At 41.2% G+C, this 71287-nt stretch overlaps 5 protein-coding genes across 6 annotated transcripts in view; 2 read left to right on the top strand and 3 right to left on the bottom strand.

The window, feature by feature from the left end:
- The window catches only part of LOC126387880 (von Willebrand factor A domain-containing protein 7-like), a 15003-nt gene extending 12849 nt beyond the window's left edge, over positions 1–2154 (top strand). For both annotated transcript variants that reach the window (XM_050040624.1, XM_050040623.1), the window contains exons 14-16: positions 1–67; positions 149–436; positions 674–2154. The exon at positions 1–67 is cut by the window's left edge and continues 205 nt beyond it. In XM_050040624.1, coding sequence (XP_049896581.1) covers positions 1–67; positions 149–436; positions 674–1081 — 763 coding nt within the window. In that variant the 3' untranslated portion in view covers positions 1082–2154. The remainder of the gene's footprint in view (positions 68–148; positions 437–673) is intronic.
- Positions 2155–2304: 150 nt separating this feature from the next.
- coro6 (coronin 6) lies at positions 2305–19758 on the bottom strand. The gene is made up of 11 exons (XM_050040626.1): positions 19618–19758; positions 15215–15414; positions 9522–9644; positions 5875–6004; positions 5573–5751; positions 5186–5305; positions 4967–5071; positions 4711–4856; positions 4048–4105; positions 3355–3582; positions 2305–2865 (listed from the first exon to the last, which is right to left on the bottom strand). The coding sequence occupies exons 2-11, from the start codon at positions 15410–15412 to the stop codon at positions 2743–2745; spliced, it is 1410 nt and encodes a 469-aa protein (XP_049896583.1). The 5' UTR covers positions 15413–15414; positions 19618–19758; the 3' UTR covers positions 2305–2742.
- Positions 19759–21875: 2117 nt separating this feature from the next.
- On the bottom strand, positions 21876–47879 carry ssh2b (slingshot protein phosphatase 2b). Its single transcript, XM_050040643.1, has 15 exons — positions 47630–47879; positions 43646–43689; positions 30578–30690; positions 30405–30469; positions 30193–30314; positions 30047–30112; positions 29845–29910; positions 29461–29655; positions 28986–29079; positions 28631–28759; positions 28188–28234; positions 27825–27971; positions 27490–27690; positions 25390–26443; positions 21876–24863 (listed from the first exon to the last, which is right to left on the bottom strand). Exons 1-15 carry the CDS (start codon positions 47690–47692, stop codon positions 23556–23558), a joined length of 3714 nt encoding a protein of 1237 aa, XP_049896600.1. The 5' UTR covers positions 47693–47879; the 3' UTR covers positions 21876–23555.
- A 5704-nt stretch (positions 47880–53583) lies between these two features.
- On the top strand, positions 53584–57636 carry nsrp1 (nuclear speckle splicing regulatory protein 1). The gene is made up of 7 exons (XM_050039179.1): positions 53584–53627; positions 54572–54656; positions 54836–54892; positions 54994–55122; positions 55382–55589; positions 55825–55927; positions 56033–57636. Exons 1-7 carry the CDS (start codon positions 53608–53610, stop codon positions 56904–56906), a joined length of 1476 nt encoding a protein of 491 aa, XP_049895136.1. The 5' UTR covers positions 53584–53607; the 3' UTR covers positions 56907–57636.
- A 1295-nt stretch (positions 57637–58931) lies between these two features.
- LOC126386672 (calpain-1 catalytic subunit-like) lies at positions 58932–66913 on the bottom strand. The gene is made up of 22 exons (XM_050039166.1): positions 66794–66913; positions 66444–66702; positions 66255–66342; positions 66036–66151; positions 65804–65937; positions 65484–65676; positions 65329–65403; positions 65153–65238; positions 64936–65007; positions 63399–63556; positions 63097–63254; positions 62933–62944; positions 62617–62819; positions 61889–61958; positions 61715–61798; positions 61560–61617; positions 61355–61413; positions 61114–61182; positions 60893–60971; positions 60673–60786; positions 60376–60428; positions 58932–59103 (listed from the first exon to the last, which is right to left on the bottom strand). The coding sequence occupies exons 2-22, from the start codon at positions 66675–66677 to the stop codon at positions 59077–59079; spliced, it is 2142 nt and encodes a 713-aa protein (XP_049895123.1). The 5' UTR covers positions 66678–66702; positions 66794–66913; the 3' UTR covers positions 58932–59076.
- Between the last annotated feature and the right edge of the window lie 4374 nt (positions 66914–71287).

The following is a 71287-nucleotide window of genomic DNA, read 5'->3' as shown; positions in this document are numbered from 1 at the left end:
CAGAGCTACAATAGTGTTCCAAAGGCAATCACCCACCAGTTTCAGAGCCTCAAATCTGACTATTACTGTGAGTACCCATCACTGTGTCAGAGAAACATCATATCAAACATGAGTTTATAAAATAATGCTTCATTCCCTGTGTATTAAGGCTGATTCACAAAGCATCTTGGATCCAGCAAAACCATTCTCTGTGCCATTTTCTGTGATGACCACCGGAAAAGGGGGAAACGTCACCATCCGAGCCAACAACAACCGACGTTTTCAGTCAACATTTCCAACCAGTTTAATGCTGGAAACTGGAATGAGTGCTAATGGTACAGTGACCATCTCTGCACCTATTACCACCCCGTCTGGTACTGATGTCACCCTGACCATTGAGGTTGATGATACTGAAGATACTAACTACATCGCACTACGTTTCTCCGTCATTAACTCGGTAATACTCCCACTGAAGAGTCACATTTGCTAATGCAATTCTTTGCTTTGCTAGAAAGTTTCCTGGAAATGTACTTACTTAATAATGGCACTAGAGTAAATGTACTTAGTTGTGTTTGGCTGCTGGAATTATCAAAATATTACAGACCCATAAAATAAAGCGTTACCTTCTGCCTCTTGTTGGTGAACTCACTGGTGTAAAACTGCTCTTACCTACTGTTTTTTTTCATCTTCGTAGGTGACTGATTTCACTCAGCCGACGTGTGAGCAGCTCAGCCTGCAGGCCAACTGCTCTGATAACTGCAGCTCAGCAACGTGGGAGCTCCTTGTCCGGGTGACCGATGGGGCTGACGGGTCGGGTGTCCACAATGTTAGCCTCAAAAAGGGAAACGGGACCATCACCACCAGCCTGGCCCCCGGCAACGAGAACATAACTCTGGTTTCCTACAATGCGTCTTGCTGTTCGCCTGAAATGGAGCTGCGGGTTGTGGATCGAGTGGGTAATGTGGGCGTGTGTTTCTACAGTTACCTGGAAAGCTCATCAGAGGCTTTCTCTGCATCCACCAAAGTCACTCAGTCACCTCTTCTTTGTCTAAGCATAGTAGTGTTGGGACTCTATGTGCTGGCAGAACTTGGCATCCAGTGATTCCATGCCAAAGTTACAAATAGTTAAAGCTGCATTAATCAATACTTTAATATATATTAACATTGAATCAATCGACCATGTGTACTGTGAAAGGGGACACCTGAAGTGGCAAACCTACAACTTAAAGCTGTTTAGCTCACTAGGTTTTACTGTGCATTTACTCCATGGTGGAGTCTCAATGCTCTTATCAACACAGTTTGCAGCACACCCATGTATTGCCTTCAGTTTGTGAGACAGGATAAATGCTAAAAATTAGAAATCCTGCCCTGAGGAAAAACTTGTTGGACTCCCTAAAAACTTGTGCTGTGTGTCTGATGCACGTTCTCCGCGGCTGGCATTGAGTCGTCTTATCACTTTTTGAATAAGATTGCAAAACTGTAATCTAAAAAGTTGTTTATTAACTCAAACTTTACCTTGACTCCAAGATTAAGGAGATCTCCCTAACTTTAAACTAAGATGACGTTTTTATTTTTTTGTGCTTACAAATTTATGAAGATAGACTTAGATTTTTTACTTCCTTGCAGATTTTCAAATGACTTGTACAATGTACATAAGTGTGAGACAACATATAGAGATTACTGGAAAACGTGAACAGTCTATTCTGTATGTCTTCATACTTGTATATCCTTCAATTTAGTTTGCTACTAAAACCAACTTCTCATTTTCACTGCTGCATCCTACAAACCACGCCCATCTGGGTGAAATACCAAGTTTTAAGGGAGTCCCAAAACTGGAGTCTTCACCTGTATGTGGATACATGCCAATTGGTCCATCACACATGAAGGGTCTGGACACCCTTCGCATGTAATAGACGGCAGGTGATTTCTCATCAAGAAATAAAATTTAAAACGTTGTAACAACAAACAGAGGCCGCAGACATTTTTAAAAAACAGTTTTTTTTATTGTCGTCATAATGTGTCTAATGTATAATCCTTTACAGAACACAAAACGCTTTGCTTTTCACATTTTGCTACAAGTTCAACAATGTTTCTCCTGTTTCCTTTAATCACTATTTACATTTTGAAAAGTTTTCAGAGTGACTTATGTGAATAAACTGGTCTGTGATCATCTGACACGGGGCGTGAGACAAATATGTGTGTTTAGAGTGTGTATCTTTTATGGTTATGTGTGTGTCTTTCACTGTGTAGTTTGGGGAGTTTGTAGATGTATTCTACCAAAACCAAACCAGTTTTTTGTGGCATTTGATTTTTGCTACTTTTTGTACGTGTGCTTTTCTGCCAGTATTGACTTTCTCCAGACATTTAATCCAACTTGCACATGTCCCTTTTAACCTACGGCGCCCTCACTCCACTTTGTACTCTTCTCATTCTTTACAAATCACTGAATAGGTGTGAATATATTAAAATATTTTTGCCATAGGTAAATTATGTTAAAACTGGAATGTGGATTATAAAGAATTGGCCACAAAACAATTACACTAGATATGGATGTAATTTCTTTAAATTTGTTGGACCATCAGTTTTACTTTACATCGTCCACATTCATATTCTTACACAATAGTACCTTTTAAAGGGGCAAGGGGCACTGATGGAGTATTTGTGGTTCCTTGTCATTACAAGGGAAACGTGTTTCTATAACAGTTATATAGATATTTATTCTGAAATTTAGACCAGTTCTTCAAAAAGTGTGTTTCATGCATGTCAGTCAGTGCCATTGGTGTACTGGGAAAGCTTATTCTCCAAGTCACAGATTCTCTTCTCCTGAGTCAAAACTGTAGCCTTCAGGTTCTGAATCTCCTCCAGCAACCTCTCAAGCAAGTCATGCTGGACGGGAGAAGAGTGGAGCGAAGGGGAAAACGGGAAACAGAGGAAGAAGAAGAAAGGAAAAAAGACAGTGACAGGAAGGGGAAAATTAAGGATAAAGAAAAAAGAGAGGAAAAACAGGTCAAGGACAGCGAACAACTAGGAGAAATAAACCAAAACAAAGAAGGGAACTTTGGGAAAAAAAGGTTGTGGGCAGGTACAAATAGGAGAGATGAACAGAAATGTTAAACAGAGACACAGACGTTCAGAAGTAACGCTACATTCAGATTATGAGCTGCAAAGCTAAAGTAAGTCTTTTTAAATTTAAAAATGTGCAAGCATCAACACATTAAATGCAGCAGTAAAGCACAACACAGCTTTGGTAGCCTGCAATGTGAACACAGATGAGTATAATACTATACTGTATATGTGATGTAGTGTAACAAACAGTGGTTCACATACAGAATATATATTATGTGAGCAGGTAATAAAACACACGCCACAACCTACCGGCAGACTGTTGGTGTCCAGAGTGGACATGCTGCGTCGAGTGGTGGGTTTGGAGTCCAGCACGTTCTTCTTTGCCACTTTGAGCTCTCGGCTCTTGGGCGGCACATAGCCCTGCCTCATGGACACCAGAATTGGATCTTCGTCGCGGCCATCCAGCCACTCTTCAGCCTCCATGGGGGGCTCGGGCCCCGCCGTGTCTGGGTACAGGTCGTCCTGGAAGAGGTCCGACTGCGAAAGAGAGTTGGCGGAGTGAAAAAATAGAGACTTTGGTGGTGGTTTTGTCTTTGTCTTGGAATACACTGTACAATGGTTGTTTAAGCAGGTTGATAAAAATCATTTATTTCCGTCTGTCTTTCTGAAGGGATGAGTGGTACAGAAAATGAGAGCAGAGCAGAGAGGAGAAGAGAACCAAAGGAAACCAAAACATAAAGGAACATAAATAAGACTTCAAGAGCACATTGTGGTAATAAGAATCATTAAAAAGTCCAATATATTACAATAATACAATATGTACAATATTTCCCTCTGAAATTTGGTGGAATTAAAGTAATGAGTAGCATAAAATGGGATTTAGTAAAACAAAACAAAACAAAACCTTTTAGAATTGCACTTGAGTACAGCACTGAGTAAATGCACTTGGTAGCTTCCCACCACTGTCAAAGTCAAATGCTTGTAGAGTGTGATCAGGCTTACTTTTCTGGGTACTGTCATCGAGATGGGCTCACACTTCTTGTCAAGGAGCTTGAATAACCTAAGAGGTCAAGATGAGACAGAGGAAAGAGACTCCATCAGTTGTGCCTTTGCTACACATGACAGTATCAGTTTACATTTGTAAGTGCAAAGCATGAGATGATCTTGAGCACTCTAAGATCAGAGGTCAGGGTTCAGTAATGATTGGAGAACGAGGGTAAGGAATCTAATAAATGGCACACCCAGAAATCTTTCATAGGGGTGACAAGACAGGGCCACTGAAAGTCTGGGGGTGGAAAAAAGCAATGCTTGAATTTCAGGAATTTTTGCTGATGCTATTTGAGAATGTAGGCTACATAAAACTATGTCAATGTGAAAGCTTAGGAATCTCATACCGATATACTTTGGTTACTTATTTTATACTTATATATTTTTATACTTTTATATTTTACTTATGTGATGTGCATAGACTAATACTGAGTTCCACAACAATAAAGTAAAGTCGGACTCCAATTATTTATAACAACAGATAGCTGTTAAGAGGACAGATGGTCGGCACTCAGTCTCATGAAACATCTGCAGGCTTCACATCCCATCAGTCTCATTTCATGAAATAATTCTGTAAGCTGTAATCTTGGGTAATGTATTCTATGATCAGTATCTTACCTGGCGATCTCACATTTGGTCACGTCCACACCTCTTTTGGGCATGAAGCCCATCCCTCTCTGGGGCTCCTTACTGCTGAAGGTGCTGAGGTAGTGGACGTATGGCGGCTCATCTGTGATCTCGAAGTAACGGATACTGCTGTCCCCCTACACATACAGAAAACACACATATAAAACATGTGACATATGAAACATGATACTGTGATTATTGAGGTACATAGTGTACATACTATAATTTACAGACTAATAAAGTGTACCTTTCCACAGAGGTAGACCATGTTTGCGTCTGCATCGTAATACGGTAACAACACTCCGTTACTTGTGTCCAGCTCCAACAGTGCAATGGGCTCCTCAAAATTTGTCTGTGGAGATTAAAAACAATGAAGAAAGCCTACAGTTTGTACTGAACGTGCATATAAAGACATGTATATTTCTGGGCCTTGTGATATGCATGGACAGTATATGAGAATTGTTACTGGGTCCCAGAGTCCGAGCTCTCTCTGGCTCATTCTGGTGAATCCTGTGGTGAAGATGTTTCCGTCTCTGGTGAAGATGGCTCTCATTGGCCGGATCCCCTCATGTGGAGCCAGACGTTCCTGTTGGTCAGTGCAGGGGCAGACATCACGACAAGAGCTATTTTTTTTTTAACCTTTTAGGTGTTTATAGGAGTTGTGCATGCGGACCTCAACATTAGTGGCCTGTACATAACCACTGAATAGTTAATCTGATGATGTACAATATTAAAGCTGTGTTTTTTATATCAAAGGCATCATTCAGCAATAATATATTAGACAGTGGTGTTATTCTATTAGAATGAATCATACTGTACGGAACGCATTTATTAGTATTTCATACACACTTACCGCAACCACCTCCCTCTTGCGGGGGTCGCAGACACGCAGACGCCTGTCCTTGCAGGTGGTGCAAAACAAGCTGCCGTTTCGGTTCCAGGCGATGCTGTAGATTAGGTCTGGGTGGTCGTCCATGGAGATGATGGGCTCCCCCGTCCCCACGTTCCAAATTATAATGAGGTTATCAGTGCCTGGGTTTAGAGCGAAAGATGAACATTTGAATGTGCTCACAGTCACCAATGTTACATAAAGTCAAAAGATTATAAGACTATCAAGGAAACAAGTAGGCCTATGGGTGTGTGTGGGTGTCCTACCCGCAGTGAGTAGTACGTTGCGTGCGGTTGGGTGCCAGGTGACGATGCCGACACGTTTGGAGTGTCCCTCCAACACCACAACGGGGTCGGAGATGGGGCGGGTCAGTGAGTGATCTGGGATCTGCCACACCTGGAGAGGAGGGATGAAGGAAAATCAAGATTCTCTGTCTGATGTTACACAACAAATGTGATGTGTCCAGGAATCGCTGTGTTGTAAAATACTGTAAATTGGTAGCCTACATGAAGTGTGAGCCATTTAACCCATTTAACCCTAGTGTTTGACCTTCTCCTTTATACCAATATGACCAGAAGATGTACGCATGCACCTTAGAGAGAAAATAAAACAGATGAAAGTTACTATAATTACATATTATAACAGAGTGCAGCATTTCCACCTGCTTACTTTACACCTCTGCTCTACAAACTCTCACACCACAGAGGACACAGAGGATAGTGGTGAAGGCCCACATCTTTCATTTTCCCATTATACTCAGCACAAATTTACTGCTCAGTAATTCTAATTGGTTCATAAATTACCAGCAGTGACTGTTACAGAGATACATTTCTGTTGCTTTATTGTCAAGGTGACGACCGATGACACCTACTGAAGTCCACAGCTGTGTGCATCTCCAGTAGGCTGCTTACTGAGGCTTTTGCTCTTAAAATGTGATCAACCCTAATTCATAATTATACAAAGAGGTGGCGTGTGGCAAAAATGCAATGGCATGAGGGTTGCAGTGGTCAGTATACCATATATGAAATCAACAGTTATTACACTGTTTACATTTGCTAAGCTACAGTTTTGAAAAGAATTAATTGGAGGAGGAATTTTTACCTTTGTTTTACTTATTTTCAAAAGGGAGACTTTAAAAAATATTAATAATTAATTAAAATGTATTAAATAATTAATCAAATAATTTAAAAAAATCAATTGAAATATGTGTTTAAAATTGTAATATAATAAAGTGTTTGTTCAACTGTAACTAATAATAATAATAATAATAATGAAAATCTCAGTTGCAGCCCTAAACTGTATGTTTAAATTTTTACTATTTAAACAGATTTTGATCTGACAATCTATTAATTTTCTAATAATTTTTAGCGAGCTAGAAATGTAGAAATACTGAGTCCAAATTCCTCCCGCACAGTCAAGCCCCCTGAGAATTCACAAAAACAATACATTTTTCTAATTATTATTATTTTATTTTTTTTACATTCATTTAATTTTTTTTTTATCTGTTCACTTATATTTTGTGTAAATTTCTTGTCTCAAGGCAGTTTCAAAGCCTTTCCACAACAGTGAGGGATACATTTCTGGTGGAGGAAGTCCCTTTATTTTTTGCCTGAATATTGGGTCTAAGAAATATCAGAATCGCCCTTTAAAATGACACCACTTGTTATAGTATTTATATATAACTGTAATCAACAAAACTTTGCTCATTAATGTCAGTACATTTTTTCAGCAGTTTGAAGTGTCACCTTTTAATTACACACAGTAGATGATTAGTTGATCACATATGCTCAAGAAGACACACACACACACACACACACACACACACACTCTAATGAGCCTTTTCAGATGACACAATGATCCGTCTCTGTGAACTGAAGAGAATGACATCACAGTTATGGCCTCTCTGCTCCGCTGCCAAGACTAGACAGCTGCAACTGTCCGTCTGTGTGCTGGACACATAAACAAAGCGCACACACACACACACACACAAAGGCAAACACACAACCCTCGAACAGCATCCCAGCAGCTGTTGCCATAGGAGAAGCAGCAATTCAATCATGTGATCCAACAAAGATTCCTGCGATGTCGTCGTGAACAAGTGTGGGCGAATCTGTCCTCGGTGACAACTGTGCTGATGCTCAGATACATGCTGAGTCAACAGACATGTTGTCATAGTATAAACAAAAAAAAATGTTATAATGGACACATGCTGACATGCTCGACACACTGCACATTTGCGCACACACACAAAGCAATGTAATGTGGAAACAAAGTTAAGCATGTAAAGCTAGACAGATTTGAGTTCTGAGTCCTAAAACACCTGATTTCAATATCCAATAATGGAGTAACTAAGAAGAAGGTACAACGTTATCGTAAAATGCAACATATTAATTATATTTTTCACATATGCAGCTTTTTATTTCCTAGATTTGCTACCATTGATAGAAGTAAAAAGAATATATCAGATATTGCAAACTGAGTATCTTTGTGTTTTGAACTGTTGATCAGACAAAAGAAGACTCTGGGAAATTGTGATGGACATTTTATCAATGAAACAGCTCATTAGTTAATCAATTAATCAAGAAAATTATTTTTAGCCGAAGCCCTAATCTAGATCGCTAAAAAGTTACCCTTGGATGTGTCACAGTTATGTGTCATTATCTGTGTCAGTGGAGCAGCTCATCACTCAGTTACGTCTCAGACACTCAACCTGATTCTCTTCTCCTGCTTCATGTCCTTACTCAGTACTGTCACGACAGTTTCTCCGATAATGTTATTTACTTCTAAACAATATGAATATGACAAAACTATATTTATAATGTTTACAATGGCAGGAAGCGTTTTTTTTTTTTTATAAAAACAGGGAATTAAAGGAGGATTCTAAATCCTAAGTCCTAGATGCTGTAAGGGGAGTTTACAGTCCATTAACTTGATATTCAGCACCATTTGTTATGAATACATAGGTAAATTGTATCTGTTTATTCATCTTGTGCTATCCAAGTCTCACAGTGACCCCTGCTGACTGAACGCAGTTATGAGCTACAGGATCACAGATCCCTGCAATGTGTACCAACCAGGTCTAGAGCTTCTATTTTCAGTCCTCAGTCCAAAACGCAGTAACAACTCACCTGAGCACTGCGGGGCTACACACCCATAAACGTGCCCAACACAGAAAATAAACCAAAAAGCCAAAAATAAACCACCACACACTTACAGTAAGTCATAATTGATGATTGAGAGGGATTGTTGTACAAGTCTATACATTGTTTTTAGAGAAAATCCTGCATTGTGTATCTTTAGATTGTCAGAACTTGTAATTAAGTTAAAGGCAAGCAGACGTGGATGTCACAACACAGTTTGCAAGGTGACATGATTATAATTTCCTGTAGGTGTGAGGTGATTAACAGCAGGTAGAGCCGAACATAATCACCATAGATTGATGGTGGTGACTCAAGCTGTTCTCTACTTCCTGTGTGTACATATCCTGCATGCTGAGCCTCTTGATGAAAGGACGCTGAATGCATATCAACACAAATCAAAGCACTTCATAAATCCCACCATGCTGAAACCCCCCGACACACACACACACACACGCTGACAAATTATAAGTGCTTTTATCCTCCGACTGACTCTGACCAACTTGTGAAGGACCAAATATGACGAGCAGACTTATGAAGACAGAGAAGAGACGGAACAGGTGGGTGGACAGTCAGACAGGTAGACACACTGATGCCTTTACTGAGTCACTTCACTCATTTAACGGGCAGGCAGACGTGACAAACCCAGCCTGCACTGACCTCTGTGGCTGTTGTCTGAGTCACCGAACAACAAACTCCTCCACATGTATTTGCAACTTCTCTCTCCCACTCAGAACTTCTTGACACACACAAACACACACACGCACTGTCATTACCATTGCAGTACAGTCCTCCGAGCAGCTGGCCAGGATGTTGTCGTCATGAGGACACCAGTCGATATCGAGGACAGGTCCAGAGTGGCCGTTCACCAGCGGGTAGTTCTTATCCACCCGACCTGACTGCATAACACAGCAACAGTGACACACACAACTAAGTTAGGACAGCGTGTTTACAAAAGTCTAAGTATTAAGTAGTAAAAGTAGTAAGTATTGATTTGGTGATTCACAAATCAAAAACTTAAACAGATGTGGGACAAACCAGGCTTAAAGTGAGGGGTTATTTGGACTTCTAAAGTTACATGTAACAGCATTTCAGTTACGTTACGTCAATGTGAAACAGCTGACTGTTAAGGCTCATGCACACCTTTAATTCCTTCTAGACAAGAGGAGAAAATATCCATTAGCGAGGGAAGGGAGAACTCCCGCACGCTGCGCTGTTGTAATAAACTTTATTGGAGATACAACGTTTCAGTCCTTAGACCTTTTAAGGGGTGAAACATTGTATCTCCAACAAAGTTTATTGGACGTAATAGGACAGTGTGCAGGAGTTCTCTCTTCTCTTGCCAATGTGAAACAGTTCCAGACTAGAAGGATTGAGCTGAATACATGGATGAAACAGAGTATCTGGTGCAGGTAATGTACTTTTTACGAGTAAGAGTATCGTCCGAGTAAAGTGGGTAAATATTCATACTTGTGATGAAGAAAAATCCTCTTTTGGGTACCTGTGTTCAATCTATTGTGATACAAAATGATGTGAAGGTCGATCAATCGGTCGATAAATAAGAAATATAGCAACTTCTGATCAGTTTATTTTTATTCAAGTCAGGTCCCACCCATTTCCAATTAAACCACACCCCCTTTTAGTTTAAACTCCACCCATTCAGAGTACTTATATGGATACTGGCAATTTAGTTGCCCATTATGACATAAAAAAGATGATAAATTTTGGTTGGAGTGAAAATCAATTGACGATACTTTAAAAAGTCTAATGACATCAGAATTTTACGTTGTGTAGATATTAACATTATGACGTTTTTCAGACAATGGGTTTTGTTCTCCATACCTTACGAGTAGAAGATAACGTTGGCATGAGATGTTTGTAAGATGTTTGATTTTGGTTACTTAAAGGGCCAGTGTGTAAAATGGGTTGAAAACAGGGGTCAAATTCTAGATTGCAGGGCTCACTCGCTCACCCCTCCCGTCGGGTAAATGACGGTGGCCTTGTAGGGACAAAAAGCCTTGCGCAGACACGAGTTTTTCAGGAGTAGGTCTATCTAGCGACGAGGTGAATATTTATTTAGAAATCTAAACCATGTTACGATATTGTAACGAATCCCTCACGAGCAGGAGACCAGAGGAGCGTTTGGGAAAAAGGCCAGTTTATTTGAGCACTCCAAAAACTCCGGTAACACTCCAGGGGGTAAAAGACTCCGTCCCAAACTCTGACTCTTCTAGCAACACACACACTTCATACACACATACTCGTTTACACTACCTAGCGGGGACCCCCTTCCCTCTCTGCTCCACCAATCTCCAGCCTGCACACTGACAGCGTAGCCTGTAAACAGAGCTCAGCTGTTTATTTAGCCTAGCAATATCTCCGGACTATAGTAGCTGCAATGGACGACTTTGAACGCAATTTTGAAGAGTTTCTTGTAGCGGACACAGATCCAGAGCCATACCTGTTTGAGCCGGAGCATACAGATGAGAGCCGGAGCACACTGAGCGGGCAAGAAGAGAGGCTGAATCCTTCGCTCCCATTTTGCTGCACAGAATGGGATTCGGTGCTACTGCTACCATCNAAACGAATTTTATTTTATAACGATTATACACTTATATAAACATATTAATGGGTAGAAGATTCAGATTCAGATTCAGATTTGACAATAAACCATGCCAAATATTACACACTGGCTCTTTAAGAAAACAACTTAAAACCTACAAAATATCAGCGTCATCTGTCGTCAGTATCAAATTGACGTTGGCATTAGACCCTGTCCTGACATTGACTTTTTGTCACCTGAAGTCACAACTTTAATTCAACCAAATGTCAGTGTCAATCTACGTTGGCAGCCAGCTGGGTGGTCGAATTGATACATATAACAGTTCACTCACTCATCTATACAAACTACATCCATTTGGTAGCTGTTTCCCAGCTTTTGATCATATCACACATCTTCCACAGTGGATGGAGTTTGTTCATTGTCATTCAGGAACTGTACATGTTTGAATTTCTTTTTCTTTTCTTTTTGGGACAATTTCCAAGACTTCTTGTCCAGGTGAATCTGTGATGAGAGTGTTTTCTCAACTATGATTTCCACAAATGTTTAAAGCAGACATAGACGAAAAGTCCTTAAAGTGCTCAAGAAAAAAATTCTACGATGCCATAAATGCTCGGCAAACTCCATCTGCTGATGAAGATCATGTGATATGATGGAAAAATTGACCTTGTGGGGACATTATTGGTCCAAACAGTAAGCTGAAATAGAGCTGTTTAAATTCTATTGAAACAACCAAGGATTGATCCTGTCAGCGGGGCAAAGATTGCTGTCTAACTCGTACTGATCCCCCACCTGTTGCCCCCAGCAGACTTCACATGGCAGGTTTGTGATTTGGGAATATGCAACATGTGAGAACAGTGTAACTTAAATTGTTAAAAAATGCATGTTGACATTGGCCCCTATTAGAGAGGCTGCAGGATCAGGAAATAATGTAAGGCCAACGCTGATAGTTAGCGCTGCCCTGGTTTTGTAAACAAGACCTGTGGTAATCAAAACCTTCAACATGTAACTAAAACCTTTCCAAAACAAACTTGCAGCATCATGGTGGACTCTCAGGAAACAGCCAAAAACATTTTTTAATATGACGCCTAATAAAATCGTGATGTCACATCCAAGCTGTTCCACGTTTCTCTGTTCCTATCGTGTGAACATGTGTATCAACTTTTCAGATATCACTCCCTCCGCACACATACAACACACACCCCAAGAGAGGTGTATTTATAGCTCAGCGACGAGGCGTTGAAAGGGGAGTTTTTCTTGTGGCTCGTTGGGGACCCAGAGAGGGGGGTGATGGAGGACGGAGAGCATGTTGGTGTGTATTAATAGCTTGTCTGTTCACCATGACTCCAGTATATAATCACATCCATTTCCCCGTGTCTCCAGAAAGCTTTGTAACTAATTATCACTGCTGACATGCTGATGAATCTCAGCAGTGATGACCTCGTTACAGCCACGAAATTTTCTAAATTATTTATCTCAAAAAGTGAGAAATTGTTCACTCTGCTCTTTATGTTCTAATAATGATACTACCATTGATCTCATGTGTGCCAAAGTTGTTTAAAAACACCAATTTTTTTTGACTACTTTTGAAAAAATTGCATAATTTAAAAAAAAAAAAAAGTCAATTAACGTCTCAGTTCTCGTAATGCTGGACTGTGATTGGCAGTTAATGTTGACAGCCTGGCTCAATCTCCTGAGTGCAGGCATCTCACAGGGCAACTAAAATTTCCCCATTTAGGTTTAGTAAATTGCTGCAGACTTGGTCGATTACACCCATAAAAATAAATTGTGTTTTTGAACATGTAACAACTAAAAATCTTATCAAACTACACCTCAGCTATTGTAGCCTTTAAATGCATAAAATGTGATAAACAATACCAATACATTATAATTAGATAGGATCACTAGAGTAGCATGTCAACATGATACTGGACTGAAGTATTATCTCCCTCCACATCAAAACATTGACACAAGCTTAGTTTTGTCTTTCTGATGCGCATCGTTTATTTTAAGGCGATGCTGTTATCATCACGAGGCTCCGTGCCACACTCAAGCATCACCTCTTTAAAAGTCTGATCTGTTGCTTTTCCTGTCGTGTTATTTCTGTTTCAGCAATCATGGCATCCTTTCCAAGGCTTCCCCGACATGACAGCTAGAAGTGAATATTAAATCTTCTGCTATTAGAATGATAACATACTTAAATAAAGCATCACAGTAAATTAATCATTGCATTGCTGATACCATGACTCAGCACTGATCAGCTTTGAAAACCAGCCTCCTGTGAACTTAAGAATTACATATATATTATAGGAGGATCAGATATCTTTCTCTTTGTATTTCAAACATCTGCGGTTACAGGATTTATTTGACCTCAGTACAGAGCTGCCTGCAGAAGTCCTTTTCTTTGAACTCCCCAGTACAGCCAGCTGATTATGTCATGCAACATTGATCCTGTCCGGGCATTACAGGATGCTCAGCTGCTGCCGGACTAAAGCTTAGTCATGGAGTCTGATGCCACATCCGGACAATACTGACAAATGAGTGTAGGTGGATGGTGTTTGGAAAAATACACTATACCATAAAATGTCATGTAATTGTTTTTCTACCTATAAGATCAGCTCACCCTCCTTACTGCCTCTTATTTATTAGGTGGATATCACACATTCATCCTTGTTAGCTCACTTTGGAACTTTAACAGACCTACAAAGACTTACAAAGATCTGGAACTGAAGTGGCCGCACTGATTTCAACATGGCACTGCCTTGTGTGACCTTAATGAACTAAGCGATAAAGTAATTTCATAAACACTGACATACTAAGGTTTACAGGCTGTCCCTTTAGGGGGAAAAAAGCAAACTATCTTCCTCTCTCCCTGTAAAGTTTTCCTTCTCTTATTCTTCATTCGTCCTTCTTGTTTCCCCTGACATTTGTACGACAAAAACAACTCCCGCTGACAGCACCGGAGATGGGCGACCCAGGAGGTTGATTAAGAGAATTTAAGTTTTCTTTCAATATACTGACAAACACATCATAAAAACACAATTTGGAAATTACTATCTGTTCGCAGCATCCACAATCAAAAACTTAAACACACAAATCTGTTTCACAGGCAGGAACAGCTTGTAGCCTGAATTTATGGAATGAGAGGATTATTTGTTTCATTCAGTCGTCCGTGGTGACCTTCAACTGTTGGCATTGGCCAGCGGTGAAACAATAAGTCCACAGACATGACTCTGTGAGGCTGTACTGAGCCACAGTGATGCTGAGCTAAATTAGCATGCTAACATTCTCACATTGGCAATGCTAACATGCTGATGTTTAGCAGGTATAATGTTTACCATGCTCACTATCCCAGGTTGGCATGTTAGCAGGCTTTCGCTAATTAGCAGTAAGTAGCAGTAAAGTAGTTCTGCAAAGATGATTTTGTGACGAAATAAATGTTTTACTGGATGATAGCACCAGAGGGAAAGTCATAGGGTCATAGTCCATAAGATTCATCCTATGGGGACCATAAAAGTCTGCATGAAACTGAATATCAATCCATCCACTATTAGCTGAGATATTTTCAATCTAGCACAATTTTATTTGCAATCGTATCCATATTCACTCTGCAACAAAATAGGTTCATATTTTTATTTTATTTTATGATGTTCTCCTCTGGTATGAGACACATTTCCTTTACTGGAGCACCAATATTCTTGTCTGTCGAGCACATGGAATAATCAAAACAAAAACTACATACAGTCCAGTCAAAGGTAAGGATTCATTTACAGTAAATACAGCGAGCACATGCACTGCCAATTGCATCATGTAAAAACCTTAACTTAAAAGGTGCAGATTTTACATTAACACTGAACTCGTAGACACTTCCTGCAGCCCAGAAATATTTCCCCCTTTGACCCCACTGACCTTAGAGAGGGGCAGGACCAGGATCGCTCCTCCTCCGCTGGATTCAACGATCACCGCCAGGAACTTTGGGTTGACAGCGCAGAAGGAGCTGTCCCAAGTCACCTTGGAGACACGGATGTCATCGTAACCCTGCTCAGCCTTGACCGTCTGGCCAAAGACGTGGCGAAACTTGCTCTGCCGCACAATGCTGCGACTCATAGCTGAGACGAGTGGAGGAAGATGAAAGGATATAAGGATGGTAGAAACCAAATATAAGTAGAAAATCAGCAGACTTTCAGCAAAAGAGTTTGATCAGATCTCAACCAAACAGGACTGATTAAAGACCACAGAAGAGCTTGTTATCACATACTGCCCTCTCTGCAGTCTGTGCCTAGTGTTTAATGCTTCCTGTCTCCCTCTGCAGTGCTTAAGCTACCACTGTCTTTGAGGCAGGCTGTTATAAATGTTGTTAAACAGTAACTCACACTTAATGTGCTGCTGTGAGCAGCTCTTTGCTGAAGGGTGAGGATAAACCTATGACTCTGTAGTGCTTTTATTTTGAAAATTTACAGGGCAGTTCACTCACCTTTGGTGTTTAATTCAAATTCAAAGTCACATAAAAGAGATACAAGATTTTATGCGATGCTAGCAAGGAGTGAATTTGTTCCTTTGCTTTCTGCTTCACTCATAATTATATTCACTGTGCAAAGAGTGTTACACTGATAAAGGCTTCAGCTGTCCAGCAGAGGTGTTTACTCGAGTCACATGACTTGGATCAGACTCGAGTCACATATTTTATGACTTTAGACTCAACTTAACAAAATCAAAAAAGATTTGCAACTCTGCCTCTGGAAAAGATGACATACATCATTAAAGGGAAACAATCACTCTTTTAAATCATTTCTTACAATATATGGAGAATGTTGATTTAAGCATTGTGATAAACGTGGCGGGCGAGTTGTAAATGTAGATGTCCTCTGCAGCTTCCTGAATGAACTCCTATTAATACTTGATTGTACTGGTATGTTTCATGTGAACTATGTCTTTGAGTTTGATACAAGGTACAAACAATGAAAGCAAACCTCTTTTATTTTATTGCGTGTAATTTATTATTTTTATTGTTGTTTGCATTTTGTAATCTTTAAAATGTCTGACATGTGAGGAAAGACTTTATTTTGTTGTTGGGCAATAATCTGTGTGCGTTCGACATTCTTCCAGATGAGAACACAGTTGCTTCCCAGTTCTTATAAGGTATTTGAAAATTAATAAAGATATTGCCGGGGAAAAAAAAGGGAGACTTGCAAATTGACTTGCACACCAATGACTCTGGACTTCACTTGGCCTTTTGACTTGAAAATACTTCCCCAAAGCCCAAAGATTTAAAAGAATGTTATTTAAAAAGTGTGCCACCAATCACATTCATTTACCTTCATTTCCTGAGTCAACTAACATGAATGCTATTCATTCGACACCTAATTCCCCACATCACCTACTTTGTTTGAACCAATTCAGCAGAAACATCACATTGCAGGAGAGAACCATGAAGAACTATTGTCGGCTTACTGAGTGCCAGTTGTAAAAAATGATACCAAACTTCATTGCATCCCGTACAGACAGAGATACAACAACTTCCTTACGTTTTGTTGTTAAAATGGCATTTCATCTGGTGAAGAGCGCATTACGACTTGTTTTAGGACTCAGAACTTAAAGTTAAGGACGTGGGACTTGACTGTCTTGACTTGGGACTTGAGTGCAAGGACTTGAGACTTGCAAAAAAAGGACTTGATCGCACCTTTGCCATCCGGCGTATCCATCAATACATTTTAAAGGCTCCAAAAACCTTTTTTTTTTTTTTTTTTTTTAATCACTTTCTCACTATAAGCAATAGGTTCAAGATGAACACACTGATTTCTGTCAAACTACTCAAGAGGTTTGTGTATTTCTTTCTTTCTTTCTTCTTTTTTTAAATTATTGTTCTTGTCACTAGTTTAAGTGGGCGGCAATCAGTTAGAAAAATGTGATTTCACATACTTCCATGCACCAATCAGGATTTAGCATCATTTCAGTCAGAATCCTACAACAGCTGGTGGGTTTTTACTGTCATTGTCAATCAGATCTGATCAAATCACACCCACACAGTCCTCATTAGCTTAAATTTTAGTGTTTAACTCTTAACAAATAATGCCTAAATATGTTTTTTCAATCTTGAATATTTTATGTGGTGAGGAAAATGTTAAATTGAAGCCAGGTTTTCAGGAGGTTTAAATAACCTTCTGCTTTCTTCTGAATAATAAACTCTGTAATATGTTTGACTGCGGCGGTCACAGGCACCCGGCCAGAGGGACGGTAATCCCCCAAAACACAGGAGATATTCTATAACAGTGCCTGCCATCAGTGCAGATATTAATAGTTGATTGTCCCACCAAAGACTATGTGACAACCAAACATCAAAGACCAACGCTAAGACACACAGAGCAGATAAAAGCACAGAGAGAACCTAATATGTGACGGATACAAGGTCAACACACAGCACAGCAGTTGCGTTCAATCACCCACATGATATAACTCCTATGTGAATGTGTAGTTTAAAACTTATCTAGCATACAGTCCCTGACTGCACTGGCTTACATAAACCACAAACCTAAATCTAGAAATAGGCCTGCATCAGTCCCTGCAGACGTCTGATAAATGCAGCAGAGTTCTCCCTCTTGTTTAGCGGAGGATCATAAACTCAAACTGTCTGCCTCTTCACGATTAAAATAAAACCACAAGGAGCAACAACTGAGGCCAAAGGCTGGTTCTTTTTTTCTGCAGATTTGTCAACTTGCGACAAGGTGAACAGAAAATAACCCAAATCCTGCTCTCATCACTGAAGATATCTGAATACCACATGAGAATATTCAACATTTATCCTCAAACTAAACCCACAGACTGTGGAATACATGACTCGACCAGACTGATGAGAGGACAGAAGCTCTCGTTTCTTTCCTGGAAGCTCTCTGTTATCAAGAGATTTACATTCCAGCCACCACTTCAGTCGGGCCAGCTGTGGGGCATTTCAGGGCGAGCAAAATATTATACATAGCCTATTTGTATATATATTATTTATTGATTCTGTGTCAGAGACTTGAAGCAATAGTATTTAAATTGTGCGCCTTTCCCCCCACATAAAGCTACTACCCTTGTTTTATCAATCTTTATTTATTTTAAGCTTTTTGTTTTTGCTGTGCATGCCTCATCATTTGATTTGAAATTGAAAATGTCTTAATTGGGGTTTGTTTCGACAGGGTTTATACATGCATCAGATACTTAAATGCAATGGTTTTTAAGACTATTTCAAGATAGATTTTTTTAAAATTCAAGACACATTTTTGGACAAATAATCTTCTCCTTACCCAAGCATTACAGGTAAGTATAAAGGTAATATGTGGTCCCATGCAGAAGCAGGTTTTATGTAGGGACATGGTCACTAGAGTGAGTTAAGTTAATCTAAATTTTGCCAACAGGTAACTGCAAGTAGAAGACAGTATTAGGCCCAATAACTAAACAATTCAAGTCTTTTAAAAGACATACAGACACCCTGTTAAGAGAAGGGGCTTTAAAAAGTCAAAAAACTAACATTAAATTAAAGATATAAGGCTCATAACACTTGATCACAACCTAAAGAGAGCTTCCACTCACACAAAACTGGTTCCTTGGCTTAAAAGCAGCAGTCTGCCTGATTGAAATGGGGTGAGATTTAATTATTCACCAATCTAAAAACTTTGGAAAACCTGTGGCACAAATATGAGTTGGAATTTATAGTAAATTAGAAGGGGAAAACCTCCGGCATGCTCCTTTAATTCTGCCTCAGGTTAATGAGATAGCCCTCCTCTGTCGCGCACGGCACGGCTCTGGAGAGTCGGCACAGAGCGAAAGAATGACACTGCCACTTTCCTAATATAGACATGACAAACTGCACTGTCCCACCCGGGCCGGCCGCTCCTCCCACCCGCCAGCCTGCTCCTAAATAGTCCCAGAATGAAGGCACTCTGTGGCGCTTTGTCGCTAATGAACCGGACCGTAAATTTAAAACACAGCCGAAACAAACACGCATAAACACGGGGACATACTGTCAGGGGCGCAGGAGGTGTGAGGGAAAGAGGGAAAGAGAGAGGAGAGAGGAGGGAGAGGGGGGAGGTTAGTTATGTACAACGTGCTCCTTAAAGTAGCCCACAGCTGCCATGCACGACTCAAGATCAGCTCCGTCGTCCACAGGGGGAGTAAAGTGCACAGTCACAATGTACCGACTGTGTCTTTTTGATTTCCAAAGGTGGGGACGCGCTCGGTCCTCTCCAGCAGTGCAGTAAAGAAGCTGACGCACCTCTCACCCCACTGCAGCACCGACACTGACACACATATTAGGGAAAGATAGTCCAGCTCACCTCAGGTTTTGGGGAGACCCCTCTTCCCTGGACAACTCTGACGGTTGGTGTTGTGTAGTCTACTCCTCCTCCTCCACCTTCTGCTGCCTTTATTCCTTTGAATGATATCCCCTGCGATCCGCTTTCCTGGAGTTGCTGAGGAGACGCACCGGACAACTGCGTGACGCTCCTCGGCAGGGAAAGAGAGAGGGGAGAGTACCGGGGCAGAGCAGGGAGAGAGGAGGGTGTGGGTGGGTGGGTGTAGGGTGGGTGCCGTCTATTTTCGAACAGGCTCTGTCAGGACGGGGAAACGTGACGCGCGCCGGGTGCAGGGGGCCAGCGCGTCCCCGGGGGTCAGTGTCATAGCTGGTGGGCTCTGATAGAAGAATTCAGACTTTAAGCACAGTGGATATAAAACAGGTGACACAGCAGACTGTCAGGTGTCATGCTAGTCATCTGTTGAATGACATCAGGTAACATACTGTTTATAATTGATTAAAAAAACATGTGTGCATATAAAGTCTTGAGCTGGGATGGCAGCTGGCAACTTTTATTCATCATGTATAGCTTGGCTGAGCTCACCTGTTCACTTACAGCAACACCCTGCACGCCTGTACTGGGAGGCTGCCCAACATGACCCCAGTCTCTCTGCCCTGGCTACTGAGCTTGGTGTGATGGTGCCATTGTCCACTTTAATTAAAATGTGAAGTTGGAAATAAAGACTTGAAATGGCTTTAATAACCACTGTATAATCTTTGTAGGTAACTTTATATATAAAACTTGCTGTACACGATTAAAAACATTTATAAAGAGTTATATAAAGTCTTATAACTGCATTATTATGGTGTTATGGTGAAAACCTCCCCTCAAGAATTTCAGATCTATTCTGGTACAAATAGTATTTCTCTCCTAAACATGAGATATAACAGACAAAACAAGAAGTTATAATAATCATAAATGAAACAGACGCACACATAAATTGTTCCAAGAACTCATCAAAAATAGTACTTTTTTTTTATGTAGACCCTCAAAAAGGCACAAATAGCATCGATCTATAACAAAATGATAAGCTTATTCTACATAAACCATAATGTAACTATAAAAAACCACTTAGTTAAACTAATAATGTACTATTTTCTTTTGCAGTTTTTGCCATATACAGATAATGATTGCTGTGTAAAAGATATGTTGATGTTGTCCAATATCAGGTCTCTGTTAAATCATGTAATGAGATGGTTTACAGTAGCTAATTAGCTGCAAAATCGCTCAAGACTGAAATGCTGAGCACATCTGCAAGTACTACGCCTAAAACTCATTGTGTGTGCTTCACAACTAGTAACGAGGATGCACTGTGGCCCATCATAACTACCATACACCATGGTTAGTGCATAAGAAGACTTGGACATTACACTTTAAACGTACCTGCTGAATGCTGAACTGGAGTCATACTGTGTTCCACTGTTGCTGTAAATCAAGTCAGAGGTTAAACTCTTCACTGGAAAGAGAGAAAATGAACATAAAATCAAAGCAATGACTTTTCTGACGTACCAGCGGTGACAGCAATAAGTTTGACTAACAAGAAAAAATAATACCAAAATAACATGCAGTACAAACCTACTGTATCAACTCTGAGTGATAAAAGTTACCAAACTGAAACAACCTAATCTTTTCCATTTTGTGGCTCTCACTGTTTATTTGGGCTTAAAAGCACACATTTGGATGATTATAAATTTACCACACACTGAATAACTTTAGATCTGGGTTTCAATATATATAACAATTTACCTACAGGCTCCTCCTGCAGCTCTCCACAATCAAGTGTATTTATGTAAACAAATTTTCTATCAAAGACTCTCCGGAAAAATAGAGTTTTCTGGCTCCAATTTTTAAAATGTATTTTTTTTGTTGCTCTGACAAGCCTTTAACATCATCAAACTGGAAACTCAAGTTGTTCAAGTGACAGAGAAAATACTTACCCCACAGACTGATAAACAATCAGAGTGCTGTGTGACGTGTTGTGAAAGCAAATATTAACCACAGGAACAGGGAAGTGTTAACACATTCACTGTGATGTGCTCCTCTGGCACTGTAGGCAGGATGGAACAGGTCCTATATATAAATGTAAGGATTATCTGCTTTTATCTATTATATATCACAGTACAATGAATTTCATCAGGTTTTGAACTCAGATAAACAAAATATTTTTAGCTATTTTTGGAAATTTTATAGATTAAACAATCTAAATTCTGTTAATAATAATGATTCAGGAAAACACTGAATAATTTCCATTGTTTAATGGTCACAGTTGAAGCACATGATATAAAAGAATATTTACACCGATAGTTTAAAATAAAACAAACAAAAATCAGTTTTTGACAATACACAGGCATACCCAGCAGCTGCTACTATCTAAGCATGCTCCCCGAAAGTAGCAACCACACATTAAAAAAAAGCCACATTAAAAATTAAAAAGGGAGTAAAGTGCATGTATGACAGACCTCCCTGTACAGACGTTTCTGATAGACTGCAGAGAAGCTTCACTTGCCAGTCACAGGCACACTCCTAAAATGTGTACAAAAGACAGTTTAAAAAAAAAAAAAAAAAAAAAAGGAAAGTACACACCCACGTAGTAAAGTTGTGCTACACAGTCGCACTCACACACAGACACAAACCAGATATAAAAACATGTACAGTTCCTAAAATGTCAACACTCACAATATAGACCTTTACATCCCGAAGAGAACATAGCAGAAAACTCACAAATATACACTCTGCCTTCAGCTCCCGATCCCCTAACCTACCCGTTCTCCCACACAGTGATACATACACAACATGTCTAGTCTGAGTGGCATCAGAACTGAGAGAGGACACAAGAGAGACGAGTTTACTTCAGTTCGTCGAGTAGAGAAGTTGAAATTGTTTCTGACTGAGACGGAGACATTCCAGGAATCCAGAGCTTGTCATGTGTGCAGCTCAGATTTGGTTCAGACTTACTGAGGTATTGTGTAGTCAAAAAAAACAAACAAAAAAAAAAACAGCATGCCTCTTCTCTTTGCATTTTTTTAAATAAATTGCTGCACAACAATGCAGCCTTTTTTGTCAGTTGATGTTCCTTTCACCAGCTCTGGATACACATTTCTTTGGGGGAAAACACAAATTTGTTGCGTGTGTGTGGTTCGACCTGAGCTCTTTGTGTGTTTCAACGCACAACCAATGTTTAAAATCAGTCTCCAGACAGCAGAATTGACTTTGATTGGTATTATTTGTCAGTATAAAGTATTTCTGCCGCATGAATCGACATTACAAGATCATTAGAACCAAATCTGCAGGTTTGAGAAATGTGTGTGTGTGCTGAATTGATTTTGGGCAGAGTCATTTACCTGTTAGACTGTACCAGCCGGATCATTTTCTTGGCAGCTACCCAGCACAACTTGCAAATATTGATGAAGAGACGTGACAGCACGAGAAGAGGAAAACAGAGGCTACATTCCACCTTACATCAGGTCGGACTATTCAATGAACAAACAGCGATCAAGTAAATATCAAGTTCATGATGGAGGAACCAGCGATGACATAGAGAGTGAGTATGTGAAGGCTCAGGCGTATTAACATTTGAAACAAGTTAATCATTTGGATGATTGTTTTTGCTGCCTTTTAAATGACGTTATACTACACAGCGCTTCTTCCAAATTGACTTACAGTTTTAATTTCAATTGACGGGACCCTTCATAGCCTTGTCACTGTTCCTGCACTGAGAGAAGTGTCCCTTGGCTGATCTGCAGCGAGAAAACTGTACAGAAATGTCTCGACATATCCTTTAAGGCAAGAGGCATTGGTTTGTTTCGCTGAATAAATCCAACATTACACACTTGATTTCCATTTCTCACAGGTGTGCATGATACCGCTCTCTCTCTCTCTCACACACACACACACAAACACACACACTCACACGGTGAGGGTTACATGGTGTGGTAAAGGGTGCTAGTAGTTCTTTTCTTAAGCCGCCTCAGGGGGTGAGTCCTTCCATATTGCTGCCTTGTTGCCGCAAGTGTCAGCGCAGGCAAGTGCAGAGAATCTTGGTCAGAGTTAGGGAGTTCTCTTCTCTGCAGACTAGATGGCGGAGAGACTCCTGGTGAGGTTTTTCCAGCTTCAGGGAGCCTCTCCGCATCAGTCCCAAGGGCTTTTAGCTGCTGGTCGGCTGAGGAGGGAGACTTGTGGACCCGCTGCTTCTTGGACTCGTCGCTTGCTGTGTGGATCGGAGGTTCTGCAGAGGACGGAGCCATAGAGGAGAGGCTGAACTCCCACTCACTCAGGTCATTGGCGAGCAGCTCCAGACAGCCCAGTTTGGCCAGAGAGGCTGAGCGCTTCATCAGGGATGGAGGTGTCAGTCCTGCTTGGCGAATCCTCGCTTCCACCTCTCTGACCCTCCTCTGGACGCCACTACCTCGCTTCTGAGTAGTTCCGGCACCGAGGCCGAAGATCTGGTCCACACATCTGGCCTTGCCGGCTCCGTCCATGCTTACCTGCTGCAGGAAGGCACCCAGCTCACACAGAGTCTCCCATGTCTCTCTCATGATGATGTCACTGTGATGTCCCTCTGTGAAGCAGTCCCAGTCTGTGTCTGACTCCAACTGTGTCACACCCTCTAAACACAGGAAGTTTACAGAGGCAAAGGGAGAATGGGCCAAGCGGTGGAAAGACGAAGAGGTAGAGAGCAATCTTGTGTCAGCAGGATGGAGTTTGTGTCCTATTGTGCTTTCGTCATTATTTCCTAGTGTCCCCATCTCAACTACATCACCACTCTCCCTTTTAACTGGTCCAACCTTCCCATCATGCTCCTCCTGCTCCTCCTGCACAGTGCTAATTTCTGACACCTGTGAGTCAACTGATGCATCCTGTGGATTCAACACTGTCGCTGCATGGACACTGGGTGGACGTCGCTGAGAGCTGGAGGAGCTGCCGGAGAGGGACGGTGGAGACGAGGAGGGTGACGGAGTCTCGTGCTCCTGTTTCATTCTTTGCTCCAGCTGTCGCGTGACGCGCCGCACAGACCCCCTTGTCCAATCGCTGTAGAGACGAGCAGGAGCCGCCTCCTCCTCTTCTTCTTTGTTTGTCACTTCCTCTTTAACATTATCAGCTTCCTTGTGTGATAAAACATCTCCATCTATTTCCTGCCTCGACTTCCTTTCTTCCTGTTCCTGGGGGCCCAGAGGCTCTGTGTGCACTGCAGGCTTCAGCCCTGTGACCTGCACAGGGACGGTTGTTTCCTACAAAGACAAGAGAGATAACATAAAAAGACAATTCAGTTTAAATGCGAAATGAAAGTTTAAATACATCTGTAAAGCTATTAAAAAGAAATTCAACTAAGACAGTGTGATTTGACAGATACTCTGCATTGAGTGTTCCACCTTTTGCCACTGGGTGGCGCCTTTGACTCAAGAAAACAAAGGCAACAAAGGCAAACTAATAATTTGAGACCAAATTGAACTGCTCAATACACTTAATACTCGATACACAGGTCAATACACTTTCAAATGTTGTAAAATTCTGATTTTAGAGAATTATTTGGGTAATATATATGACATCGTGCATCTTAAAAAAAAAAAAGTCAAAACATCCGCACACTTGTCTCCAAACACCCAAATTGAGACTTTGGTAAGAGCAGGGGAAGAGCCTGAGAGATGCTCTAAAGAAAATTTATGCGACTCAAAGATAAGACAATAATGTGGGCTTTTGCAATGAAACTAAGTGTACAGTAGTTTGGGGAAGTTCTGCTACAAGCAGCAGCCGTACCTTTCTTTTCTCCTCCTCCTTCCCCTCACTGGTGGAGACCTCCTGAGGCAGTGTTTGTTGTTCCTTGCCGCAACTCTTCAGCTGGGGCGACTGCTGCACTGCAGCACAGTGCGTTTTACCATCTTGACTCATTTCCTTGAACTTTTCTCTGGCACTGAAAAAGTTAATGTGATCTGCGCTGTGGCCGAACAACAACTCGTTGTCTTGTGGAATGGCACTGGGGTAGCTGATAAAATCACTAGTGGAGGGAGGATGTGCTGCTAAACCGTCCAAGCACATCTGTTGGTCACAGTCTGTTTTTTTGACAGGCACTTGTGCGGAAAGACTCTGGGGTCCAGCCTGTTGTGTGCTTGGTGTTGGTGTTGTCGTGGGCTCAGGCACTGACACGAGCATCGGTTTCATCACAGGCAGAGAGCTGGACAACACCTGGGGTTTGATAACCTCATCCGTGCAGACTTCAGTTGAGGATGGGGCAGGAGAGAGGGGGAGGTGGTGAAAGGATGGAGGCGGGTGAGGCTGGCCCACTACAACACTGTGTGCAACAGTCACCATGTCTGTCTTCTGAGGCTCGGGCACTACAATGGCAGCCCTTGGCTGGGAGAGAGGAGGTGATGAGGACTGCTCCTCAGAGTCACATAAGCCGTTGGAGAGCGGAGGAGACGGCAGAGACACAGAGCCAGCTGTGGACTCGGGACAAGGGGGGTCCAACTGGCTGATTTGGATTACAGCAGAATGAGAAGGAGCCTCGAGGCTTCGAGCTTTAGCTTCGCGTGATAGAGCTGCCACCCCCTCAGAGGACGAGGAGCTGAGCTGTTTGGAGTGGATGCCGGTATCAGGTTGACTAGTGGAGTGTGTTGCTTTGCCAGTGATGGCTGAAGTTCCCAGTGAATCCAGCAGTTCTTTCACAGACGGACCAGACGTGCTGCCGGCCTGGTTATGGGGATCAGAGCGACCCAAGCTGTGCGGTTGGGCGTAAGATTTAGACAGTGGCTCATGGTGCTCAGACAGGTCGCTGTCAGAGTGAGAACGCCACAGTTTGTTGTGCCTCTGCTTGCTGTAGGAGGGGTGGGGAGAGAAGTGGCACAAAGAGAGAAAAACATTTTTATTGTCTTTTCATGTCACTCGTATCATCTTCATGCAAACATATGAACATGCACATGCACGCTTTTAATGTCATAAAGTTATTGCGCTAAATGTATTGTGTCACAGATAAAGATGATGCTTGTATGAAATGCATTTTAAAGCCACTGATCTTTTTTTATTTTATTTAATCAACAATGGATGAAATGACTGTGATTACGTAGAATGTGAAAGGGGTCAATTTTTGTTTTGGTTTTCTGGCCTCCAAACTCAGCTTTCATCAACCTTGTTTACAGCAAGCAGGTGTTTTCTGCAAAAAGCCAAGCGTAGGCTACCTTCACAGTGTCAAAGGGCAAACAAAGTTAGCCACTAGCTATTGAACACAGTGGAGCTTTAACAGCTAAAAATATGTTTTTCTCCAGTAAGTGGAGAACAGACCAGAGCTAAAAGCAGAATATAACATACATTTACATGTCACATGGCCAGAGACACAACTCCAAATGAATGCTATTGTTGCTATGTGTCTGCTGGATGTGAATTGTGGGCAAATTCAAGAAATTGTTCTGGTTTCAAGTTACTGATCTACAAATTGTATATAAAAATAATACATTAAAATCCTGAGCACATCTTTGAAGTTACACTATCAGCTACTGTCCATAAACAGTATCGCCAGTGAAACTAAAAGTGAAAGCCAACCCCAGCTTTGTCCACTTGGCATGTCGCCTCACTGTAATTGTGTATTTCCGGCACTGTCTTAATGAATTTCAGAGCTTCCTCTTGGATGCATGCTGCTTACAGTCTGGTACCTTGGCATCATATTTTATAAAGATAAAACTAAGAAATAAGAAAATACTGAGGGCAGGGTCTCTGCAGAAAATTACACCACCACACACTTCTAGTGGGTCCTGAGTAAAAGTTACGAGGAATTACTTCTATATGAGTCCATTCATTGTTTTTTAGGAAAATCCCACTTAGTATATCTTGAAGCAGTTTAAAATAGTTCAGCTCTGTGTGCCCTACCTGGCCAGCAGAATGCCTTGGTACTCCTCCAGCTGTCTCATAAAAGAGGGGTTCGGTTTGGTCACAGCTCGACGCTCCTTGACATAATCAAAGGCCTTTTTCAGATCCCAGCCAAACTCCTTCATGGCATATGCTATCACCGTGGCTGCAGAGCGACTTATGCCCATTTTACAGTGCACCAGGCACTTGGATCCCGCTTTCCTGGAGTAGATATGAAGAGTCAAGCAGATATATCAGCCTATCATTGTCAGCAGTTACAAGAACAACAGGAACAGACACTCCTTGATAAGCAGATGAGAGAAAAAGTAGAGAACATGCAGTCATTTGAAACTCACTTGGCTCTAGTTATAAACTTGTAGGTGTCGTTCCAATAAGCAAGCAGGTCGGTGGCCTCCTCATCGTAAACACGGATGTTGTGGTACTCAAACACGCCGGGGAAGAAGTTATCAATCTCCCTCGTTACATTCAAGATGTATTGGACCCTGAGTGAGAAAGAGACGTGAATCATGATAGGAAAGATTACAAAAAGATAAGGGAGATGATAAGATAAATATGAGACAAGGATATTTTAACACAAAACCGTTTGTTTAATTCAAACAAAAGTATTGTTTAGGTCTTATCATATGTGTCTTTATATTTTTTATTGACTTCAGTACAGCTTGTACTGTGTGAGTTGTTGTTTCTGTCCCCCTCCTTACCCGCTCTTCTGCAGCTCCTCCAAATTGGATGCATTCCACTCAGATCCCTGAAGGAAACAAAAGCAATCCTCAGACTAGTTCAGAGCCTTCAACTGAGCTTTTCATAATGCTTAAATCCTGTTGCAAGGCATGCCTGACATCAAATGTGCACTCCAAACCAAACAAAGACAAAGAACCTTAAAATTTGGAGAAACTTAGAGTTACACAAGACTATCTCATACTCTGCCAGGCTCCTCAGACATGGATTAAGCCTAAGGCACAACCGATGTTCATACATTCTACTTAAAAGAACTGAGACGCTGTCTATTCTTGAGTGTTCTTATCAATTAATTGGTGATCTAGCTGCTCTGGTAGTTCTTCATCCTGTGGATTTCAGTTTAATTAGACCAAGACTGTTGCCAAATACAGCAGTGGTACTCCTTAGGTGTTCTGAGTCAACCCACCAAGAAGACGTGATCAAAGATCTCCGTAGGACTGTCCATCTGGCCCAGAATGACAATCATCTCGTTGTCGATGAACTCCTTGAACTCTCGCAAGTTGCATGTCATGTGCATTTCCAGCTCTGTTCGGATCTGTGGAACACATCCGGCCAGGGAACAGACAAAAACACCCATAAAATCTTAAAACAGCAATCTAAACATAAAATGCTGACATCACATTTTCTAAGTTAACACTGGTGACTAAAAAGGAACTCGAATGTCAAGAACAACTCCTTTTTGGGAAGGGCTAAATTTGTTGCAGTGATGGTTGTGTGTGCTTGGAGCATCTTCAAATCAAGCATCTGAAGCACTGACTCACCTCTTTGCAGGTGACATTCTCGAGGTCTTTCTGCATCATGATCTCCCTCAAACTGCTTTTGATCTGACGCTCTGTCAACTCTCTTTCTGTAGGTCTGCAGAAACATCATGACATTGAAATATGTGAACTATGTGCAAGTCCATTCAATATATGAAGTACTGCTGCGAACATACATCATGGCATACGGAGAAGTCATTTAATGCTGCTATATGTACACTCAAATATGGAGTTGGGGGGTCCTTGTTGAATTGTGGTGAAATAAAGGTCAGCATGATATCATCAGCGAACCCTAGTTGTTCATTTTCCCTACATAAATCTTTTGTTTCATTACATATTTTTCCCCTGGTCATCCACGCCCCACCTACAGTGGCTCTATAACCCCCTGCAGGCCTGCCCCACAGTTTGAGAACCACTGATCTAGAACAAATATTTAAAACTGGAGAGGAAGCATACTCTGTATGATCTGGATACTTACGCATCAGAGAAGAGAACGGGCGAATCAGCACGATGTGACTGCACATCCTGCATGGCGTTCCACTCGTTGATGCGTGCCTGGTCGGAGCAGACCCTGCTTTGATAGTAGCTGACCCAGGTGAGGAACAAGCTGCCTGGGAAGTAGTTGTGGCAACGAGCCACCTCGCATGCTTTATGGAGTGACTGGAGGGCCGACCTGCAAGTAATTGTGAGTGAAAAATGAGACAGGAGATGAAGGCGATGGAGTTTAAGCTCATGAGAGAAAACAAAACTTTCAAATAAATGACAGTGACATGCTTTGGCTACCAAGATTAACATTTGCAAAACAATAAAAGTGCAGATATCTGTTCCCACCATGTCGTGTGATTAATGCAGTGTGACTCACCACATGGCCTGCACAGAGACGGGCTTGAATACATGCACTCTGTTATCAGTCGACACACTGAAACCCCTGGGTGCAAAAAGAGAGGGAGCAAAGAGGAGAGAGATGAAATAAAATTTCAAAAAAGACAAAGCTAGCCATTTTAACAGCCTGGTGTTTAGTGTGTGTTAGCCCTGTGTTTAAAACATGTCGAATATTTTCTTACCCATCTCCGTCCAGATGTATCAACGTGTCGCTCCATAAAGGCAAAACCAGCCCTACAGAACATGAGCTGGGAGGGAAAATATTAAATTTAATGCACAGTATCAAAACAAGCAGGCACATACAAGCTTGAGTATTTGACTGTCTCACCTATCTACAGGACTGAAATCCATTCCCAGCACCACGCTCTCCTCCGTGTCTTGACGACCATTGGTTGAGACCACCACCATGTAGCGGGTGATCTGGGTGTGGATACTCTCCAAACGGACCGCCTGGAGCAAGAAAAACACCTTCAGTGTCTTCGACAGCTGACTGAAAACCTTAAGAATGAACGTTGTGTTTGTGTTACAGTGTGTACGCACCAGTTTGATGTTGTCCTCCGGTCTGAGGAGAGTGAACATGGTTTGTAGATGCTGCTGGATGTCTCCTGGTAAAATGACAGTGATAAAAAACAGTCAAGAACTGCAGTTATGAATAAATGACAACTTTTTGCCCCCAGCAGTCAATTGATTCTGGGAAAGAGCTTTCACCTCACCTGCATGTTTGCTGCGCAGCTGTGAGAAGCGAGAGGCAGATGAAGAAGAGGAGCCATTTCCTCGAGGTAAGAAGAGAGCAGCTCCTTTAACTGTCAGGAAACTTTCACTGATGCTGGATAGACAGAGAGAAAAAATAAAGTGCGTGAGAACCATCTATGAAGACTGATAACATTCAACCTGGAAAATGCCTTTTTTTATCTGAAGTTTCCCCCAAAAAAGACACTGCAATTGGCTCCAACTCCATTTTTTTTAAAGTTAAAGAAGAATAAGACATGTCTTTGTGGTGCAAATGTCTAGTTTGTCGAGTTGAAACAGTTCTTTGATTCACTGATTAGTTCAATAACAGAAAGACAATCAGCAAATCTTTTGATTCATCAAACAGTCTCAGCTTCTCAAATGTGAGGATTTTATGCCTTTCCCCATCTTACATGAAAGTAAACTCAATGTATTTTGGTTTGGAATCATAAATCGGACAAAACAAACCACACAAAGACACTTGTCATGGAAATTTCCATCATTTTATGACAATTCATACATTAAATAAATAAAATATGTGTCCTCTTACTGCTACAGTGATGACACATAAAGCAAACACTGTTGCTGGTGTTGTGGGGATGATGTCTTTTTATTCCCCAACTTAATGAAACAGAAGCTTTTGTTCTCCATCATGAAAACATCTGCTGAATATTGAGCACGAGGGATTTTGTTGTCAAGAGGTTGAGTGTGTTTCAATAATGGTGATTTAATCTTATGTTTTCTTAGAAAACACACGTGGCATCCTGTCCAAACAATGTATACAAAATAATAATGGAGAGATTTATGTGCCTTTATGACACTTCACTGTGCAGTTTACAATATGCAGCAGCTGGTTGCAATAACTTGCTGACTTAAGTTGCCAAGACATAGGACTAGGCAAATTGGAGAAAATTAAATATCACAGTATTTTTGACCAAACATGTCAATCTCGATATCCTGACAATATTGTAGGGTTCACTATTATATTTACACAATGACATTTTTGATAAATAGTCATCAGTAATGTGGATACAATGACTAAGTGGGTAAAGGCAAATAAAAAAACAGCCAGAACTGTCCCTTAAGTTCAGAAAATGACATCACTTTACTGTAAGGCAGCCATTAAAACCAGGAAAAGACAACACTAATGATATCCAAAATCTGACACAATATCTAGTCTCATAACACCACAGATATAATATCAATATATGTCACTGACTGGACACGTTGATAAAATGTCAGGAGGCTCGATAAACAAAGACATCTTGAGTCACAGAGGGAAGAAAACAAACAAACTGTCCATCCATTTAACCGTCCAATTCTTTTTCACATGAACCAGCAGTTGTTATCTTTGTACTCTGCAGATAATCACAACTCAACTGGCTGTGGCCGAGACTTTAGCACTTTATGGCACATAATTGAGCAACTACCTGGCATGAAATTGGCATTTCTAGCTAAGCTACTTGGTGCTGCTCTCTAAACAACAGAGTTATGTAATGGGCTTAAGATTCCCAATGCATTCCTTTGATTTTGATGTTGCTCTGGTGTTTGTTTTTAAATCAAGGCCACAACGATTCCACCTTCAACTATTTTGTGGCCTGGGGGGGATTAAATTGGCACCACTGTGTTATGAAACAATAGCATGAGTGCAGATTCACCACTAACACCAGTGATCCCTGGCTGTCCATATTTGTCACTCCATACTGGCGGTAATGATAAATATAAGCCAAGGCTAAGGAAGGAATATCAGAAACAGGAAGTCCCATTCTGTCACGGTCTGCTGAGAGGACGAAAGAGGAGAGGGACAGCAGTATTTACAAAAGTGACAACTAGGAGGTCTGTAACTTCAGAACAGCAGCTTTAAAAGCATCCACTTATAATTCAGAGTTCGAAAAACGGAAGTTAGATATTTGATGTTACAATATCTCGACCCACACTGACATTAAAAAAGTCTACCATTTGTGAAAAATTCACATTAGACTGCTGGATCTTGTTCACCCTCCCTAGGCCAACAGATGAATCAACAGCAACTGGGATTGTGCACACCAAAAACACCGGCAACATCTGCATATGATGAACCTACAACCACCTACTACACACATACTGTTAATTAAATAAATTAGTAAATAAACGATAAACACATTTTGGAATCTGTCTGACTGTCGACACACTGCGCTGTGTGCTATTCTAGAAGATCACAACAGAGGCTAACAGCTGAGCTTGCACTCTTTCACCAGCTGTAAATGCAGACTCTACAGGACAGATGTCTGATACAAGCAAACCAAGTCTTGACTTGGTTGACCAAACACACAAATAGCCGATAAACGCCAGTGACATTCCCGGCGTTTGCTCTCTCAAGACACACGGCTCAAAGATTAATCACATCCTCTGATTCATGAACAATCTGCCGCAGGTACATTGTGTGCCTTTCCTGCTGTGCCCCCTCAAGATGAATTTTAGTCGTGTCGAGAATGAAAAAGCAAAGCGAAAGGTGGGTGGCGGAGTGTGCATGTGAGGAGATGATTATGGCATCTGGCAGACGGAGCAAAGGGAAGGAAACCTCTTCCTGCAGCCACTGACTGCTGCTGTGCTGTCATATCCTTCCCTTTAATCATCATGGGAAAACCATATGCCTTTGTCATACAAACACCGTGAGCAAATACTGGAAAGCACAGTGAATGAGATTATGACCTGAGTCAAGTCAGGATGTAAGGGGACTGCCCAAGTAAGCTTCAAGTTAGAAATACAAATGTCCACTCACTGATATTATACAAACCTAGAATACAACAGCCTTAAGACGTTACTGCAATTCACAGTTAAATATTTGTATACACAGACAGCCTGGAGCTCTGAGCACGGTGTGAACTTACAGCTGATAAATGTCCCCCTGAGAGATCACGGAGTTCTCGGTGAAATGCGGTCTCATCTTAACCCCGCAGCAGGCGCAGAAGCAGCCGGCTGATGAGCTCCGTGGCGCGGTCACAACACCGGGAGGCATCGCTGCTCTGGTGGCGGGAGCAGGGCGCACAGGAGCCGGTTAGAGCTATCGGCAGTCGCGGTTGTGGTGCGGACGGACGGGGGGAGGCGGGGGTCACTCCGCACTGGCGGACGGACGGGGGGAGGCGGGGGTCACTCCGCACTGGCAGGGCAGTTGTGAAAACGCAGAGGCTCTGCTGAAGTCTCCCTAAGATGTTTTGCTTATAATGGACATCTCGGATTTTAGGAATTATCCGTCAAACACGATATCAAACAACAGATTTAAAAAAGCGCGGTGATATAACACTCATAAACGGCAAAGGTACTGACATGTTTCACACATGCTGTAGCGGAGCAGGTGACTTAACATCTGCTCAGTGACACTGTTTCATTTATCTGCAGCAGGCTGCGGTAAAAACTGCCGCGGGAGGGGAGGAGACACATATGGTCCAATGGGTGAAATCAGCCGTCTGTCGAAAGCTGTATGAGGGTTATTAGTGCCACGGTGGGGGGAAAAATATCACGACGTGAGTTTGCAACAGCCCCAAGATGTTACTGCTATTCATGTAGGTTTCTTTGAACCTTGAGTACCAAATGCTCCTGATGCACATTGGAGGTAATTTTGTCCGCATACCATGCAGCAAGAAGTAGCTGCTCAAGAAGATGCTCACTGCTTGTGTAAATTACGTGTCAAAGACCTGTGGTACATCATTATGGCACTACACTGAATTTAGGTTTGGTTTAGAGAGCGATGTGGCACTGTCTAGGAATTCTTTATTACTGATAATTGTAGGGCTGGCCCCTGAAAGCAGAAGATTTGAATCCTAAGTTGACTTCCTCAAGTCAAGCATTTGAGTTTTTTTGATCCCGAGGAAGAGTAGCTTCTATATAACGTTATCTTCTGCCTGAATTTACAGCTCACAGCAACTTCACACTATAGTGTCGGCAATAAATGTTGTTGCACATTTGTGACCTGTCATTAGCACAGTTAGTACATATCGGAGGGCTAACTTGGCTTGTTTACGATACTACAGGAACGTCACTGTCATCCTAAACATCCTACTGAGTCAAACTCTTGAACACTAAATGGAAAAAAGAACAAATAGGCAAATATTTGAATAGCCAAATCTGATTTGACTGACTGACACAACTCTGAGTTGGGTACAGCCCCACTTGATAGTCTGTTTGTTAAGGTATTTTTTTCACACAGCACACAGCAGTCCTGTTGGACTTGTGCAGGTGTAACGCAGTCAGCACAAAGACAAGGTGTATATCAGCAGCCGCCTCTGACTCATGCAGCCTGACAGGCACCCCTCTCCTGCCCAGGAGGGTTGGAGAAGGAGACAGAAAGGGGGAAGCGCCAACGGGTAGGAAACAGAACACTTTTAGAGACACACTGTACAGTGCCAGAAACAGGTATTGGTAACAAACACGACAAAGAAGGAATGAAAATTTGCCATAAATCGGGAAATGCAAGAGAACTGTGACCCCATGGGGAAACTGGGAAAGGGGAATAAGCGGGAATCTCCCTGGAAAAACAGGAGGTTTGGCATGTATGGGTCTGCCATTGCCCGAAATGTCGCCACATTTGTGACGCCTCACGAAGTAGATAAGGGAGCACAGTCTGACGTTGTGACCTAAAAACTCAGTTTTCCCTGTCTACACTGGAAATTGAGCTTCTGAAAGTCTTCACCCTGGCTGGAATTTTACAAAAGGTCTGTTTTCAGTGACCTAAAACACAGTTTGCATGCGAAAGAAAGGCCAACGTGCACAGAAAAAGCTATGTTTTAAAATATACCCGTGTACATGTGGACAAGGCGACAGTCTCTATCTGTCAGGAGAGGATTTTCTGGTTTTAGGCTAGTGTCATTTTTGTCCTTAACACCCAGCCCTACAGACAATTTGTTCTCTTCTCTTTTCAACAACTCCATTAGAAACCTGGCATCATCGCTTTCATGACAACACTTCTCCTGATTAAGCATTAATTACTCCTCATACACAGAGAGGCATCGCCTAGAGAGTGTGGGCCACTCACTGATCACACTTGTGTTGTCTGTGACCGAGTTGTGTAACCACCTCTCTAGGTCTGTAGCCTTTAGGGAAAATTCTCACCGCAGTCAGAGACACCTGACACCTAATGTGCTGCTGCTTCCAGCGACACCACAACAACAACAACAACACAACAACAACGGAAAAAGGATTGAGAAATCAAAAATGAGAGGTCTGGGAGCCCGTGAACTGAGGAGAAACTTGACCTTAGACTTGGTTATGTTGCTTGTTGATCCCTCGTGGTTTCAATGTAGAGGATAGATTACAAACTCAGGGTAAATATGTTGCCACCGCACCTGACTGCAAATTCATATCACAAGATAAACAACAACTGCAGTGGTGTTTTTCTGTTCGGTCCATCTGTGGCCTATGTAATATGTATGAGCTGTGTGTGCTTTTATGTTTTCGTACACTAACATGCTGTCCTTGACCCTCCTTCATCAAGCAGCCAGGTGGTGTTATTCAGTAGCAAGATGAAGTGGGTCAATTAACTCCATGATGTTACAGACTTGACCTCCTCCCAGTCTTTAGCATATCAAAGTACACACATTAGATGGTGTAACAATAAGCAGTAATGGAGGCAGAGGTATACAGCAGAAGGTTAAGAGTTCAGTGTAGGCATAAACAGACAAAAGATACACTACTAAGGCTTATATGACTTAAGTACTCATGAGGAGGCTTTCATCCCTGACTGGTCGCAACCACTCAATCTGACAGTTAAGCAGGGTTTATACTTCTGTGTTGAAACGATGCCGTACATTCACCTCCCCAGAAATGTGACAACATGTGGTGGCAACACAGACCTCCTGTTTTTTATTTAAACAAGACATTGTGAAGACAATAAAGCCTTCAGCAAAAAAAGCATTTAAAGTCTTGTGTGTGATTCCTCCTGGCCCCGTGAGAGTAGCAGAAAAGTCTGCTAGCTAGGTTCATTTATGCAACAGGAATTGTCATAGGCTTATGCTAATAACATTAGCATGCTATATATGTGGGGAAAACATGCTTAGTACAAGACAACTGTTCTGTCTGTGAACATTTATACTGACAACGAATTTTGTACTTTTAATATTGTCACTATCAAGCCTTGTTTCATGTGGGTTTTAGGTGTGTTTGGAATCCACCACCTTTACTGCACTTCAAAGAAACTCAACACAGTGGCACAGAAACCGCACCGCTAACTAGCATTTTAAATATGTAATTGCAGAGCGACAAGACACACCATCGCACAAGTATGGATGCTCACAATGACGTAGCCCACTAGCATAGGCTCTGCGTAGAGCCTACGTACAACTATAAAACAGCTGTTACACAATCAACACCTCAGCTTCCTGTTCAACCCTGTGTGCATCCACCAAAGCCTTCCTTGTCTTGTCATGGAGTTACTTTCCCCTCTTCTGACTGACTTTCTCATCACACTGAACCCCAAAAATGATGTCCACCTCCCTACCCTCTTTCTGAAACGGGTCTCATCAAATTAGAAAACAACAGTTACATCTGTTGTAAAGGCATTTTAGGTCTGGCTTGGTGGCATTCGTCATTATACTATGGACTCTACAGCAACCCACATGCTTACGTTTGTGGTGTTAGACCCATCTCTCAAGTTCCACCTTACTGTTCTCTCATTTGACTGCTGAAATTCACACCAACCAATGACGAGCAGTGAAGGATGTGGTTGTTACATGCAGACAGACATCGGACACTCCTCTGTTGCTCTTGTCTCCACGTTTACAAACACACATGCAGTCACCCTAGCGATTACAGCATCACATATATAATACAGTACACCCATGGCTATTCAGTATTTGGCTCTATCTATAGATTTGAAGCACAGAAGCACCTTCAATACACACACACACACACCATTGATAAGTATTTGTCCTATAATCAGTTGAGTGTTGTGCACAGACAGGAGGTCAATCTGATTATTTATAGTCCAAATCAATCTGCCAGACAACATATATTGGATACAACAGAGTGAGTGAAAATAATTTATTGGGGAGTCTTAGAAGCACACTACCTAACGTGTGAGGTGAATGGAAATGAGTAGAGAAAACTAATAAATCAAAATAATATCCTTCCCATTCAGACAAATAACTTGATTGCGCTTTTTTTCCCCCATCTGACTACGCAATTATATAGATTATAAAAGACCAGAAATAAGCATCATAATAACTTCCTCTTCTCCCCCCTTATTCCTCCTCTGTAGGTGCTCCAGTGACGTTGCTGCTTTAGCTGCCGTCATTGCTCTGCTGACGTCACTGACTTTAATCAGCAGCACTGCAGTGGGCCCCAACTCATGCAGACAGACATACTGCATAAAGCCTTATTACAGTCTGAATGAATGTCACTACCTGTGTAGGAGATGAGCTCTGCAGCAGCTGCTGGCTTCTACGGCACGACAGGCACAGACATCAGCAGTGGGGCACATTAATTCAGTATTTCAGTGTGCAGGCTCGCTTTTATTAAATCATTTTTGCCTCTTTGCCAAAAAACCTGAGAGCACTGGGATGTGAATACAACAGTGAAATTAAAAAGACAAGTGTGTCCCTCTGGTAGTTGTTCATTTATCTCTTGCTATTTGCTAAATATGTGTTGAAGTCTTTTTTAAAACAAAATCCCTCCTTTCTCTTTCTGCAAAACATAAAAGGTATTAGGGTGACTAGCTGACCCCGCCCACAGCTTAAACCTGCACTTGACCATTAGCCAGCAGAGGTAGTTAGCAAAGCAATATAGTAGAAGGTGTGTGTAAGCTGGGAAAAACTTTGTTTACTGGTCTGCTTTATTCATTATCATCCTCCTACTAGTCTAACAATGCTGGTGAGGCAGGTGTGGGTGAGAGTGCACAGTTTACATCTCGGTCTACATCTCTGTATCTTTCTACAGCTATGTACATCACCAGCAGATACAGGCCCCGTCTGCACGTACATGGATACTTTTGAAAATAGATAACTTCCTCTACGTTTTGGTCTCTCTTCCACACAGTCACTAAAATGGAGATTTTTGATAAAAGCCTTCTAAGGTGTAGATTTTCTAAAACTGGGGAAACTGACGCCATCTCCTCAATTAGTGCATGACCATTGATGCTTTGTGGAATAAGCACAAGTTCTTGCCGGACTGCCTGTTTGTTAACGTTTTGTTAGCACAGTTTGGTCTTATGACTACTTTACACCTAAATTTAGTATTACAGCACCACTTCAGGAGCAAACAACGACGTCTGCTGCACCAAATGTAATGTTGTCTACCTCAGATGATCATGACATTTTGGATGAGGCCTGGTGGAACAAGAAGATTGTGGGACAATTTCGAAAGTAGGATAGTTGTCGACAGGGAGAGGAAGGGAAACTTTTGCATGTCCAGAGCATCACTCTTACTGTGAGTGAGCTCCTTCATCCTTTCATTGAAAAGGAATCAGTGGTGATGAGACCTCCAGTAATGTTATGTGATTTGAAAAATAGGTATCCTTTTCACTTTACTACCTTTTGCGACAACTGGAGACTGCTGAAGACAGCTAATGCCAGCAAGCGTTTGGAGTTGTTTTTGCATTCTAGTATGGACAGAGATATTTTGTAAAACAAAGGTCAGGTGGACAGAATTTTTTTTTTTAAACAGAGCGGGGGAAAATCCATTGACATGTATTTATATAATATGTGTAGACAGGGCAGCAGTGTATTTGTCCATACAGCTGATTTAAGGCTTTCTTTAACCCAGTGATTGACGTATGAAAACTGAGTGTGGAAGTTATCAAGTCAGACAACTGCACAGCTAGAAATATGTGACTATTTTACTTGACAAGATAAAACTGCTCCTCTCTTGTGAAGCTCCCATGTCATGGGATGGTAATGGTCTTAGACAAACTGTCACATTATGATCTTAAGGAATAAAATAAAAATGTTTCTGCATTGTTGGTGGGAACTACAGTAAACAAAGCCGCACTTGTGATGTCTTAGATCAATACTCTGTATGAATGGCTATCTAGCCTGGTGGAAAAAAAACAGGCAGCAGTCTTGTAGTGGAATGAGTACTTAGATCTTTTACTTAAGGAAAAGTAGTAATACACAGTGTAGAAATACCATTACGAATACTGCATTCAAGATGTTATTCAAGTAGAAGTACAAAAGTGTTTAAATCAAAATTTACTTTAAGTACTAAAAAGTAGCCAACCAATATCAATTGAATGTTGCAGCTGGTAAGGGTGGGGCTAATTGTGGTGACTTTTTATACTGCTCTCTAGCCAAATCTATTATACATCATATTTATTTGTTAATCAAATCAAATAAATGGTAGAGTAGAAGTATGAAGAAACATAAAATGGAAATACTTCAGTAAAATATGGGCATCTTAAAACTGTACGTCAGTGCATTTTTTTTAAATAAAAGTAGTGGTTAAATTCCGCCACTGACTGTCAGTAACCTACCAGATTAAGTCTTGAAATCAATTTTCACACTAGAGAAGTATTGAGCCACTACCTAGAGCAATGCGACTGACTAGCAGCACACAGACAGTAAGTTCAAAAAACAGTAAATAAACCATTCTCATCATCTACCAACACTCCCCCATTCAGATGGCAAATTACAATATCTCCTGACCTCTGCAGCCCAGTACAATCCAGTATAATATACACAGCTCCACACTGGTATAAAAGCAATTCAAAGAGGCTTTGGAAGTCGAGACAAGGCCCAGCTCCTCACTATGAACTTGATATTCATATGTGTTCCTTTGAAAAAATGCAATGGCATGTCTGTAACAAGTAACAAGGTCATTGTGTAACATAGTACATACAGCAGGTTCCCAATGGTCACCAAAGCTTGACAGGGGGCTTTCTTGATTTTGAAAACCTTTTTAAAATATACTATGAGCCTTTATTTCAGCACGTCATTTCTTTCTGTGAGGAAAAGTAAATTAAATTTTAATTTTAAAGTTTAGACTATTACAATAGACAAAAACTGGGGGCATGGTGAAGACCTGAACACAAGCTACACTCTCAGAGCCTTCATTCTCCGCTAAACAGCCTCGTCCTGCATTAGAGCGTGGTAAGCACTTAAAATAACCAAAGGACTAACAGAACAATGGCCAATGGTCAGGGAGAAGAAAACACTGAATTTGTCAGAAAAGTAGCCTATAAGTGTGTGTGATTGTTGAAAAAACAAAGACAGATAATCGTGTGGAAGGTTATTAAATACATCCAGAGAACTTGTCTGATATAAAATTCACAGGAAATCTTCTGCTCAAAATTCATCCAAATCGATCGTTTTACACAAACTTTCTGCAGTTATTGCGTTCACTGTTTGGGTTAACTGTTGTTCAGTTGTATTGAGTATAATATGAATGAAAGATATGTCACTTAGTCAGGGGTTGCCAGTTCACTCAATGATACAAAATGGTCTCTTAAGGAAAAAGGATGGGAAGCACTGCTATAGAGGACCCTGCTTTCCACTGAAACCGTCACATTTGGCCACGTATGGCTCGATGAAAAGGGAATATAAAGAGTCATTGTTTAAATAATATTAGAATTTCAAAACAAGACACTGACAATATTAGTTTAGAAAACATTTCAGGCCTAAATCAAAATGATATTTGATCTAATACCTACCTCTGTGTACACACACACACACGCATACACAAACACACGCGCACATGCAGACACACACACACACACACGCACAAGCAGCCCCGCTATGTGAATATAGATTTCACTCCCAGCTGCACAAATACAGAAAGCCCTCTCAGTTAGATGGCACAGAGCTCCAATGACCAGACAGACACAGAGGCGCTGTGACTTTGGGAGGGGCTACCAATCTGCCCCTGGATCAGCAGTGCAGCTCCCCTGACCCACATACACAGACCTGACTCACAGGGAGCCTACTGCCCTCTAATGGACAGCCGGCACACCACAGTTAATTATCTCATACATGAGAGGATTTCAGGATTTCATCTGTTATTAAAGGGCCAAATAAAACAAAGACGGAAGTCAGGGTGTTACTGCAACAAGGGTTTACTGCTATCATGTGTATCTAGAACAAACAAACACAGCAGGCAGTAGAAGGAAATTGCTGATCGCTGGTGGACTGAAACCAGTTGAAAATGTGGTTGAGCGAAACAGGATAAACCAGATTCCAACTCCATTTCAATGCCAGAGGCAACAAGGGACAGCACAGGATTGTGAGGCCACAATAGCACGACAATAATACAGCAGCTCTTTGTACCAGCAAAGGAAGGAAATCTCGCAGCAGGGTCAGACACATTTAATGATTAATCATTAAGTGCTTCTTCAGGTAAAGTCTATTTTCTCCTGTTTGTCTAGGTCCGGCAATGACAAGTTTAGAGGTAAGGGGCAGCAATGTTATAGGCTAGGGGTGTAATGGTACACACAAGTCATGGTTAAAGAGTCATGGTTCGTTGCAGTACAATGGGAAAAACAACAAATGCTTAAGGATACTTTCTATTTCCTCTGACTAGACAGTAGTGCGAGTGTCAGAGACAGACAAAATCCTCTTGTTGTGGATTTCAAATATTTCAAATACTTGTGTATTACACTGAACAAACACTTTCCCAAATGCAACAAGTCACAATAGGCTATAAAATAAAAAACATCTCTGGCGGTAGCTCAGTCCATGGGGACTCGCTTAAGAACCAGAGGGTCGCCTGTCCAAGTGCCCGTATGGACCAAGAATGGAGAGTGGACTGGTAGCTAGAGAGGTGCCAGTTTGCCTCCTGGGCACTGTCAAAGTTGCCCTTGAGCAAGATACTTACACCCCAAACTAAGGCAGCCTCGCTCTGACATCTCTCCATGTAATGCATGTATGTGCCTGGTTCTGTTTGTGCATGTGCGCCTATGTGTAGATGACAACAAAGTGAAAAAAATGAATTTCCCCTTAGGGATTAATTAAGTATATCTTCTTCTTCTTCTTCTTCTTCATGCTATGAAACTGAAAACGAATTGGAGCATTAGGAGAAGTGTTACAAATTGTTCCACCTTGGCTGTACGCCAGTGTAAACGACTACTGCTTTAGTAATTGTTTAATCCTGCTCTGTGTTTACATCTAAAGGCTGTTTGAAAGCAGCGGGGAGAAGAAGTTAGGCCCTGGTTTGTTTTTTCCTCATTCCGGCTCATCTAGCTGTCGAATGTGCGATAGCATGTTCAATGTGTTTCCATTCATAGACCCTACAACAGTGGAGCAACATGACACACCGTCCTTGGTTTATACTTAACTCTCTTTGTTGCAGCTGTAGCTGACCTGGAACCTGCAGCTGTGTCTTCAAGCTCCACTACTGAATCTGCGTTCGCCTACGTGTCATTGACTTATACCCTCACCACCTGTTGCTCACAACATACAGCTCAAAGCTTCCGGTTGAAACTCACGCTTGTGAACTTTGGTTCTGCATTACGTCCATCAACTTATATACTGTGTATTCTGCATGCGGCTTTGTGCACCAAATTGTGACCCCCGTACCATGATGGTTCGGCACAAATATGCGAACCGTTACGGCCCAATAACAGCCCTCTGTTCAGACACTTCAACGTCTCTTTTAACGACTTTGCCTGGCACTACATTCCCAGTACAATGTCACCGTGATCTAAACATCTGGTTTATAACATCAAAATCCTGCTGCACATCAAACTGTGAGGTAATGGGAAGATGTTTTTTTTGTCAGTGTGACTACAAACAAGTGACAAATTAGACAGACATAGGTGTTACGAAATATGCAGACATTAATACAAGATGTATGAAACAGACATAATTTGATCGTGATAGAGCTTGTAGTAGTTTTTTAGCTTTAAATGTTCCTGGCCATGTAAGAAAGTGTGTCATATATTCACAAGTGAATAACTGTGACCAGAGAAATGTGCAGGTATGTGCGAGGAGGAGGACAGAGAAAAAATAGGTAAATAAATGGTTCTAAAATTAGTTTTAAAAACAAAATACACAAGAGGGGTTTTTTTGCACTGAGGTCACAGAGGGGAAAGATGGTGGAGCTTTGCCTGAGACAGAGCAGGTGATGCTGCACAATGACTGTCAATATCTTACCTCCTTGGCTGAGAGCGACGGTCATCCTCCCCACTACCCGACTCCTAGAGAGATAAAATGAGAAAATCACAGTTAATAATGTGTAAATATAAGACAATATTGGACGATCAACAACTGAGCCTGGAGACAGACACAACATGAAATTCAAATAAACATTATCATTTGGATTTTGATGCATTACAATGATAGTGTATACAGTATATGCAAAATCACAACACAAATTAAAACATATTTTTGCTATAGCAGGAAATAGCTGATAGTATATACATAAAAAAGTATGCCAAAAAAAGTATTAGTATTGTTGAGAACTGATTGAGAACTGTGAATAATAAGTCAGATTATAAACATAATTGTGGTGTTAAAGAATTTGATCAACTTTATCATGGTCCGTAAAGGACTGCGCAACTAGTTGCTTGGACCATCACCTTTAAATCAGAGAGATCATAATCAAATGTGAAAAATGTTTAAGCAACATTAAATAAGCTTCCAATTGAACAAAACAAGCAGTGGGACAAAATGTAAATGAATAAAGTCCCTCTGTTGTACGTTAGATAAAGCAAAAAGTAGCTTGTGTAACTCCAAACGCACAAGCACACATAAGCATGCACAAACATATCAAAAATGCGAGAAGCATCTAACACAGTATTCAGTCCTGCCTGGGCAGAGAGCGGCGGTGCAGAGAGACACGAGGGAAAGCAGAGTTCAGTTTCAACTCAATTTGCGCACTCTCCAGGAAAATGACCTCAGTGTGTTTTTAAGGTGTGGCTGGTCAGAGAATAACACATTCACACACAAAAACAAGCGGGGAAACGTTGAAGAGGGAATAAGAGACAAATCCAAATCACATTGTGGAATATGAAGCTTTGCTAAATGAGAGAGCTGAGGATTAGTGGCAGATTAACACCTCGCACTTATCTTGCAGGGCCTGGCTGGTGCTTATCTCGTTTACACTGTATGTGGGCTTTAGCCTTAACAATATTACAAAACCATTAACAGCTTCATAAAGGGAAGACGTGGATTACAGGTTGATGAGCACAGACAAAATGATGAACTTATGCGGAGCTGCCTGGGTGTGGGACGCTGGGTGATAAGGATGAAAAATAAAATCACAGTATTTTATTATCGTGTCTGAATGCACAGAAATGTTTGATGCAGCCAATTAAAATTGTGTGCATTGTATGTATATATGTATTAGTTAATTCTTTGGCTTAGTTATTGTTGAAGCAAAGTCAGTAATGGTCTGGATACCAGAGTTTACTGCCAGGTCTTGTGACACTGTTGCTGATCGTCTCTCGGCCACATTATCCAAAGCAGGTTTCTATTGCAGGCGACTCAATGGCACAACAGATATTTAAAACAGATCTTTTGGGTTGTTGAACACCTTATGTAAAGTATTTGACGCTGGAACCAATGAGTCCACAAAGGTTTCTGCAGTCAGAATCTTGATTGTATGTGTGTGAAGCAACACTGAGAATGCGTAAGAGGATATCTCTGATTTTTTATAAGTAATTATTTGTACTGTTAACAATGTAGTAGTGGAGTTTTTATCTTGGTTCACTAGATTGGACAGAGTTTCGGCTGTTGCGTATTTTGCATATGAAAATGTGAAAGGATTTTTCCAAAGCTTATGAAAATGTGCAGCCTGAATGTGCCGGCTGGGCAGGGATCTGCAGGACTGGAGTCAAGTCTCTGCTGCACTGGGAGTCACAAGCTACAGCATCTAGAGTCACCAGGTTAAAACTAGTAAGGCTTATCCCCTAAAGGCAAAATGTGTTGTACAGCGTGTCTGTATGTTTTCTCTACAAACACCCTTATTGCGAAGCAGACACACACCAGTGAGGCTGAGCAAATTAAACATAAGGTTCAAGTAGAGATGGTGAAGAAAAAAATAGCTAGCAGGCATCTCATGAGACTTAAACACAAGACTTCACACTCACTCACACACACATCACATGACAGCGAGACACAGGAAACCAGACATGTCTGTGCAATGCGTTATCACTGCATGCGTGTGCGGGTTGCAACTTGAAAGCATATTTCCACAAGAAAAACACTTCACATCCTTCACCACCACCATCTGCCTCACCTTGGTAAATTACACATATGCCTTCTTCTTCCTCTACTTTTACAGTTCATACTGAAAGAGTCCCTGCTCAGTGGCTCCCTATCACATCTCTAACACACATGATCATTCACAGGTCAAAAACTGTAGCTAACACTGAGTCAATCTGACTGTGTACACCTTGACACTGATTGCTACTGATGCTGCCTATTTTAACATTCTTATTACATATATATTTTGAGTTGCTCTAGATGACAGAACAAGTTACCTAAAACCTATGTATGTACAAAGCAAGACAGTTATCGTTATGCCTACTCACAGAACCTGTTTTACTCTGACAACACAAAAGGTGTGAAGGACAGGGTCCCTTTCAAGGCCACGGTGCTCAAAGGTAGTGTGTGAGTGACATTCTTGGCAAAACATGACTGCAGTTTGTGATCTGGGACACAGTGGGGGGTAGACAGTCACATATTTTTACCTGCAAATTTTAATATTCTACTACGTACAGCTCGGAAGTAAACACACAAAACAGTCTTCTGTTCTGATTTTACCGCAAGGTTGGGCAATATGCCAATACATCCTGTGAAGCGAGATTAAGTTGTCAACACTTAAAGATTTCGCTGTAACGTTTATCACTTATATAATGGTAGCTATCCCTTGTGTGTTTTAGGCCATTGTAGGCAATGTGAAAGACTGCTTTATGGCAACACTGGATTTTTAATTTGATTTATAAAGGTGTTTACTTCAAAAGCAGAGGCAGCAGTCCAGCATTTTTTTCCAAAAACACTATGTAACAATGTAAATCAATGTCACATACACCTTGATTTTAGATTTTATCAATGTCTCCACTTGTATTTTACTGGTGATCCATGGTGAACGTATAGAAGTTACAGATAACACTCCATCACATGATGTCACACTGACTGCTCCACTCTGACAAAGAAAAGGACTACTGAAGACACGCTGTCAAAAACACACAGCAGACCTGACACAGGAAGTGTCTGAAGTTGTGTGAAGCAGACAGAGAACACCGTCTGAATGGGAAACAGAGAGTGTGTATGCTTGTGTATCACTTCCTGGTAGTCTGGTGGGGTTCCCTGCTTCTGTAGAAACAAGAGAGCACAGAGAGTAGCAACAGGAAGAAAAACACCTGCTCCTCTGCTTTGCATGGACACACACCTGCGCGCACACACACACACACACACACACACACACTCATAAAAGAGACAGGTAGAGAAACGTGCAGACCAACAGGGACAAAGACTCACGTCCACAACCTTGTTTACCAAGACAGCACATAGCAATAATGCAAGAGTAAATGCCCGCATTCATGCGTGTCACAAGGCGTTTATTACGAGCGGAAGTGCCTGACATATTTCTTGGTAGATACTGTAGCTTAACCACAACTCTGTGACTAAAAACCTGTACTTTGCTAGCAGTATAATAATTTGCTGCCAGCTGGACGAGCAGCAAAGTCTACCAATCTTCCCCACCCTGTGGACGGCAGTTGGGAGTTTCTATTGAACAGATGTAGCTAACTGCCAGTTGAACCTTTGAACTGGCGGAAACGTTCACACTGGAACCATGTCAACAGGGGAGCACAATAAAAACAGAAGGGGAAGCTGTCCTTTGCTCGCAAGCGAACGCCGATAACAGCACTACCTTTTTTATAAAGAAGAAACGAAATACTTTCGAGCAGGATAAGTTAGGAGGGAGCAGGAACCGCACTGATAACTGAAAATGATGAGCAGCTATATTTCACGCATGCGCAGGAGTACAAAGGCAAGGCACTTTATGACAGTCAGCAGCCGACAAAAACACAGCGGAAATGAAGCCTAAAACAACCGTCGACAGCAAACAGATTTGAGTTTGGTGGCGGTGGCAGCGGTGGTGTGTGGAGGTTCAATAAAGGCGGCTCTTACCGAAACGCAGGGGCTGGAGCTGGTGCTGGGGGTCGGTGAACGCTGCACGGTAACCAGCGCCATTCAGCGACCGGGAAGCGGACACCTGAGATGAAGCGACAGCGGCGAGACGAGCATAATTGATTTGAGGGGGAGAAACCCCAGCTGTACCCGGGTTGTTGGTCTTCTCTCGTTTGTCCTGGCTCCTTCTCTCTCACCGTAGACTGTTTGACTACTCCCCGGCTGTTTCCTCTGTCAGCGCCGCCTGCGCATGCGCAACTACCTTAGCTTGTCAATCCCGATTAACCGTGTGTGTGCTGGACGTAAACAAAGCAGCTGTGAGCAGTGTCTCTCAGTCAAACAATGAACTTGCTGCCACTGATTTAGCGGTGAATTTTGTTATAATGTCAATAAATATTGCCCTCCATCATTAGGCAAACACCCTGCAGCATCACGTATGTCTTGAAGGGGAACTTCACCTGTCTTCAAAATTCATACATTGTCTGCCTATGGTCTAAGATAGTCCAAAAATATTAGTAAAAATGAACAACTCTCTCCCAAATCTAAAAGCTAGAAACTCTGTTAAGGTCTGGAGCTGCTCCACAGACAACGACTGAATTGGGGAAAATGTTACAGATGATACTGAGAGCACCCAGGGAAATATATGGCTACATTTTCCATTTCAGAACTGACAGCACAACAATCAGAGGCATAAAATAGTTACAAGGGGCCCCAGTGCACACTTCTATGATGGGCCCTAAGGCACGCTAATTACTTGTTATGCACCTAAACAAGCTACCGTATAATCTCGTCACACGATTAAATAGAGGCTTGACATTGGATAACACCAACATATATTACCCAGAAATCATGATTGACATGATATGACAAAAAAATACCAGCATAGATAAGGGATTATTAATTTCATTGTATAGTTTTCTATAGTTTATTTATAGTTTGCATATAGTAAGCACATATTTTATAACATATTTTGTTATAAATTGCTACTGGCTATTTTACAAAATAAAAGAAAAACATGATGGAGATGGGTTTGCCTTTTCAAAGCCATATATATATATAGCAACAGGCAAATCAAGTTTTTCTTTGAACACAATCATATTTCTAAGTTAGCAATCTAAATTACTCACAAGGGCTTGTTTTCTGCCTAACATATAGTTGGAGGGCCCACTCTCTCTATGGGCCCCCTCATCCCATGGGCCCCAGTGCAACCGCCTGCCTGCTCTGTCTATATTAATGTCCCTGACTACAATAGAATTAAGTTAATTTGGGTATAAAATAGAAAATTAGGCTCCCATTCATTGCCTACAGAGCAGCTCCAGACTCTATGCTAGGGATACCCAACTTACTTTGCTTTTTTTTCCCCCGTTAGACATTTTTTGGGGAGTTTTTCCTTATCCGCTGTGAGGGTCCAAAGGACAGAGGGATGTTGTATGCTGTAAAGCCCTCTGAGGCAAATTGTGATTTGTGATATTGGGCTTTATATATAAAATTGAAAACTAAAATTGAATTGAATTTGGGGTCACTTTTGCAAAATAACAAGCGACCAGGGGCCAGTCGGAGCAAATTCACATAGCTCAGGTGTATGCAGGGGTGTTTCTAGGATTTGAGGACATTCAGGGCTTAGCCCGGTCCGCTACAAGGGGATCCAGGGGGATCCACAGTAATCTTCTCCTGGCACTTGTTCTTGATAAACAAGCTCTATTTTGATGCTTTTTTTGCATTCTGGTAGCTCCTTTACATTAAAGTACAAAACCTTTTCACTGTGAATCAGTTTATTTCCATTGTAAATTAGAAATGGTTGGAGGGGGCACCTGGCACCGTATTGCAGGCCAGATTTGGCGCATGGACAGTAAGTTTAGTGTCACTGCTTTATATCACAAGTTTAAGTCTTACTTCTTTGGTTTCCAACTTTGAGAGAAAAAAAGTTTGTGTTCACAAATATTGATCAAACTTTCCTAGATTAAGAAAAAACATATAAGAAATCTTCATTCAGGTGGTGTTCCCCTTTAAAGGCATACTGTATAAATGTAAAATTGTATTTCCACATACCTTTGGGGGTCTTGAATAAATAAATAAACTTGACTTGACTTGGAAGAACACAACTCTAGCGCACAGCCAAGCTGGCCACTTCTGGTTTAGTGCTCTGCTAACTTGAATAGGAGTAAAAAGATTTAATCTTGCGGCTCTTCTATAATTTCCAAATGTTATTGAACTAAATGGATAAGATCCTGACAATGAAACCAGTCATTTTGCAGGGGATGTGACACTAAAAAAATTTATCCATTGATTTACAGACATATTTTACAATGTAAGTCTATGGGGAAAAGTCTTTTGGGCCCAATGCATCATGTGATGAGCTGTTGACTGTTTGATTCCACGAAAATTGGCTCTAGAGCCTGGTGCACTTCCTGGGGTCCTGGGCCAAACAACGGAATTACAACTTCCAAGCCCTTAAAGTGATGCCATTGAACCAACAAAACCTTTTCCCCATTGACTTACATTGTGAAAGAGAAATCTGTGAATCAGTGGACACATTTCTTTTGAGTGCACGACTCCCACAAAATTACTCGTTTCACCATTGAGATTTGATCCATTTGATCTGATAACATTTCGAAAGTCTAGAATAGCCCGTGGTTAAATCATTTTATCCCAATTCAAGTTAATGGAGCACCTAACTGGAAGTCTCTTGTGCACTTTCTCTATGGGTTCAATGATGCGGAAGCAGCGCCTATTATCTGGGAAATTTTATATACGGAAGTTGAATGTTTTTGCCTTCATGCACCACTGAGCAGCTTTCATAGGAATGCAAAGGGCCTGCCTCCAACACTGTATCCAGTTCTCTTTATACATCCATGGTCAATGGTCATGTCTTTAAAAATACAGGCCCCCAGTTGTACCTGAGGCTCTTCTCAGAGCTCAAACTAATATAATCCTGACAACAGACTTTCAAAAGCTCTCTACTGGGCCACAGACTACATTAAATGTTTGTACAGATTAGTACACCTCATTATGATGAGTAAACTGAACTTGATGTGTAAAATAATTGAGCGCATCTTGAAAAAATACTCTAATATGCTTTATCATTCTTATAAGATAATGTGTTTGCATAGATAACATGTCTGCAAACTATTAGCCTATGTATATTGCCAATTCAATGCATGGATACTAAGCCCAGAGATGTGTCCAAGTCAGCTTTTCCAAGTCAGTCTCAAGTCTTTAGACACAAGTTAGTAGCAACATCTAATTGAGAGTACCAAACTTTTTTAGAAGCGTTATAAAGAACTTTTTTTCAGTATTTTGGAATTGTGAGTTAAATGTCAAGTCACTAGAATTTAGGTCAAGTCAGTTCCTCAGTGCTTTTTTTTCCTCAAGTAACTAAAATCAGTTTAAACTTGAGTTTGAGTCACGTGACTCAGTATTTTCTCTTGCAGGGTTACTGTACAATATCCATATAGAGTGTGCATGATTTTATCTTCACATATTGGTTTAAGAAAGTTAGTTTAAACTTGTGGTACTCAAATTTAAGGATACAGTTCAGAAAAGAAGAGAGGCCTGCCTTCCTATACCTTATCAGCCAGCAGTTACATGATCTTTTGTGTACATACCTGTATGAGCCTCAGTGAAGTGGGTGCAGTTCTGACCGAGGGAAAATGTCATGACTCTTGACGTGTAGCCTGCCTGTCTGAATCTGCACGGCTGCACTGTTATCTTCACTACCTGAGGACACAAATCAGAGAATACATCACATGCCACAGAACCGCACACTCAAAAGTGAAGTGTGTGTCATCGGCACACGCAACACAGCCCAGATATCTGTGCATGCAGGTATGTATGCATCTGCATCATGCATCTGTGCATGTAGGTATGCACAGATGCAGCAGAACGTCCACTATCACTACAGCTGGACAACCTGGTTTCTCCACCCTTTCCTGCTACACACAAATAATACTGCCAGTCTGAACTGCCAAAAATTACAGATGCGTGTGGAGATTCAGAGGTCTGGAGCTAAAACAATAAACAGTAACTGAAATAATTCACTGTATTGGCTTGGTTTTTCCACAGCATTCGGCAAAGATAGGGAGAATGTGCATTACTGATATAGAGAAGTTATTTGTTTATTAACTTCACATTTTTCACCTTAACTTCACCATTTATAGCATCTATCCAGCAATTCATCCATCCATCCCATAGTTAATGTTATCACCACTCCATCCATTCACCCATCCATCAGGCAGCTTTGGTGGTGCTGTTTGTACCACAAGGATTAGTGTGAGGCCAGAGATGAGATGAGATGGAGATTACGACAGAGATAATGGTGTTTGGATTTAGAGTCAGAGGCAGTGGGAATTCAAAGCTGCAGCTTTAATCACAGGTGCGCCACGTGCTCTCTGATCTGATTTAAGAGAATGACTTACCACAGGTTTAGAGCAGAGCGGCTGACAACACTGAGAATAACAAATGACATGCGCGAATAACATGAAATGAGAGCAGTTTCTTTTCTCAGTTATACAGTAGCCACAGACCGTCAGTCTTTGCTCCTACCTGTCATCACAGTATCCTGCATATTATCTTTGGTGTGGGAGTTTGCTGCTATATGTGTGGTTACAAGAACAGATAAAAATACATGTAGATCCATCATAAGCCTGGGTTTCTTATGACACAGTAGAAGACTGGTTTAAAACCTGAACATCAGGGCCCCTTTAATATGGGTCATAAAATGAAACTTATGGGGATGCAGGATTATGACCAGGATAGGAGAGTGAGAAACCAAATTCTCCTTTACAAAATGTGTGTATTTTTAATACTTTAATCTTTTTGGAATACTGTAGTTTTACCTCATCAGACCTAAAAAAATTTTTTAAATGAGATAGTACTAGGCCTCAAGTACAAAATACATTTTTGATATCATTCAATGCAGTGTGTTTTATAAGGGAGTATTTGCCCAGAAGTTGAGACTGCATGACTGTTTTGCTTTCACACTCAATTCATAGGCCAAAAATGTAAAGCTGACATATGAAATGCATTGAACAGCATGCCCCACAAGACGTGTAAATTATTCTCCTGGTAATATTCTACAATGGTTAAATCCTAAGTTTGGTTATACCCTGAGGCTTATCGTGTCTGGACATTTACCGAAGACCTATTTATTTACTGAATGGCTGAATTTCTAATTTCTTAATTGGTAATTATGTAAAAGACTAAATCATTCAAACTCCAGTGATAAAGTGTATCTAAGACTGTCAATATGTTGAATTATCTGTAAACAGGGTTTTAAGTTACCATTTGCATCCAGATGAATTCAGTTCTTCCAATTTTACAGATATAAAGTGGTTAACTTCCTTTAGTACATGGAAAAACTTTCGACTTTTATTTCTCTGGATCTCCAACCATACTTGGAGTAATCAGTATATTACTGACTGATCAATGAGCTACAGTTTAAGATAAGATAAGAAAAGAGAAGATAAAACTTTATTAATCATACACTTGGGAAATTCACGTCACAGCAACTCAAAGCACAGACAGAAAAAGGAGGGTGACAATGTTGCTTGAATAAAAGAAAGTTAAAGATTAAAAAATATAATTTTGGAGCAATACCGCCATCTGTTGGTAATGAAAACAATGCATTTGCCATTGTAACGCGTTTACAGGCGTAATTACAGCACATACACTGCAGTCTGTATTGTAGTTATTTATATTACTGCACAAATCAGTGATAATTCACATTTTGTTCCGTATGGTCGGTGTCCTACTTTCTCCTATCTGTCATTAAAGGTCCGCACTTTCGTAACACGCTGACAAAACCAATATTTAGCTAACTGAAGCAAATTTTACCATCAAAATGATAAATGTCGGTCATATGTGCGGTAAAATATATCCACATGGCTGTTAAGGTATACACCCAGCAGAATTTGTAGTGTATGAATTTACTGAAATATTGTGTCGAATCTGTCGTGTCCGTTCACAGTCAGCAGAGCAAGATGGCGGTCCCTACAAAACAGTAAGTTGCAAACAAGCTAACGTGGTTATGGTAGTGTGTGGTTTATTAAAATGAAAGTGTCTCACTTGGTTTGGGGGGTGTAGTTATAGTTATGATGATGAACTTAATGCACTGCAGAAGCAGTTGTGTTACAGTCGAGGTTTATTAGTGAAACCGTTGTTTCGCCCCCTGCTGCCCCTGAAGCTAGTTAACGCTAAGCTAACGTTATGCTAACCTCGCTCATAAAGCAGCCAGTTAACGTTTACAAAACCAGGATCCTTTTTGTTTGTATAATGCTTCAGGTTTGCACTTTTTCATCCCTGCGGTCCTAATTTTACTAGAAGTATATCCGCAAACATTTTCTTGTGATAAATGCCCCACCAATGACAAACTGTGAGGGAGAGTTTTAAAGCTAATGTCAGTCATTCAAACTGCAGTTAGCTAATTTGGAAGATTGAGGTGTTTATAGTTTCTCTTCTAGTGCATGACGTATTGTTTCTTGAAAAGTGAGCTTAACCTTAAGTTTGCAGAAAGTCGCCTGTGTCATAAACAAGTTAACACACCTTATCTTATGAATAAGACTGCCCTTCTCACTGGAAAATTAAAAATGATAGTAAGCTTTCTGCAGTTTGCTGAAATACTGTATTTGGAATTGATACGAACTGTGCTGTCGATTTCTAAGACAAAATACTGATACTGGCATTTAAAGGATACAAGTATTTATGAATGCGGGGGACAAATCTTTAAACCTCACTATACAGACAGTCGTAGTCCAAATTAAGCATAAAACACTCCACTTAAAGGTCGTTTGCTGTTCATTTAAATGCCTGCTTTAAAGTCAAATGTGAAGCCTTTGCATTTGTCCCAGTAGAGATGTTCCCTTCCCCAACTTGCATGTGAAATACGTGTACAGACAGATTTTGTAGAACAGGGTTTAAGGTGACTTGTTGCCTGATGGTCCACAGGTATGGGCTGATCTTGCCTCAGAAAAAAGGAGTGTCAAAGACCCTGCAGAAACACTCAGTGTTTGGAGATGACTCGGATGATGAGGTGGGTAAATGCTCTGATTTATCATTAGTAGGACAGTATAGTGTTCCTCTTTCCATTCACCAGTCACTGCATGTTAAAGGTATTTTCACTATTATGGAAACTAAACAAATATGTACACATTTTAAAGCCTTCATACAGGTATCAGTTGGCAAATATACTGAATATGTTTTGTTCCTCAGACCACAGTTGGGGAGAGTCTGCAGAAAGAAGCTGTCAAAAAGAAGATGATGAAGCAGGTGAGAGGATGACTTTGTGACTTGTGTCCACCTACTATTTTTTTGACAGTCATTCCTTTGTGATTAACATGTCTCTTGTCTTTCTCTCTCTCTGTCTTAAGACACGTTTGGAGATGCATAAGGCCCTGGAACAGGACAGCACTGTATACGACTATGATGCTGTGTACGATGACATTCAAAAGCAGAGGCTTGAGAGCAACAAAAAAATTCTGGGAGGCGTTGACAAAAAGGTGATCAATTTTTGGTTGAACACTTGATGCAAGTGTTAACACTGGGATTTCATAATGATCTCTTGTTAGAAAGACTATCCAGCATGCACTCTGCTAAAATATGTTGGAGCAAGGCACTGATTCCCTGTACTGTGATGCTGCTGTTTTGCAGACATTAAGTTCTGACATCCTACTGGTGAAGAAAAAGCAAAATGTGAGCTTGAACGTCTTCATGCACATTGACCTAATTTCTTTTTTTGTTTGTGTCTCTTTGTTACAGCCAAAGTATATCCACCAGCTAATGAGAGCAGTCGAGGACCGAAAGAAAGAACAAGAACGAAGGGAGGAGAGGAAGATCCAGAAGGAAAGAGAGGCAGAGGGAGAGAAGTTTGCAGATAAAGAAGCTTACGTTACCTCTGCCTACAAGCAAAAACTGCAGGAGCAGAAGGAGGAGCTGGAGAGAGAGAAGAGAGAGGCGGCATTGGAAGGTTAGACTGATACTCTATGACAGATATTTTATTGAAAGCAGAAAAAGTTTACGAAGGTATCTTTACTTGATTCCTTCAGTGAATTATATTGTGCCAGTGGGCTTTGGAGAAGAATCCCCTTGGTTAGGGGACACAGAATGTGACTTAAAGAGATATTTAAACATGTTGTGATAAAGAGGCTTCTTTATCTGGATCAATGTAAATCATTTGATTGAATTGTTTTTGTTTTGTTTAGCGGCTTTGGACGTGAAGAAACAAAAAGACCTGAGCGGCTTCTACCGACACTTGCTGAATCAGACTGTAGGAGAGGAGGCGATACCGGATCGCTCAGCAATCAAGTCAGTCATAGTGCCGCATTACCTGCTCATCTGTAAACACAACAAGCACACTTTTTTTTAAACTGTTCTGAGCCTGTATGTGTATCTCTGTTCCTGCTTCCACAGAACTGAGACCTCAAAAGTTTCAAAAGACACAGAGAGGACTTCGCCTGTTGCCTCATCTACGTCCCATGACAATATCCCAAGTTCCTGCAGCGACAGTGAGGAGGGTCATGAGCAGAAGTCTGGGTTTAGCAAACCTGGGACAGGCTCTGCACACTCAAAACGGCAATACAGACAGAGGTCACCTTCATCAGGGAGCGGAGAGGAGAGGGACAGAGAGAAGGAGAGAGACAGACATAAGAAGAGCCACAGAGATCAAGACAGGGACAGAGGAAGGGACAGGGACAGAGACAGAGAGAGAGACAGGGATAGAGAGAGAGACAGAGATAGAGACAGAGACAGAGACAGAGACAGAGACCGAAACAGGGGAAGGGAGAGAGATGACCGACACGGAGGAAGAAGAGATGATAGGGATAGAAGGAAAGAGAGGGACAGAGACCGAGGCAGGGAAGATGACAGAATCAGAGGCAAGGATACAGACAGGGAAGACAGACACGGGAAGAGGGAGAGGAGCCCCAAAGAAAGAGAGAGGCATAAGAATGGGGAAAGAGAGAAGAGGAGGAATCCAGATGAAGTCAAGCAGAAAGACAAAGACCTGGAAGAAGAGAAGGAGAGAAAGAAGGAACCCGAGAAGGAGACGGCAGTGAAGAGAGAGGAAAAAGATCCAGAAAAGAAGGAAGCAGTCGCAGAACACGGAAAGGAAAAAGAAGATGAACAGAAACAGGAAGGGGAGGAGAAGGAAGGCGCAGAGGAGAAGGCGAACAAGTTTGCAAAGCGCAGCACTGATCAGACTGTGAGTTCGGCAAGAGACCGGTACCTGGCCAGACAGATGGCCCGCTCAGCCTGTAAGACGTATATAGAGAAGGAAGAGGACTGAGAGCTTTGCAGCACATGACGCAAACTTTGCTGAGTTGGACACAACCTTTATCTTGATTTGGAGAATATGGCTAATGTTATTCTTTCTCAACAAATCAAATGAAAAGCCAAAACCAAGAGTTACTTTCTTCCTCGGTCAATACTTTGTGACCTCCCTGCCCTGTTACCTGAGCCCACTGGTTCTCACTGAAGATGTAAATCTTTAGAAACTGATTTTCTTTTCAAGGCCCAATGAATCCCTAAACAGCTTGGCAGTGCAGATTTTAGCAAACACTCCTCAAATAAGAGTAAACAGGGCATTTATTGGGATCTATTTTCAGCTGTGGATTAATACACCTTTGGTATACTCATGAGTCTTTACATCACTAATACAGTGTATGTGGAATACAGCTTTCGCAGTAACAGCAATATTGCAGTACAGCGCCATTGACAAGCCAACCACAGGAGATGGCAAGCATTGCCACCACTGTTATGGTCATGGTTATGGTCACACTATGCTGCATATGCCAGCAGCGTGATGAGGCGCTGAGCGTCTATTCTGCACCAATTGCTGCCATTTTTTCTGGTTGCTGGGAATTTAAAAATATTCCTATTTGTGGGGCGTTGGTAGCGTAGTGGATAGTGCCAGCGCCCCATGTATAGAAGCGATGCCTCGCTGCAGTGGTCACAGGTTCGACTCTCGCTTGTAACCATTTGCTGCATGTCAACCCTCTCTCTCTCTCTCTCTCTCATTTGCTGCATGTCAACCCTCTCTCTCTCTCTCTCTCTCTCACCCCATTTCACTCTGTCCTGTTCATTAAAGGCAAAAAAGCCCAAAAAATAATCTTTAAAAAAAAACCCATATCTGTATAAAACGCTGCCGTCACTAGAACTTTTTACACAGCCTTCCAATCACAGAAGTGGAAGGTCGGGACAAATACCACAAAGACCAACTGTCCCGTCAATGAACAACAGCAATGGAGGAGAAATTAATACTGAACCCATACAGACCAGCACATCTGTCCTCTCTCCCTATGTGCTTCAGCCTTGCCTTCATCCAGAGCAGGTACTCTACCTTAAGCCGACATTTTTACTTGTACAGATATTCAGTTTCCTTCCCAACCAAAGCATCTCAGCTGAAAAAAATGCTGTGCACCGTTGTGAACCTCATTGCCCTTCTGTGTTCTGAGTTTAATAAGGATAAGTAATAAGTATTAAGTATTTCATTTGTTTTAAAACTGTCATTTAAAAAGTAACAATATACCTAATAACAGCCTGACAGTAAGCTTATACAAAGCACTAATGTTAGGATACATGAAGTTATTGGCAAAAACCACAAAAAATGGCAGTAATGCTGCATATTGCGCTGTTGGCTCACCCTCAGTCACCACAGGGAGGTTTCTTCAGCAGGACAACCCTAATGTGGAATTGACTCAAAATACATTTCACTGTGGCTTATTGAGGTGATTGTTTTGGACAACACTAGAGGTAACTGTGACATTAAGTTAAACCAGGCTGTGGCCGTACATACTGTACTATTCGTTTATGTCTTTTCATGGGATTTGTTGACAATAAGAAAAGTATTGAACATGGCCAACGTTATCCTGTAACTGCTGACGGCACTGTACACTGCAGTGGGCAGAGTCAAACAGCAGAGTGTGCTCATGGTCAGAGAGAGAGAGAGACCTGGACAATATTTTTCTTTTGGACTTGAATTGGTGGAATTTTCAATTATTGTGAAATAAGAACACTGAACTGTACATATGAGTTTTGACAAAGAGCCCCTTGTAACATCTGATACAGGAATAAGTGTACATAGGAAATTTTATCTTATTGCTTCATTTGGAAGAAGTGTGGAGCGACGAGCGAGCCAGTGATGTTGTGTTTGATCACTTGTGTTGGGGTTTTGTATCTTTCTGATATAGTCAGTGACGATTTAATAAAATCATTTCTGGTCCACTGTTTATTCTGTTCGTTCCCGTTTGTTCTGCCGTTGTCACTTGCAGTTTCACGTTAAAATGTGTACAAGAATTAAGATTCCAGCTCATAGTTTGGAAGGTAACAACGTTTATTTCAGAACATGTTACTGCTTCACACGTTTTACACAGGAGGACATCAGTTGTAATGAAAGCAGCTTATGGTTGCAGGACTCGTCTCTTGGGTGTCTCCTGTGCTCCCGTGTCGGCTTCGGTCTAGTTGTACGTGGAGAAGGTAGACCACTGAAACAAAAGAAGGGAGTTTATAGAATTGTTAACTGTAATGCTCTTAATGAGTTATTTCTGCACAGGATGGGCCACACACCCTTGAGTATATTCATTCAAGCACTGTACCTTTTCCATTTTATGCTACTTTATACTTCTAGAACACTAATTCAGTGGGAGATGTACTTTATACTCCACTACTTTTAATCCACAGCTTTATCTGCATGTTACTTTGGGGGTTTAGGAACCAAGCACACCCAACAACAACAACATGCTATTTATACACTACTGGTATTGGTTACAATAATCCTATAGTATAATAATGACTAATAATAAAAAATAATTTTGTTGCACACTGCCAGAGATGCCACAAGTTTTGGTTGCAAGTACTGCCAAATTCTGGGACATGACATTGGAGACAGCTTATGGCAGTGAAATGAACATTCAGTAAACAGGCAACAGCTCTGGACAGCATGCCATTGGCTTGGCATGTTTTTACTGTCTACCGAAGGTACGTACGGAGTTTGGCAAGACTTAGAGTTGCACTCAGTGGTTCCACTCGGCTGTTAAAAAGCACCAATGCAGGACTTTTGTACACAATCTACTTTATGCCACTGTGTGTATCGTAGCTGGTCTTTGTAATCAACGGGAGTTGCCCCTTTTTTGCACTTTCATGGTTCACTTCTGGTATATATTAACATACGTTTTTGGCTTTTCTTTGTAGTAATCTCATTTTGTGTTTTATATTGCTTGTTTTAGAGCTGTGCATTTTTATTCTGTATTTTTGTTCTATGTTGTCTGTCTGTAACTTGTGTTGCTGCCCATCTTGGCCAGGACACTCTTGAAAAAGAGAGGTTTTTCTGGTTGAATAAAGGTTAAATAAATAAATGGCATGCTCCCTCAAAGCATGCAGCATCTGTAGCATTGTGTTTTGTGAGTGGCCTTTTATTGTGACCATCCCAAGGTACACCTGATGACAGTCAATCAACATCTTGATATGCCACACCTGTTAGAAGCATGGATGACAGAGTATGTTGGCAAAGAGCTCAGTGACACAGATTTGAAATTAGTAAACAAAATTTGCGACAAAAACAAAGTATTTTTGTGCACAGAAAAAGTATTGGACCTCTTGCTTTAACTCATGGAAAATGGGAGTGTTGTGTTGATATGTTTTTGTACTTCAGTAGATGATGTGAACATTTCTGTCACACGCATATCTTTTTTTTTTTTATGTCGGATGTCCCGAGAAAGAAAAGAAGAATACATGACACTGAGTGGAAAAAGACTTGCCTCATCCCAGTTCAAGTAGATCACTCCATCAGATGATTTGCCCTTGAAGACATCTGGAAAGAAAACAAACCACAAATATCACATTTTCCTGAATGCAACATAAGCTGAAAACACAATTATATATATGCAGAAATACATAAGCTACGATACAGTGCAGTTAAAATCTGACTTTGTGTGATGTGTGTTTGAGACTGCAGATTTGAGGACGCAAGGTGGATGTGGCTCTTTAGCCCCACTGAACCAACAGGAGCCTTATTTTTTGAAAGTGATTGGATTGGTGGTTGCCATGTTACTCACCTGACGCCTTGTCCAGGCGTAACATGAGAGTGATGAAGCTCTCCATGGTGGTAGCTGTTTCATCCGTATACCGGAACATCAGCAGCCTCACCAAGATGTCGTTCACATTAAATCCTGGAGAAAGTACCAAACAGTTCAGTAACAAATGGGAATATGAAGCATGCTCCTCCTCTACTTGTATTGGTAGAAGATAAAGATTTAAGAATATTAAAAATAGTACCTGCAGCATCAATTGCCTGCTGGAGCTCGTAGTCAGACAGAGCTCCACTCTTATTCAAATCTGCATGATAAAATTTTTTCTGCAAAAAAGGGATTCAACTGCATTTAGAAACTAAGAGCATCATTTGCTGCACTTCAAAGAGTACATGTCTACAATTGTTTGTCTTGGGTAAATAGATTGAAATACATCTTCAGGGATCATGCTCATATTTGCAGCATTACCTTGTACTCATTAATCTTCTCCCAGAGAGTTGAGAATTCAGTGAAGGTCATCTTCATCCGTTGGTCGACCTTTGCACGTTAAGGATGTCTCATCGGTAACAGATGAAATTTAACAATTTGACTCTTAATCAGGATGTTGTGCATCCACTTAGATTTTCTGGCATCATATTGCGAGGTGATTTGTAGGGTAAGAAAAGCAGCAAAACAACGTTCAACGTTTTAACTGTTCTTTTTAGGATACATCCACCGCGGCGATCATGCTCCTGCAGGTATCCAAACTAAAGCCGTTCCTGCCATTGCCTGTGAATGGTAGACACAGAGAAAATCAAATCCTCAAAGTAACTCGACAGGTTGTTGAAACTCCAAAAGACTTAGTGTCATGATTCACAATGAATAAATTGGGATTTTGTATGTTTTCAAAGCACACGTGATGTAAATGAACTCACCATGAGGGAAGTTGTTATTCAGGAGCTTCTGGAGCTGTCTGGCTTTCAGCTCACCATACTGACAACAGAAAATGTGATCGATTGATATCAGCGAAATAAATAAAAATGGAGAAGCAAATGGATGAGTGGAGAGGGAAAGATTTGCAGGAAAATACCTGATCAGCGTAGCGGTTGAACATGGCAAGGGTGGGATCCCTGTCAGTGTTGTCCTCCTTCTCATCCTCTTTGTCAGTTGGTGGCTAAAGATGGATCAGACGTCAAACTGGTAAACTAAACTTACTCTCCTTAACTTACAGCTGCTGTATGTACTGTGTTCTTTTATTTCATACCTCGGGAAGAATCAAGTTCTCCTCGTTTTCGTGGTCGTGGTCATGATCATCATCATCGCCATCATGGGGACTGGGCACAGAGTGTTAAAAATCAGACTTCTGATGCTGCACAAACTTTAAAGCTGTTTTAATTGCTAACCTTATTGCCAACTGCGGGCAGTACAACAAGCTGCTAGTTAGTTAGTTAGTGAACAAAGTCAGGACATTCCCCACCCACAAAAGTAAGGTATCAGAGGTGTTTATTAGCCCTAATTAATCATTTTTTGTTGACATATAAGTAGTAAACACAGTGAAATCAGCCTCTAAAACAACCACATGTGTAAGTTTGTTTGCTTTTGACTCTGATCCATTGTTAACACTACAGCTTTACATCATATCAATCATTTCAGCAAAGCATGGGTCAGACATTGTCCTTGTTTTGGTGTGAAAGTCTTCACTGGGACATACACGCAGTGCTGGACAGAGCACATTTGGTGCCCAAGCTTAGCTTTCTCAGCACCCCCCAATTTATTCATGTATGTATTACAAATAAGAAAAAGAGCTAGTGAGAAATCAGCACGAAAAACAACTTAAATTAGCAACAATAACAACAAAGAAACAGTAAAAGAATACGCTATGTGCAAATTTGCTCTTCTTTTTGTACTTTTGCATTGTAAATTTGATTGGTTCCCCTTTTGGAGCATCCGCCACTGCATGCAGCACATGTCACATATCTGTTAAGTCCGTACCTGATCTTTGCCTCAGACTTGGTGAAAACAGAGAGAACAAAGTCTGCAGACATGTGGGGTCTCATGGTGGAGGGGATGACCACGTACTCTCCAGGCTCCAGACTGTGCTGCTCAATCAGATCCCTTTTGTTGGTGTAAAGCTGTGTGTGCTTCAACGGCATGTTTCTGTTGAAGAAGGAGGACCTCAGGCGTCCTTGTGGTGTCTGGAAAGGATATTTATTTGAAGTAATCAAACTGCTTCCTGAGGTTTAATTTGCATTATTCAAATGTGGATTTAGCTCTGTGTGCACAGGTGAAGTGTGATATTTGGTCTTACCCCTGGTGGAACCTGTTGGAAGAAAAAGACATTTTTCAAATCAGTCAAGAAAGCTTGTCACAGGAATAGCCTAAATGTTTCATACATTTCATACTTGCTAATCGGTATTTTGTATTATCTAATCATTATTTTATATCTAATGAAGCAGAAGTCAGGATGCAAACCTTATAGACTGTAACTGCAATTGGGTAGGACGTTTGCCCTTTGCGGTGCTGCTGCTGAGGTTTCTGCATCAGAGAGAATAGGACGTTTTTGTCTTCTTTCTCGTCCCTGTCTATTTTAGTCACCTGTACGCGATACTGAGGATTTGTCTCAAAGGAAGCTACAGGTGATGAGAAACATGAGAAACAACACTGTCAGGTGACACTTCAGTGACAGTGTGGTGGTTTTTGCGTTTGCATTCATGAAAGGAAAAAGAACATTTTGTCCTTGCAGTTATAGTTAAAGGTGAAATAGTTGGGCTCACGGTAAGATGCGTTGCCGCCTGCAGATCTCCCTGCTACCCAGCTGCCATCGTAAGTCATGCACTGCCACTGGCAGGTAAGGTCGCCGTCAATAAAGTTGGGGTTCTCACAGCAGATGAACAAGTCGTAGAAATTTTCACAGAAGTCCTCCAACTCCATCCTAACGGACAAAGATAGACAAAAGATGTCAACCACTGTGACAGATACATATGCAAAAACAAAAAAACCTGCAGCCTACATCCAGATTGAAGGGAATGAATGAACTTTAGTTCTGATTTCTAAACGTCATCCATGAGGTACAAAATGTTCACTCTCCATTCATTATCATGCCTCATTATGTCACAGTACTGGTAGCGTTATGGAGCAATGTTTTTATGACAAGAAAGTGTGTGGTTCTGACTACAGAGTGGTGCAGGGATGGTGTTTTTTTGTGGGCCAACCCATAAGTTAACAACGCCCTGGTTCCCTCAATAAAAAGCAAACTGGATTTTTAATTGGGTTTTGGATTAATGCAGAAAATAAGCTCAGGTGTTTCAAGCAGAAGTTTGTGATACTTTAACATTTTAAACAGCAAGATAATCTCCACAAATGAAGCAGTATTATGATGTTTGAAGCATAAATTAAACTGCCAGAAGTAAAAAGCTAACATGAGGCTATAAACAAACTACACGCTCACATGGCAACAAGTCTGTAAAGGTGGATGCAAGTTGTTTTTTTCCCCAGGAAGTCAGTCTGGACTCGATGCCATCCCAAACACTTTTAGTGGGCCTTAACAGACAAACTCTTTCAGCCAATCATCTTCCTCATTGCCAACCAATGGAGCCAGTTGAAAAAAAAAACTTTTGCCAAAGCAAGTGCATACAATTGTTTTTGTTTAATTGTCATTATTGACTCTATTTCTGCAGTAACTTCACTTATTGCTGTGTTTACTCAACTAATGTCAGAGCTAGCACTTGTTACTTTGGGAGCTGCCATTACTGTTCTGCATTTCATGTCATTAACTACGGTGCAGAGCCCTGATTAGCAACGATTGGATTTTAGTATCTGGATATGAGGTGGGGTGACACCGATTCCAGACTGATATAGAGAGTGAAATAAAATGATGCGGTCATGTCGTCAAGATGATCCTACCAGGCTAACTCTTCCTTACTCTGCCTCTGATTGGCTTACCCTAATATTCTTACCCTAACCTTAACCAATCTTACTCCTCTTGCTAAACTAAATCCAACCAAAGACTCGCCAACATGAAAATCTCTTAACCTTGTTTTAGGGAGCCAGTAACTCATTTTCGGGTTGTAGGACTCATTCCTGCAGCACCCTATTATCTACTGACCTGCTCTTTGTGGTGGTAACACACCAAGAAATGTTGCAAGCCAGCAATCATGAATATAAACAGGCTTGAAATCATTCAAAAAATTTACCTTGCAAATGTTTAAGGAGAAAGTACAATGGTCACATTTGTTAGACCTCAAATCTGGGTGAGAAACACATAAATAAGTGTGACAACTTCCCATGTTGTTTTTAATGCAGCTAATTTACCAGAACTCTCCATCGTTGCGGTCAAAACACTTCTCCCGATCTTCTGGGCTCACTCTATTCCACATGTCGGACCTGTGCACAAGTGAAAAATGATTTTTTTTCTTGGTTATTTTCTGCACATAAAAATAATTAGTCTTCAGTTGCAGTGCAGTGTAAGCTGTTTTTTTTTACTGCTATTGACTGCACATATGGCTGGAGGTATGATTAACTCAAGTACTTGTCACTCCACTTTCCGTTCCACTCTTTTCTGCCCCAAGGGTTTAAGAGTCGCACCAGTTTCACGTTGGAGCCATAATACTCCACCTGAAGATGAAATTATAAATCAGACAACTGAACTCTTACTTTTAATTTTCTCCTTGTTTGCCATATACTGTATGCACACATCAACTTTACCTCAGTGACTGCTGTGACAGCATAGGCATGTTGATTCACGATGCCATTAGCCTCTACGCTGTTCACAATCGTGTCCTGAAACAGACAAAACGGGTAAATCACATTATTGACTTTCATCTTTCGAGAAAATGTTCCCCTAAGAAAGTGGTTCTTACCCCTCCTGGGGCAGTCCCGCAGCAAATCATGGACTTGCACTCGGTGGCTCTGCTCAGCGCGTTCCACAGCTCGACATCATGGCCTGCAGAGTGGGCATTGTGGAGTTCGTAAGTCATGTGCACGCCTCCAGTGAAATCCTTGCAGGCCTCTGATGGCAACCCAGCGTTCATGTCTGCGTATGAACCACACACTCTGAGGGAGAGAGAAAAGATTAACAGTCTAAGGTATTGTAGCATTTTATGTCTTGATTCTGGTGTTTGTGCCTCGACTGTGACCCACTCAAGTGTTTTATATGAGGGTGAGTGAGTTGGGTTCATACTTGGCATATGCTTTCTCCAGCAGAGGAACCCAGAACTCATTTCCACTTTTGGAGCGCACGGACAGTAGCTGCTGGTCGATTGTGGGCAGGTAGTCATCAATGACAACATCCACCCACTTGCCGAACCTCCAGAACTGACAAAGAAAGGACGAGTAAGCGTTACACGTTAGCTGATGACCGGTGTGTATTTTCTGTTCTAACACATTGAGAGGATGTGTTATTAATCCTTTACCCTGAAGTGAAATATCCCTGCGTAGTTCTCGAAGGTCTGGTCCATGGGCACAACTTGCACCAACAGGCCTTTGTGGATTGTCAGTGAGGAAAGGGCAGCCAGAAACCAGCAGTTACCTGGTAAATGATTAAACAAATCAAGCACTGCCGCATATAGATTAAATTTTCACCAAAGCCAGGTATCAATTTTTTGTTGTCCTTAAGTGAGATCCTTACTCACCCACATTGCCTTGACTGAAGTCAAAGCGTGAGGCTCCTTTGCTGAAGAAAGTTGCATCATCGTTGTTGTTTTGCAGTTTCAAGATGTCCTGGACAACACAACACAGGAAATAAATCAGATGTAGACAAGCATGTAAAAACATAAACATGAGAAAAAACTGCAAACTTCAAGTTATTTAAAGTATTTTACTGCTGGTCGAAGCCACTCCACTTGGGCTTGACGCCGGTAGCTCATGTCGGGCAGGTCTCCCAGAGATTGGCTGTTAGGGGGGAAGGTGTTGTCTACAAACAGCCTCTGTCTGCGCTGGTGGGTATCTCTCAGCTGCACGTAGTCCTGGTGGTTGAACTTGGCAGGGTTGGTGGAGCTCCCCTCGCTGCCATCTTGGTAACGCAAGTTGATGATAGAGGTGCAGGTTGAAGGCATGTTGACAAGAGGCTACAGACGGACTCTGTGGTGCAAGAAGAAAGACAAAATAAGAGAATGCACAATCTAATCTGAAATGCGAAAGCTGCGTTTCAGAGATTGGTGGAGATAGTTACCTGTGAGATGGCTGCAACCAACCGCTGCTTCCTTACAAGAGAAGGGACTCAGAGGTGTCCAGTCCTGTCTAAGCAGCAGGCTATCTTCACTTATATACATACTGTCTTATGTAAGGCTGGAGTCAGACCCACCCCCTTGAATGTACAGAAAAGCTTAAATGACAGGGGGCTGAGACATTTCTGGTTTTCTGGTAGGCCTTTAAATTATAGCCTCCAGTGAAATGGCACCTGACATTCTCACTGAATCCTGTCAGACCTGCTTAACTGCTGTTCCTTAATCACTGCATTCACATTACTTACAGAATTTTAGTTTTTTAATGTGTGTATTTTAGCAATGCAGGGATGTAATTTAATTGTATATAAAGTATTAAATTGTGGAGAAAATGATAAATTCTACTTGCAATCTTAAATCTAACTTTATGCTGTTTTTTCTTCTACTATAAGTGCATAGTGTTTTATTTTATTTTATATTTTTTTCCATGTTCATTTATGTGAACGTGACAAATTAGCTTGGCCTTCGATAGCAACTGCTCAAGTCCAGCTTTGATAGAAAGGAAAAAATGGCTCTGATTGGTTTTCCTTCTCGAACTGCAGAGTGACCTTTAATGTTAAAACGTGGATCATGGTGAAATCATCCTATGACACCTCCGTCATTTAATTTTTAAATGGACAAAAACACAAAAGAAAAACTGAAAACAATAAGATCTGTGACATATGTACACCTGGTGTTTGGCTGTAAGATAAGAATGATGACACTGATCAAGTACGATCATGTACAGTAAGATCTCAATGTTCGTGCAACAGTTTCAAGGTTTGTTTTCTCTTTGAGGGGATTTAACAAGACTTTGGGGCGTTCATATTCGCTCTGCACTGTGACTGTGGGATACTTCAGACTTGCCCCCGGCAAAGTATGCTCCTGAGAACTGTCACGCACAGAGAGATCCATGAGAAAAGAAAATTACATGCTAAGCCAAGCATAGAAAGCATTTATATGAGGAAAAAATGAATGAACGAACATACTGTACTTTCAAGATGAAATAAAGCCTTCACAGGCCAGGTGCAAAAAAAGATAAAAGCAAATAAACAACACAAACTATTTTTGTGGTGCTTATAATGCTATGTACCTAGTAGGGGTATGCATTTAAGCTTTACATTACATCAGAAGCTTTATGAATAAGTAAACCAGGGTTGCTGTAAGAGATTGCATTACACTGATTTATTTTTTTTGTGCACACCTCCTTTAGGAACCCTTCATTCTCTCATTGGTACCGTCTGATAATTAAATACTGAACTGTTGCAGAATTAACGCACTAATCTGCCTATCACTTTTCGATTAGCAATTCAACCAGACGCAGAGCGGAGTGTGAAGACTGCTTACGTTCACACCTGCTGCAGGAACAATGTGTGCTCTGTCAGCAAGTCCTGACACATGACAGTAATTCTCTCAGCGTGCTCAGCAAACCACAGCTCCGAGCAAAGTGGCTCATGATTTGCATATAGTGCTGCTATAGGTACAAGAGGTATATGCAAATAATCACAAGGAACTGATACCTGAAGCAGCGTTGGCACAGGGAGTACAGGACTGGTATCGGTGCGAGCTATAGAAAAAAGGAATTTTGTATTATTGCACAACTTCTATTGCTTGCTTGAATCTTCATTGAACCATACACTGCAGTAGCAAAAAATAAAAAGGTAGAAAAACTAATACAAACATGTTGCCTTGTAATAACGTCATGCCCACAAGCGGAATCTAGTGGGTGGTGCTGCACCAGCTCTTTTATTATGTTCCCTAAACATACAAAGAAGTGGCAAAAGCTTTAATTTCTTCCATCAGCTCCTGACATGTCTTCGCTGATAGACATTATAGACATAAGTCTGCCTATACACAAGATCTACCCCTCAGACAAATTCCTCTCAGATGAGATGTAAACACGCAAAGCTTAAAACAAGCGTTTATTTTGAGCCCTTTCACATAGCTCACATTGTCTTTTTATTGTGTAAAGCAGAGCACGGAGGAGTCCAGAGTAATTACAGGCTTTGAAGAAGTCTTTAACCAAAAATGTTGAAATACTGGACAGAATTGAGCAAAAACAAAAAACACTGATGAGAGAATTGATATAAGTGCAAGTACAAGCATCTGCATCAGTTAAAGCATGCTTTTGATTGTAGGCTTCAAACCAAAGCTTTGTTTATTTAATCTAATTACACTGTAATTTGTGGTAATAACAAGTAGAAGCATGCCGGGTGCCAGCGATGTCAACTTATACTTCCTAGGTGTGGCTCTAAATTAGTGTTATGCCACTTTCTAAAGCACCCACTATGTAATCAATTAAGCCCTTAATAGCAGAAAGCAGGAATGTGGAAGTGGTGCATGTGTTTTGAAGGAATATGGGTATCAGGCTGCACATCTGCAAAGAAAACACATCAGGAGAGATGTGAATGAAGAAATTAAGCACAAGCGTACAAAAGTACTTACTCCTGTTCATTCTTAGTAGAATTAGTATGTTTTAAATTTGCATTTCAATGCACTGAAGATACATTAGAGGTACAGGCAGTGTTGGGGAGTAACTGGCTACATGTTATGGAGTTACATAATTAAATTACAATATCAATGTAATTGTAATACATTAAAGTTACTGAGGAAAAAAAAGCTGAAATTAAATTATAGTAACTAATCAAAATGTTAGTGGTTACAAAGGGGGTACATCAGAATATATTCTATTCAGTCAAAACATAAAACCCAGTGGTGGGTGAAGTGAGTAACATCGATCATTTTGTTACAATGCAATGTTCTGCTGGGACACGTATTCATGTGGATGCCACTTGACGCCCTGCACCCACCCAAACACCGCTGTGGGCTAACTAACCCCCCCTCACGGCAGTGGTACTCCCTGGTGGCAGTGGCCCCCGAGCAGGAAAATGCCCCACGCCACACTGCAAAAACTGCTCAGGAATGGCCCAAGGAACATGACAAAAAGGTCAAGGTGTCGACCTGGCCTCCAAATCTCCCACACCCCAATCTGACTGAGCATCTTGGGACGTGCTGGTACCCCACCTCATAACTGCGCCCCAGTGCCAGACACCACAGGACACCTTCCAGAGGTCATGTGTCTATTCCTTGACATGTCAGAGACAAGACTGATCCAGGGAGGGCCCACTGTGAATTACGGGTAGTCTGAGGTACCAGCACATCCCATGGATGCTCGATGAGATTTCAATCTGGGGAATTTGGAGGCCAGGTCGATGCCTTTAGCTTTTTGTCATGTTCCTCAGGCCATTCCTGAGCAGTTTCTGCAGTGTAGCATGGGGCATTTTCCTGATGGGGGGGCCACTACCATCAGGGAGTACCGTTGCCGTGAGAGGGGGTTACTTAGCCCACAGCCGAGTTTGGGTGGGTGGAGGGCATCAAGTAGCATCCACATGAAAACCATGACCAAAGGTCTCCCAGCAGAACCTTGCATTGTCACAAAATGATCAGTGTTACTCACTTCACCAACCACTGGTTTTAATGTTTTGGCTGATCAGTGTAACATTCATTCTGTTGTTTTGTACCTTGTTGTGGTGCATGCATGACTTTTTTTTGGCATACGTCTGAACAACGTGGGTCAGGAAAGCCATTGGGACAAATCTGGGTGTAACATTTATACACATATATTTTTGATATATTGTTATAATATATATTTATTTATAATACTTTGGATTTTTGACTTTTGTCTTATTTTTTTATTTGATAGGGACAATGCAATTTAACATAGTTCCAATGCAGAGTATAGGACTGATGTGTTGCACAGAGAGTTTATAGCTATTTCTTATTTTCAACTCTTGACCCTAGTTGGGGTTCTACATGTAGACCTAAAATGTTATTAAAAATATACTGTTAAGTCCTATCATTCATGAAAAACTATTAAAAACAGCATACAACCACAATACACTATAAGCATGGAAGGCACAATAAACCCAAATCCACACACTACAATACACATACCACAGTACATATACCACAATACAAACATCACAGCATACCCCAGAGCACATCTATTACAATAGACATAGCACTATAAACATACCACAGTACATATACTAAAGTACACACACCACAATACACCAGTACACCTACGCTAATACCCCTTTAAAAGTATGAATGGAACTAACTAATGAATTAGTGGGAACAGCTCTGGTTTGCTTTCAGCCTCCACTTGACCTTTGTTGTGTTGTTGCTTTCAGCTTTATTGCCTTGTTTAACACATTTTTAGAAAAGTGAGCAAACGTAATAAGTTAAATTATTTTGATGAGGTAATTAAAACAGTTACATTACTTATTACATTTGAACAGGGTAATCTTTCACCTGTCACATTTCAAGAGTATCCTCCCCAACACTGAGGACAGGAAACAAAAATAATGCAAGAACAGTTGCATTATATGTATAATGTTTATTTTTGTGCTTTAACATCATGCAACAAAGGTTCTGTCACCCACAATCAGAGGTTTGTAAGT

Source organism: Epinephelus moara, chromosome 3, assembly GCF_006386435.1.
Source record: "Epinephelus moara isolate mb chromosome 3, YSFRI_EMoa_1.0, whole genome shotgun sequence".
NCBI classification, from domain to species: Eukaryota; Metazoa; Chordata; class Actinopteri; order Perciformes; family Serranidae; genus Epinephelus; species Epinephelus moara.
The sequence above is the reverse complement of the archived record's forward strand: the minus strand, read 5'-3'. Positions and strand labels throughout refer to the sequence as shown.

Excerpts from the sequence above, each read along its gene's own strand:
- coro6 (XM_050040626.1), bottom strand. The coding sequence starts at position 15,412 with ATGAGTCGCAGCATTGTGCGGCAGAGCAAGTTTCGCCACGTCTTTGGC. Across the intron at positions 6,005-9,521 it reads CGGAGGACTGTACTGCAATG|GTGTGGCAGATCCCAGATCA; the intron begins GTAATGACAGTG and ends CCTCCTCTCCAG. Across the intron at positions 3,583-4,047 it reads CGATGACAGTACCCAGAAAA|TCGGACCTCTTCCAGGACGA; the intron begins GTAAGCCTGATC and ends TCTCTTTCGCAG.
- ssh2b (XM_050040643.1), bottom strand. The coding sequence starts at position 47,692 with ATGGCGCTGGTTACCGTGCAGCGTTCACCGACCCCCAGCACCAGCTCC. Across the intron at positions 30,691-43,645 it reads CGTCGCTCTCAGCCAAGGAG|CATCAGTGAAAGTTTCCTGA; the intron begins GTAAGATATTGA and ends CTGTCTATCCAG. Across the intron at positions 29,911-30,046 it reads ATACATCTGGACGGAGATGG|GGGTTTCAGTGTGTCGACTG; the intron begins GTAAGAAAATAT and ends TTTTGCACCCAG.
- nsrp1 (XM_050039179.1), top strand. The coding sequence starts at position 53,608 with ATGGCGGTCCCTACAAAACA. Across the intron at positions 54,657-54,835 it reads GAGATGACTCGGATGATGAG|ACCACAGTTGGGGAGAGTCT; the intron begins GTGGGTAAATGC and ends TTTGTTCCTCAG. Across the intron at positions 55,928-56,032 it reads CCGGATCGCTCAGCAATCAA|AACTGAGACCTCAAAAGTTT; the intron begins GTCAGTCATAGT and ends CTGCTTCCACAG.
- LOC126386672 (XM_050039166.1), bottom strand. The coding sequence starts at position 66,677 with ATGCCTTCAACCTGCACCTCTATCATCAACTTGCGTTACCAAGATGGC. Across the intron at positions 65,404-65,483 it reads GCGGGACTGCCCCAGGAGGG|GACACGATTGTGAACAGCGT; the intron begins GTAAGAACCACT and ends TGTCTGTTTCAG. Across the intron at positions 61,959-62,616 it reads AAGTCTGAGGCAAAGATCAG|TCCCCATGATGGCGATGATG; the intron begins GTACGGACTTAA and ends CTCTGTGCCCAG.